Source organism: Mustela lutreola, chromosome 1, assembly GCF_030435805.1.
Source record: "Mustela lutreola isolate mMusLut2 chromosome 1, mMusLut2.pri, whole genome shotgun sequence".
Lineage (NCBI taxonomy): Eukaryota > Metazoa > Chordata > Mammalia > Carnivora > Mustelidae > Mustela > Mustela lutreola.
Window position 1 is genome coordinate 286,249,420 of NC_081290.1, and position 70,198 is coordinate 286,319,617.

Here is a 70,198-nt window from a genome sequence, read left to right on the forward strand (position 1 = left end):
CTCTCCGTGCTGAGGGAGCACCGAGGAGCACCAGGCCGCCTCTCTCTCCCCTAACCCCGGCCCCACGTGCCTCCTTGGAGCCTGGACTCAAAGGTGTCTGGGCAGCCGTCCCCTGAGTGCACACTCCCTGCCCCCGGCTCTGCCCTTTTGTTCCCACTCTTCAAACCCTGCTGACTGCCTCCATGTCACTGTCCCACACCCTCGGCCTGGGGCAGGCCACCATCCCCTTTGACAGGACAGGACAGGACAGGACAGGACCCTCTCCCGATTCCTTCCAGCCTCACGTCCCTCCTCGGGGCCTCCACCCGCCCTTGGCTTCACCAAGCCAGAGACCAGCTCTGTGCTCTGGACCAGACCTTCCATATAACAGACCCCTCTTTCTTCTGCCTGGTCATGAGGACCCACTTGTGGGCCCAAGCATATAGAAATCAACTCCTGAGAGATGACAGACTCGACTGTGACAGTTTAAGAAGACACATAAGGAAACATCTTCATGACATTCGACTCGGCAATGATTTCTTCAATAGGATGCAGGAAAGTGCCCACCATAAAAGGAAATACTTTTAAATTAAGCTTTATGAAGATTATTAAGAAATTCTACTCATCACATGACACCAATAAGGAAGTAAAAACGTAACCCGCAGGGCCGGAGAAACTCATTGCCGTACAAGAGTCTGACAATTATTCGTACCCGCAATATACAAAGAGCTCCTTCAAATCAATGACAAGTAAGGAAACACGGGCAGCGGGCTCGACGCGCACTTTGTAACGCGGGTATCCAAACCACCACCATGCGTGTGAAAAAGCGTTCAATCCCGCCAGTTGTCGGGGACGTTCGATTCAAAACCACAGCCAGACACCGCGTAGGCTTGTCAGAATGACTAAAACGAGAGCAGACTTGGAGATAGATACTAAGGAGTGTGGGAGATGAAATGAAGGCTCTAGAACACTCACAGGGGGCCGGTGGGGCGGGGGTGAACACGGGGGCCGCTTTGAGACGCTGTCCTGTGAAATCTGCTAAAGCGAAGTCCATGATAACCCCCAGGCCGGCGGCTCACACCCCACACGTCCACCCTGCGTAACCGCTCCCTGTGCTCGTGGAAAGGCACACACACACGGTCATTGAGGGCTGCACCGCTCCCAGTGATCCCACCTGAGTAGGACCCAGATGGCCACAGGAAAGGGATGAACACGTAACCTGTGGCATATGTGCCCAACTGAATACCATGTGGCCACAAGAACGGATGGCCCACGGGTCCGCGCGGCAGTGCAGATGGCTCCCATGTGCGTAACGCCGAGTGGGAGATGGAAAGTCACGGAGGCGGTCCGTGCTGGGGCACACAGGTGCCTTGAACAGGCGGCGGAGGTCCTCAAGATGTTTCACGTCTTCGTCTGGGAACGAGCTGGGTGCTTGGGATTAGCTGGCCAAAACTCGGGGCACGGGGCGCTCAGGCCTGGCCGCGTTCCTGGAAGTCTGGGTTACCCCGCCGACAGATGCCTCCCTGGCTTTCCATCCCAGCTCACGCGCAGCTCTGCCAGGATGCCCCAGAGCCCGAATCTCCAAATCATCTACGACGCACAGTACTCTCTCTCCGGTAACCCCACACAGCCACGGCAGCTCACAGACCGCTCCTGGGGCCCCTGGAGCCGACTTAGAACCGTCATCTGTCAGCAGGCGCACGTCTGTGGGAGGACACTGCCATTGCGCTGACCGAGGAGCACCGTGGTTAGGTGACAAAGGCGGGCTGTTGGACCTTTCCCCTTTTGTTAAGAATAGGAGCTACGTCTTTGCTGAAGGGGGTCACTTGGGGTCTTGGGAGAACATTACTTCCATTTTCTTTGCTGGGCACAGTGCAATAGCTTCGGAACGCCACCCTTTTAGGTCTAACCCAAATTCTCATGTTCTCTAGCACTTTCTTAAGTCTGGACATCCAACAAAGCCATCGGTCAATGTCTGCCAATGTCCATGGTGTAAATTCCCACCCTGAGGGCCAATGGCAAGCTACGAAAGGGACATCAGTGAGTGCGCGGTGCGGGGGAGACGTGCCGTAGCTTGTCATTCTGTCTTTCCTCAAAGGGACACAGGAGACCACAGGGCCTTGGAGCATAGGTAAGAGTCAAATAATCAGGGAGTGATGAGTTTTGAGGACTTTGACATTTACTTTAGATCTGATTTATGCAACTGTAAGTTTGTATAACCTGATTTTCAAATAACGGCCACGGTTAACAGCCAGTTCTGAAAATTCCTGGGAACTCGGTAAGCAGCTCCTGGGAGCTGGTCTGGGCCCACCGCAGGGGGTGGGGTTGATCTTCTCCTCTCCCTGTTTCTCTGTCCAAACCTCTTCTTCCTCCTTGGATCCCATGCCCTGGGGCAGATGGTGCAGGACGTGGCACCCGTCCCCAGCCGGTGAGCTGCTGGAGCAGTGACCAGGACAGCCCACTTTCCTGAGGAGCAGGCGGGCCATGGAGCAGGTGCTCACTGGAGACACAAGGAGCCAAGGCAGAAGCCAGGGTGAGGCTGGGCCTGGCTTCTTGTCTCCTGGCCTCAAGGCCTGAGAGCTTTTCTCACCAGCACCAGCTTCATCCAGGAGAAAATAGGTTGATGTTGGTGACATCTCTCCTGTCTGAACCGTCCTACGGCCCCAGTCCCCGGGGGTCCTTCTCTCCTTTCCGTCTGTCTTCAGCATGGGCCGCAAGCCCTGCTTTCCCGCTGAGTCTAGGGGTGGTGGAAAGAGGGGACCCGCTGGACCCCTTCAGCCACATGCCTCCCATAACTTGTAGGAACCGGACAGTGACATGCCTGCGGTCGGAAGGAACAGAGCCAGGGGTCCGGTGGGGAGGCCGGGACGTGGGCTGGTACGGGTCAGACGATGACAGGAGACGGGGCAGGAGGGGGAGGGGACACGGCGGGGGGGACGGTGCTGGGAGTCGGCAGGGGGTAAGGGGATGACAAGGGACAGGAAGGGGAGCGTGGTTCCTGCAGGGGGTCAGACAGGTGACCCAGAGCCGAGACCGGACAGCGAAGGGGGTGGACCCTATCCAGGGTACTCCCATGGCCTGTGGCCAACCAAGGGTCCCAAGGATCTCCAGGGTCTCATTCTAGACCCGAATCCCCAGAGCGGGGTGGGACATCGGGTTCTCGGGATCTCTGGGGTGGATGGTGAGCCAGAAAACGAGCTCTGTGCGGGGGCAGAATTTATTCACATCAACCAAGCAGCTCTGAACCCCCGTTCAAAGGCCTGGCTCCTGCCTGGAGAACAAGACCGCAGGGTCTCACCCCTTCCCTCCTGCCCCCTCCACCGCCTTCTGTGCTGGGGGCCAAACCGCCCTCAGAGGAGGGCAGGAGAGCAAGGTGGGGCGTCTGCTGGAGACAAAGAGGGGGCCCAGCACATTCCTCCGGAGACACCTGTGGAGGAGACAGGGCACCGGGCTTTGGTGGGGGGAGGGTCCGGGGGGGGGTTAGGGAGGGCACTCAGGAAGCGGAGAGTGAGCTGTATGGACCCTCAGCGACTCTCACAGCAGCAAAGGATGCTGGGAATATCCCGCGCTGCCCATCACCGAAGGAGGCCGGGCCAGGGTACGCGGCTGAATCCCGTCTCCCGGCCCATCTGGGCCGAGCTGGCGAAGACACGGGCACAGGCTCTCGAGCACCCTGCTTCTCCACCCCCGGGGTCCCGAGAGGGGCCGGAACAGGGCCATCGCAGAGCTGTGAGAGGCCGCCGGGAGATGCCTGGCGGCCCCGTCGCCTAGCGACCGGCTTCCCGCAGCCCTGGCGGGCCCCTTGCTCTGGGCGCTGCCCACTCCTGACTCTGGCTATGAGCACTTTCGGTACCGTTCTGCATGAATAAGCGCCAGGCCTCCTGCCAATTGTCTCCCTCTTAAAAGGCAGCCCCAGCGAAAGGCCTTTTCAAGAGGGATCGCGCAGTGCCACCCAGGCTGGGCGGGCATTGTTGGGGGGCCGGGGTCCCAGCTTGGCGGCCGGGGTCAGGGGGCCACACAAAGCTTCTCGATGGCGGCTTCATGGGCTCAGCTGCGGCAGCCCTGTTTATTAATCAGCAAAACTCACGCCACCGTCCCCAGAAGGGAGATAGAGTGAAAAGGATGTCTTCTGAGGAGCGGCCTTTGAAGGCACAGTCCTGGCTCCTTCTTAAATTGAGTTTAAAGGGCTACGAAAACCCACAGGCAGCCAGGCATCCCCAGAAGCCCCTGGGCGGGGTGGGGGCCGGGGTTTGGATGCACCCCCGGCCACAGCGGGGTGGCTGGGCAGGTGCCCCTGGCTGGGGTGGGTGGAGGGCATGAGTCTCAGGGATACGGAGAACGGTCCAGGCTGTCTTGGGTTTACATTTATGTAACACGCCCCCCACACCCCCCTATCACACATAGTTTGGTCCCAGTGGAATGACAGAGGACATGGACTGTCCCCCCTCAGCAGGTGGACATCAGGAAGAGAAGACGGGCGGGAGCTTCAGGTCTGGGCGGGGATGCTGAAGCGGGCCCAAGCCTCCAAGCCACAGAGGCCCAAGTCTGCCCCCCCCGGAGTACTGAGCCCCTCTCAGGCTCTCCCAGAGTGGACGGCTGTCCCCATGGACCCCTCAGCAGGGGCAGAGGCCTTGGCTCGTGTCTCAAGGAGGCAAGCGGGGGAGAGAAGCGACTCGTCTACACCAAGGGGCTCCCAGCCCCAGTGGCAGCTTGACCACAAACGCTGTCTCTGCCCACAACCCAAAGTGTTTGCAGGTGACACCGAGGACTTGCACTCCAGGATGGAGGGTGGTGTCTGGAGTTCGTTCTGCTTTACTCTCTCCACTTCCAGAGTTGTTTGCAATTCTCCACCGTGACCCTTTAAAGGCATTTGAATGACAGGTTCCCACAAAGTCACACCTTGTCAATCAATCCCACAGCCCACCGTGCCTGTGTCCGCACAGAGCCTGGTACCAGAAGGTTCAGAGCGACCTGGTTCTCCGCAGCCCGTCCGCGGACAGATGAGGCATATCCATGGGACAGGGTGTGACTCGGCGGCCAAAGAGGACAGGCCTCGGGTCCGCGCACCAGCACTGAGGACCCCGGGAAGCGTCGTGCTGGGGAAGGAAGAGAATATCCCTCACGGCTCCAGTTCCACAAAGTTCAAGAACAGACCAGGCTTATCTGGTCTGTTGGCTTATCTGGCTTATCTGGCCTGCGGTCAATGGGCTGACCCGGGAGCACAGGAGACTGAGGCTGAAGGACGCGTTCTCTGCCCTGAGCGGACCAGAGAGAGGCCAGGCAGCTGACACCTAGCAGCTCGACGTTCCCCTGCATGGAAACTGTCCCTGAATTTAAAATAATAATAATAAAAATCAGTTCTGATGGGTAGTTTGGGGGGGGGGGCGAGGGAGGCATGGGGCAGACCTCCCGATGACGACCCCTGCCCGTGGCTCCAGGAGAAACTAAGGTCCCCACCACCTGCTGTGTGCCTCTGGGTAGGTTACCTACCCTCTCTGTGCCTCTTTTCCACATCTGTAAAATGGAGTCACACTGGAGCCCAGACCTGGGCCCGGGCGCACACAGAATGTGTCCTGTAACCCTTCGGCCGCCTCTGCTAGCCTCTCCGCCGGCCCCATGTGGGCATCGCCCCACAGTGAGCCAGAGCTTGTCTGATTTCAGCCTCCTCCGTGTTCCGTCTCTGCTCCGCAAGGCCCCAAAGACCCGCCGCCACCCAGAGGGATCCAGGGAGGGCCGGGTTCTGTGATGCCTGCCTCCACAGAGGCCTGTGGTCCATGCCAACCTTGTCCCTTTAGAGTTCATCTGTGGCCAGACTCAGATGTCCCTAGAGGTGACAGGGACGTGGTGTCCGTGGCCTGGAGAGCAACTGGTCCCAGGATAATGATGGAAATCCCAAAAGAATCAGGCTTGGTGGCCTGGGCCCCAAGCACCAAGGAGCTATCAGGTTGTCTCCTGGAGGAAGGGGGCAGGCAAAGCTGAGGGAGCCCTGGGCTGTGTGGAAGAAGGCGTCAGGCTCACAGTGTGGGAGCTCTCTGCCCCCATCATCACAGAGTATCTAGGACCAGGTCCCAGAGTCACAGTGGTATTCCTGTGAGGACCCTGTCAGCTGCTAAGGGGCAAGGTGGTTGAAATGGTGGGAAAACATAAAATTCTAGGGCTCCAGAGGGGAGTGGGTGGGCTTGTCAGGGGGCGCAATCTGGTCTGAGGCCCGGAGTGCCCTCAAGGGGGAGGAGTGGTGAGGTGCAGAAGCGGGAAGTGGATGAGGATCCCAGAGACAGAAAACACCATGCAAAGGCCCTGGGGTAGCCTGGGACACAGCTCACCTGAGGCTCTGAAAGCAGACAGGGGGCTGGAGAGCTCCACAGATGGAGTGTGGCCTTTCAGGGGGACTGTGGGGGGCAGCTGGGGAACAAGTGGCTACAGGGCGGCCTGGCTGGGATTCCCCCAAACTGCCTGCCCCAGCTGTCTTGTACCCTACCCAGGCCTCTCCCCCCGCCTGCAGCCCGAGCCGTGCGGAAGGGGAGACTCTGGCAGGCCAGCCACAGCCTCTGCCCTTCTCTGGGCCTGGGAAAGGAGGCTGCTTCCCATCCCCCAGAGGGCCTCGAGAGCCTGGCGGAGGAAAGCTGTGGGAAAGAGCACAGTCCCCCGGGGCTCTGACTTGATCCTGGCGGCTCCCTGCACCAGACAGAGATCTCGAGCCCACACTGAGCGGCCCCTGGGACAGGGTCGGAGCAGGGTCTTGCCACCTCCCTCCCGGAGCCCCTCTACAGGGGGCAGTGGCAAAGCAGGGTGGGGCGCGGGCTCCCTGCAGGCCAGGAGACAGAGGGGGCAAGGGCAGGTTCAGGCCCAGGCCCCTCGACTGCGAAACGGGGTGTTCTCCGTGCGAGTCCCGCAAGGCGCAGTCCCAGGCAGCCTTGGGAAGTCCAGGATGGGCCTGGCTCACGGTTCAGTCCCTAATCACGCACTTGCTGCATCTTCTGATGCCTGCCAGTCCCTCCCCTGGACTGGAAGCTCCACGCGGGCGGGGACGTTTGTCTTTTTGACAGGCAGGAAGAAAGGCAAGGGGTCCTCCAAGGGGTCATCTGCCCCTCACGCACAAGCAGGCGGGAGCCAAGGGCAGCGGGCCGCATCTGGAAAAGGCAGGCGAAGTCGCGTGGGAGTGTGGGGGAGGCTGGGGGCCCTCGCTCCCCCTCTGCTGACCCCTGCCTCCTAGAGCCATGCTCCCCACCCCACCACGGCAGAGAACAGGGCTCCAGGGGGCCAAAGCAGAACCTTGACTGGTGCCCTTAGCGACAGAACCATCCAGGGAAGGCTGGGTCCTGGGGATGGACCGCGGGATGGAGGGAGCCAGAAACCCCTGTGCCCCTCCTGAACCTCCTTCTGATACCCGTTACAGTGGGGCGGCAAGGCCTGCTGGCTCCTAACGTCCTCTGCGACGCTGCTCTGGGGCCCTGGGTCCTCCCTCCTGCCCTGCCCCCACCCAGCAGAGCTCTAACCTGGCGCCCAGGCTCGGCAGGCATCTCTTTTGCCCCTGGAAAGCCCAAAACAAGGAGCCCAACAAGCTCATTCTTAAAAGCCAAAGGTGCTCAGGAACAAAAGAATGGCCCTCGAGGGCATCTTCCAGAAACCTGCTGGAGCCCCGTCCCGGCACAGTCCGCAGAGCACCCTCAGGGGTCCCGACCAGCCGGATGCCCCTTCCTCCTTCTCCTTGCGGCCGACCTCGGCTCCCTGGGCCCTCTGGGGGCTCGGTTACAGCAGAGGATGCCGAGGCCGCACCAGCGCCTCCTCTGCCAAGGGCTCCGTGCGGGTCCCCACAGCCCGAGGAGGACAGGGTACGCACCCACGTGCAGGCGGCGGCCAGCAGGCTGGAGCACGGGGGCGAGGGGACCCCGCCCGGGCAGGTGAGCGGGGCTGGAGAGGGACGGGGACTCCGTCTGAGGAGAGCAGGAGGAGGCAGTGATGCGTCTTCGCAGGACGGCCGACCTGCCACCCAGGGGTTTTGACTGGGGTGACGAACGCCCACCCCGTGTGTAAGACCCACAGCCAGCTGGGACTCGGCCCATCCCTGAGCCCGGCTTCACCGCCTCCCCGTCCCTCAGTTCCACACCAGATTATTGAGCGCCTTCTGTATGCCCGGTCGCAGGAGGGCGGTGGTGAGTGACACAGATGTGGTCCCTTCCCGGAAGGAGTTGAGTCTGGGGGAGGAGAAATACGCTGACCCGACGGTAAGGACAAAAGGCAGATGAGTAGAACAGGTCAAGGGAGAGGGGCACTGAGTGTCGGCAACGGAGCCGCTAAGTTTGTCTGGTGGGAGCCGAGGGAAGACCCTTCCCAGGGATGTGGCCCTGGAGCTTAGAGCTGGAGCCGGTGGAGCAGCAAGTGGCAGAGCCAGTCTGGGCGAAGGCCGTGTAGTAGGGCAGAATGTGGCTCCTTCCGGAAACTACCAGGAGGGCCAGCGTTATTGGGGAGGGAGGGGTGCGGCCACTCAGGGAGACGGAGGCCTCGACGCCGCCGCGTTCCCAGGTTAAGAGCAGTGGAAGCCCTTGCCGGGGGTGGCGCCCGGGCTGACCACAGGGCCGCACTTCATGGCTCAGGGACAGCCTTCCGACCCCGGACTGACCCGTCCAGCGTGGGGTGGGGGTGGCTGCAGACCCCTGGTCATCCTGATGCGGCTGCCTCGGAATGTCTCCTCAGGATCCCTCCTCAGAGTATCAGCCACGTCCGGCGGGCTTGACCCAGCACCCCCGTTACCAGGCCTGGCTTGAAACAACTTATGAGCAAGGGGAGCCACAAGCACACAGCGAAGACGGCTGGTGGAGAGGCCAAGGGGCCCACGGAGCTGGGGGGAGCCCGGAGCTCCCGGCTGGGAGGCGGGATGGCCAGGGAGGGCCTGCAGAGCCCCCCGAGACACATGCCGTGTGAGGCGGTCAGGAAAGCACGAGGAGGCGGCCGGTGGACGGCAGCAACACCAAGGGGGCGCGCGGGTGGCTGTGAGGAGGCCATCGGAGACGCTGCGCCAGCACGCTGAGGGGGCAAGAGGCAGGCAGGCTCTGGGCTGTTGGGATGGGGAGGACCCTTGGCACCACAAGGGCTATGCCAGTCCGCCACCACTGCCTGCCCTTCACGTGCCCACGGCAGGCCCAGCCCGGCCGTGCCAAGCTGTGCTTGGGTACCACGCTTAGATGTTTAAATTAGGGGGTAAGAGAGTTCTCCCTTCTCCCTCCCGCTGGCCTGCATTCCTGAGGCCGGGCCTGGGGTTTGGTTACCAGGCAGCCGCGGCCCTGGAGGGCACCCGCCCCGTGAGCTGGCGTGACTCTGAAGCTGCTGACGGGTCCTTTTCTTCAGCAGCAATTAAACAAGTTCCAACTGGTGACTTTGGGGAGCAGCGAGATGTGGAAAGTATTCACGGCCATGGACGGCTCTGGGGCAGGAGTATGGGCACGTGGGCGTGCGTGGGCGTGCGTCCGAGTGTGCGCAGAGTGTCCCTCCGCTCCCGTGAGTCTGCCCGTGCACCTGCCAGTGTTAGTCACGGGCGTCCTGGGCACGTGTGATGTTTGCGTGGCGCATCCTGGCCCTAGGGCTGGGGGCTGGGCCCTGGGCCCGACACAGGGGTCTCTGTGCACCCCGGGGACGTATGTATGTGCATGTGTCCCGCACGGGCCTGTCTGTGCATCTCTGTGTCTGTGCACGGTGTGGCTCAGAAGCTTTGGGTGTTGGGGGCACATGCTTGAGGTAGAAGGTGTGAGGAATGCGGCTCCTTCTCTCCACCCTACATTCTCACAACCACCCACCCCTGCCATGTTTAGTGTGCTCAGACATCACCAACAGCTATTATCTTAGCCACTCGTAAGCACACAATTCAGCGGCACAAAGACATTCGCAATGTTGTACAATTGTCACCACTCCCACACCGATACCTTCCTCTCTCCCCCAACAGAAAGGCTGTTCCCAAAAAATAATTGTCTCCTTCTCCCCATGTTCCCAGCTGCTGGGGACCCTTGGTATGCTTTCTGTCTATGATTTACCGATTCTGGGACCATGTATAAATGAGATCGGACACTTTTTGTCCCCCTAAGACTGGCTTCTTTCACTTAGCGTAATGTTACCTGTCCGCTGGGGGCTTCCAGAAGCTGAGGATGCCTCCCTCGTGGCCCTCGAGGGCCCCTCCCTGTCTCTCCTTCCCACCACGCCCCTCCCCATCAGGGCACCTTAAGCGGGGTCTCCCAAGGACCCCGGGAACTCTTCCGCTACGTATACGAGTTGGGTGTGTCGTGAAAGCAGAATGTCCAATCTGTAGGGAACACGGAACAACCTAACCAAGGGGGCTGGGATCCTACGTCCTGGTCTCGGTGCTGATTCCAGAAGAAATTCCCCAGAGTCTGTGCCTGGAACACTGACCCGCATCATTGCTGGGCTTGACTGCTGCAGCCAGAGCCCCCTCAAACGTCAGCTGGGACAGGCCTTCCCTCTCCCCGACCTCCAAGACGGTGCCACACCCATCCCTGACCTGGCTCCATCCCTGCCTGGCTGTGCCCCCTGCCTGCTGGCTGAGCTAATCCTAGACACCTGTCGTTGGCTGATGTTCTCTGGCTTCCGAACTCCCTTAGCGCTGAATCCCCGGCTCCCGGCACAGTGAGCCATTGGATAAGTGAATGAGTACGTGGACACATGAACAATTGTGAAACAGAGAGCCACACGAGAGCTGGAAGACCCGTCCCTGTAGGTCCCCACGACCACCTGTCTGTGGATACGAATGAGGCCACAGGTGTGTGTGGCCGATCCCCACCCCCAGCCCTCCCACCTTAGCCAAAGACTAGCAGGTGTAGGTGGGAACCCCAGGCATCTAAGTTCAAGACACTTGAGAGCACACAAACTGCTTTATATTAAGAAAAACTACTAAGTGGAGTCCAGAGACACTGAGAAAATATAGCGGTGCCTGAAACGTAAGACTTGCGTCTTCTTCATATGTAAAAAGCGCTTATAAATCATTAAGATGGACAATGAACTTAATCATTGGATAAAAGACGAATAGGAACTTCAGGTGATGTGCAAATGGCCAAGAACCTGTAAAAACGTGTTCATCCTCCCTAGGAACCGAAAAAACAGTGATTGAGTCTGCCCGATGCTGTTTGCAGCCGTCACAGACAAGAGTGTCATTCTTCAGGGTCACTGGGAGTTCTTCTATAGCGCTGCTGGGAGTGCGATTGCTAGCAGCTTTCTGAGGAACCGTTTGGCAATCTGTAGCTGGGCTGGCAGACCCTCCTCTAGGACCCGCCCCGAGAAACCCTCACACGCAGGTGCAAAGCCTTATGCCCGAGGACAGACTTCGCAGCATCACCTGTAATGCCTGAAAGCCGGAGGCAGCAAGGCATACTTTGTTAAGCAATCTGCCCAATAAAATATTATTCCGCCATTCAAAATCATGTTTCCAGAGACTGCTTAACACCGCAAGGAAATAGTCCCGATCTGTTAAGGGGGAAAAGCAGGAGATGGAACCGGGGGCCTAATCCAATACCAAATGTGCAAAATGAGTGAGTGTGCGTGTGCTTAACAAGCAGGCTGGCTGGAGTGTGCCGGCACAGACAGCTGTGACAGTGAGTCCGGACGCCTCGTGTGTCTGCTCCTTGCTGGGTTTTCTGGAGTTTTCTATGGGGATCACAAGTTAACAACGAAAGGTGGGCTCTTAGGGTCTTTCCAAAGGCTGTTTAACCCACCAAGGGCTCGGTTAACAACACGTATCCGGGGAAACAAGCATGATGTCCATCAGGTCCATGGACGGGTGACAGACTGATAAACAGGTATATCTCCCCAGGCTAACGGATCATCTCAAGGTTCTTAACTCTGCATTTACGCACTTGCTGCAACGTGCTACTTTTATAACCAGTTAAAGATGTTCTTTGAGATGAAGATGGGGGCACTTGCGGACCTCGTGAGTAACCCTGAGTGCCCCCTCCAGGAGTTCTAAGTCTCACTCAAAAATCAGCTGCGCGTCCCATCGGGGTCAACACGCAAAATCTAAGCAGAAGTGCCCCCTCCACGAATTTATGGTATGGAATTCTTTGCATAAACGCAGAGGGGTGCGCGTGTCGCCCCGGTGGCCTGCACGGGGGTGTTCGCGATGGGAAAGCTGCGTCCTCGGCAGAATTACGATACAGCTCCGCCGTGGGTGGTGGGGGTGATGACGATGACGCGGCACCCGTTGTGGGTTCATCCACACGCAGAGACATCCTTGCTGTGCGGATCTGCAGGGAGACAGGTTACGGGAAAGCACGCCCAGGACGATCCCGTGTGTAAACGCCCGTGACCGTCGCGTGTCTAGGCATGGAGGACTGGAACCTGGCAGGCGGGAAGGCGAGATTCTTTAAGCACATTTCCAGAAGGGTGGCATTTTAGGGTCTTTTTTCTCTTTCTGCGGCGTTTTGCAAAGTGCTCTGGTCACTTTCCTATGATGTAATAAAGCTACATCAGGAAGTTAATCTGTGGGCAAATGGAAGCAATGATCCAATCAAACTCAGACGCAACAGAATAATCCGGAGCCACTTTGAAGGGGAGCAGGTGGGAGACGGACACAGGGCGCCCCTAGCACCCACCCCCCCGGGCAGTGATGTCAGCCCAGCCAGGCCCATCCCATCAGTGGGCCCCGTGGGAACCCGAGGCTCCTTGAAGTGAGACCCTGGAGGTCCAGCGACGGGGTGTGACTTGTCCAAAGTCAGACCTGGGTCCATGCCCAGCTGGAACCCGGCGCACCCTCAGCCTTACAGCACCCTCCTGGCCCAGCACCTGCATGGGCTTACCTGGGCTCTGAGGCCTTGGAGGTGACGTCATCAGCTCACACCTGGACGCAGGAAAGCTGTGTTTTTTTAAAACCCTCAGTAATTCAGCCTTCTGCAGACTATGCACCTGGTTCCCCTCACGTCCTCCTGACCAAGAGGAAGGGGGTCAACCCCAGGGGTCTCAGGGAAACCTGGCACATAGTACGTGCTCACGAAACACTGAGGCAGAGCAAGCCTCCTGTCTGCGTGAGGCCGGGGCACTGGGCGCTGGCGGCTTCACTGTCTCACTCGGGCTGGACTCTAGGCGACGGCTCCCTGCACGACCGCCTGGGGCACTCTCCTCCCTCCCCCCCCCCCCCCCCCGTCCCTCTGTCTTTCTCGGTATCTCTGTGTCTGTCTGTCTCTCTCGCACACACACAATCTTCAGCAGGGAGGTCAGAAGCACAGACCCTTGAGTCTCCCTCCTGCATTCAGATTCCAGACGGTTCTCTAGCGGCGTGGGTTGGGGCACATCCTGTAAGACATCCTCTCGTTTGAAAAGCCATCACAGGGCCTGGGAGCGCCTGGCGTGCGGTAAGTGCGTTGCCCGTATTTGCTGAGCGCACGGTCGACAAATGAAGGAAGCGGGTCTCCGGCCCGTTGGAGAGCACACGGCCGTCCCCGGGGACCAGGACCTTCTCTTCGTACCTGCGGCCCACACTCTGGGTGCCTGGCCCCCCGGGAGGCCTGCGGAGCTGCTGAGGAAGAGGAAATCCGAGGCCCCCACATCCCACCCCAGGACCAGCTGGCCTTGCGGATTCCAGAACGTTCTGCAGCGGCCAGCAGGCCACGGGGCCAGGAAGCGGAAGGTGCAGAAATAGAAACACACAGTCAGGCAGTGGCTCCTTTCGCCCTGGAGGAAGGGAAGCGGGGGGCTAGAGGCCAAGGGAGGAAGCTAGGGGAGCAAAGGGGAGGCCGCGCGAGGAAGCCGAGGAGTGCGGAGCCCCTGCCCTCGAGGCCCCCAGCCCTGGCCCACTCCTGCAACTTGCGGCCACTCCCAGGGATGCCCCCGCTTTCCTGACAAAAATCCAGAATGAGGAGCTCCGATTCACTCTGAGTGCAGCCCTGCATGACCGCCAAGGGCCTGGGGCCCCCAGTCCAGCCCACAGCCTGCGGTTTCCAGGTAGCTTGGCTCCCCCGGGGCCTTGGAAGGGTGTCCCCAACTTTCAATGTGGGGTAGCATCCCCCCAGCCCCATCCCTACCAGTGCCCCTGAACTTCCTATTTTCACAGGAAACAGGAAGACGGGGGTCCATGCACCCTACCCCCCACCTAAGAGCCTGACCATGAAATCCCACCGCGAAGCGTCTAGAGCCGAGGGCCAGGGACGGCTTTCCTCCAGGCCCAGATTCCACCTTCCCTTCTGGACCGCATCTGCGGGTGCCCAGGCTGGCTCCCGGGGTCCTGGAGGGCTCCCAGGAGAGAGGGGACGCACGCCCAGCGTGTGACCCCAGGGGATCTGGTTCCTAAAGTGGCCTCCAGGGGGTCTCTAGGTGCGGGGGCCCCAGAAAAGTCATGACTATCACTGGCCAGTGTGGGGAGGAAGCAGAATCTGGACGGGTTTCCGTGGGCCCCTCCAAGGGCTCTAGCCAAAGCTTCTGGACCAGCAGGAAGGACGCTGAATTCGGGAATTCAGGCCAACATTAAGATCAGCACCCCTGGTCCGCTGTGCAACTTTGGGCAAGTGAAGCAACCTCTCTGAACCTCAGTTTCTTAACCTGCAGAAGGTGTGGGTGTGTCGGGCCATCTCAGAGGCGGGGACCAGACTTTAGCTCTTGGCGGGAGGAGGAGGCATGGAGGGGCTGAGCGGCAGGGTATACCCCGTTCCAGACGCTGGCGTAGCTTCCGGTGCCCCCTCCGTGCAGTTGACCCCTCCTCTGCGGCCCCACAGTGGCCTCTAGGACTCCACTACGGTTGCTGGGATGGAGCCCTCGCCTGTGCTTCCTCACGGATAGTTCCAACCGCAACGTCACACTTTGTTCCCGACCAGCCTGCTCGCCTGCCACCCCTTGTCCCCACCAGACTGAGGGGCTGAGCCAGTAAGGGAGCTGTGCTCTGAGCTTACCCCCAGCGGAGCCACGGGGACATCACCTGCTGGCCACGTGCCCACACACGGGGGGCCTGTGTTGAGACAGAGACCTAAGGTCTGGGCATAGCAGGGCTCTCCCCTCATGCCAGGTGGCCTGGGGGATGTCCCCGTCTCTCGCAGTCCCCAGCGGCTCCTGCACCACGCAGAGCAAAGGTCCAGACCCCACAGGCCACACAGGGGCACCAGCGGGACGGTGTGGCCCAGGCCGGCTTGGCAATGGGCAGTCTGAGGCCTGGCTTTCCTGGCGCTCCTACAGTAAGAGCGCAGCGTGGAACCCCGGGGAGGTCCCTGGGCCCAGCCCTTGCTGCAGCGTTTTGGGGACAGAAGTGGGAGAACGGAGACCCCCGCCCCCAGGACCTCGCGCTGCCAGGTTACTGTGCGCACGGCCCAGCCGAGGCCCTTCCAGCTTTCAGCCCAGCGGGCCCTTCCGAGACCCCTGGATGGGCTGGCAAACGTTTCTCCTGGTCAGACCCTGAGATACCCACCCGTACCCCCTCTGGACGGCTGGCTGAAAGGTGTCCGAGGCAGGGGCCACACGGGGGGCTCCCCACTTCCCTCTGGGCTTTCCCTCCTGCAAAGCCCACCCACCTGGTGGAGCCCACAGGGCCCAAGCCCCTCTCCCTGGCCCTGGCTGTCAGTCCGGGAATGCGGAGGGCAAGCAGCCCGAGAGGAAGAGAGGAATGACAAGAAATCAGGTGCCTGTCAGGACACACCGGACACCCTTCCAGGGACCTCCCTCTCTGACACCAGGACACGCCCGGGAGCTCTCTGAATGCGACACTATGAAGACCCTCCCCAAAGGACAGTGGCAGCAACAGGCAGGACAGGCAGAGCCCCTGGGGGCCCTGTCACCCTCCCCAAAGGATGCATCTGATTTCTCCACCGTGAGCCCCTGAGCTCCAGGCAGCTGGGGCCCCTTCTGCCCAGCGTCCGACAGACTCAAGGGACGGAGCATTTGAGGCGCGCCCATCCTATCTCAAGACCTCTTTTCCAAGTCCATCGCCAGGCTCAGCGTCTTTCCAGGCTAGCTGCTGAGCCCCTAGTCCTTGAAAGTCTTTTTTTGCTCAGGAATGCTGAAAAAAAATAATAATAATAAAATAAGAAATAATACATGTCTTAAATAGAACACGCTTTTCCGCTAATCAGGAAAAATTGAGCTTATGTTTTGCTGAAGTGACATGATTTTTCCCCTCGATTTATTGTGCAAAGGAATTCAACACAGCTCTCAGCATCCAAAAGCAGGAAGGGTGTAGGAAAAGTTCAAAATTAGCATTTCCCCAGACTCTCTCAGATCCAAGGGCAGAGGCTGAACAGGATCCGAGCTACATTTTCCTCCTCGGGATCTCGCGGTTTTTATGAGAACGATTTCCATTGTTACGGTCTTGAGTTCCTGTAGCGCTGACAAGTTAAAAGAACAGAGTTTGAGTTCACCTTGGCGGGCCCCCCCAGGGTCCGGGCCCGGGCAGCCCCCCTCACCTCTCCGGCTACGGCGCCTTCCCTGGACATGTGCAGCCCTGATCGGTTTACGGGCTCGAGGACAAATGAGCGCACGAAGCCCCTGGCGGGGGATTGAGAGAGGATCCGTGCCCACTGGGTGGTAATGCGTCTTGGGGCTTCACTAACTTGAACGGCCCTGCTTCGCTGCACCCGCCCCCTGGAACAGGCCACCCCTGCAGCTCATCCAGGTCCCTCCGAGCCGCAGACGAGAAGCTTCCCGGTAGGGACATCTTTTCCCCCCTGTGAGCCAGCGACAGGAGACTTGCCCCTGAGAGCTGCGAACTGCAGAATTAGAACTGACAGGAAAGAGTTTCGGGGGACGTGGCTGGCAGCCGGGCACCCCCTCCCCGCCCCCAGCACACACATACACAACCACAGTCTTTCACAAGATGCCGCCCAGGGACACCCACGCCTGCGCCTGGGTACCTGGGTCACTCTCGCTGCTGCCCAGGAGAGGAGCTGGGATCTGGAAACTTGATGGCCCAGGCGTCAGGCTGGTGCGGTCCCCCTTCCTGGCTGCGGACCTGGCGACGCTCCGGGCTGGTGCGCTCACACTCGTGACGATGGTTTGACATTGTAATAAGTTGTTGGCTGTGTCGGGTTACCCACAACACGCTGCTCACACGCGTTTCCCAGGCTCCTTTGACTTTTTAAAATGTGGCCGCTACGAGGCTTAAATTTACACATGAGGCTGGCATGATCCTCCTGTTGCCAGCACGGGGCTAAGGGGGGCCTGGCATCATACTGGGGTCCCAGTCACACACCCCCACCCCCCCACCCGGCTTGCACGGCAGATCCAGGTCCCCTGCCCGGACGGAAAGGCCGGGCCCCCCGGGAGGGCTGCCCTGGGGCAGGTGCCAAGCCGGGGTTTTACCCACGTGGTCTCACTTAGGAGGCACAGCAACCCCCACAAGACAAGTGTCACTAACTGTCCCCACTTCACAGATGAGGTGACCGAGGTTTGGTGAGGTCAGTCAGCTCCCTCAAAGGTACAGCGGTGTCCACCTTCCACGTCACCTGCCCCAAACCGGGGGTGGGGGCTGAAGGGTGGAGGCGCAGTGGTGGGGAACTCTTGGAGGGCCTCCTGTCCCTGGCGTCCAAGGTAGAATCAGCCCCTCTGCCCCCCCCTTGGGCTCTCAGAGGATTGCCCCCCAGGTCTGTCGATTAGAAACTCGCTTCTGAGCTGCCCATGTTGCCATTGAGGCAATGCGGACCCAAGAGCTTGTCGTGCCTTCACCGATGGCCCTGCACACAGTAGGCCTTCAGTGGATAGACGTTGAAGGATCTCACAGCCCCGCACACAGTAGGGCTCCGGCTGATCCGGCATGAAGGCATAGCTCCAGGCGAGCTCTCGGTGTTAGAGCCTCGCTCTCCCGAGGCCCAAGCCAGGCCCCGCCAGGGACATCATGCAGGCATTCCTTGCGGGGGTGCAGGCTCTCGGGCTCCGCAGGGTCAGCCGACAGCCCGTGCTCGTGCTCACAGAGCCCCTTGTCTGTTGGGGGAGGCCCCTGAGAGCCCCAGAGGGGACCAGGTCATTTTTCAGGCTTCTGGTTAAAACACAAAAAACAAGAAACCAAACCAGCCAGAGCCTGGGTCCCTCACACATGCCTGTATTCAGCCAGTCGACTCCCGGCCTGTGATTCCGCGAGTGTTGGCGGCGTCTACCTGACGAACCCGGTCCTGTTCTTGCCGGAGGAGAAAGCCCCGAATTTTCGGAGCAGAACTGCATCCCTTGAAACCCGAAGGTTTGAGGTTCCTTATGAGTTCAGGAATTTCACTTGTGTTCCTCCGAACCCGTGGGCTTCCTTCTGTCCCTAAACTATCCCTCAGGTGTCCCCGGGCTGCGACACACTCTGACACGTGCACGTTTGTCTCCGCATGTCCGGAGAAAGTCAGTTCGTTGTACTGAGCGGTCGGTGGTCCATCCCGGGGCTCTCGGGGCTACCGTTCTGGGCGGGGCTGAGCATCTAGACGTCGGGGTCGGGGTCTCGGGGACTCTACAGCGCAAATCTCCTGAGTACCCACTCCACGTGGGCCCTGCCGGTCCTCATGCTGGACCCGCACTCTCACCGGTCCCCGGGTGCGATGCTGGCTTTATTCCCACTTCACGGACGAGGACACTGAGGCACGGAGGGGTCCAGCACCTGGGGATGCTGGGGCTGTGTGTGTCCACGGGCTGTGCACCTCCACACCGTCCACCCACGATAGCCTCTGGCCCCGGGGACGGAGACCTCTCCGAGGAAAGGGGCCCCGCCCACCTTTGGGAGGTCGTGGGGGGTCTCGGAGAAATTTCTCAAGGGCCTACTTCACTTTGCACTGAAAGGTACTCTCCAGCAGCTCCCCGCCCTTGGTCACCAAAATTGGCAGCACTTTCCAGAAGCTACATCAGCTTTCAGAAGACAAGGATGTGCTTCTTTTGGATGAAGTAAGACATGGGCTTATAGCCCGCATGATTACGTGCGGGGGTGTTTGTGTCGGCGTCCCTCCACACACGTGTGTGGGTGAGTCTCTCGTATACGCATCCGACATCTCCCCGGGGAGGCAGGGGACTGAGAACATGGGGTGCCCTACAAGATGAAAGGGTGGGGGCTGGGGTAGGAGACTTCTTTCTTTTTTTTTAATCATATATTCGTTTAAGCCTTGCAAATCAACTATTACTTAAAAATTGTTTTTAATGATCCTTCTTTGAGAAAACTCAAAAGCACGCCAAAGGGGAGCTCTGAGCCTCTCCGGGCTTGAGCCCTGGGTCTGAAGTCCGGCCCTTTGCTACAGGATGGGACCCCCGTTAGCATGGCATCCCTGGGACGGCAGACCCCACAAGGCAGTGAGGAGAAAGTGACCGGGAAGGGTGGGCACTTGGCCCCCTGCCTCCCAGTCTACGCCCCCCCCCGACACACACACACACCCAGGATTCCCCAGGGACCCTCTCAGTTCTGCATGGCTGGGATCTGGGGGCTGGCTGAGGCCGGACCTGCTGCAGGGCCAAAGCCAACCTCTGCTGAGCAGACCTGGATTCTCAGAAATGTCCCGTGGTCGGGCCTGCGCTGTGTGAGTGACTCGACAGAGAGACCCGGGTCCCCCAGCCCATGCAGCGCAGGTCGGCTCTGCGCAAGGGTGCAGCCTCAGGCTTTCAGCACCCAGAGCTGCAAGGCCTATGGGACGTGGGCCTAGTGGGCAGGTGGTCACTGCCTAGGCCTGGGGACTCCCGGTTCAATGACCTCAGGCAGGTCCCTTCTTCTCTGGGCCTCAGTTTCTCCATCCCTCACAGGAGGTATCGACAACATAGTCTCCTTTCCCTTCTGAACAGTAAGGTTGTGGAAGTCCACGGAAGGCCCCAGAACCACACCCTGCGGGTAACCAGGATGCTGAACTTCAAAACCCTGTTGTTCTAGTGCCCGAAGATGCGCTCGTCCGGAGTGAAAGCACGTCCCAGGGCCGGTCCCGCCAACTGTGCCCCTACGGGCTATGCTCACAGCCCTCGAGCGCCCTTACACGGCATACAAGGGCTCGTGAGACTCAGCCCATCACCGACCTCCCTGGCGTGGCCGCCGGAGGCTGTTCTCATCCCCGTGCCTGCGCCACACTGTCACATCCATACACGACCTCCCGTCATTGACCTGACGGTCTCCGAGTGTGATTCTCCGAAGCCGACCTACTCCGCATGGTTACTCCATGGCAGTCTGGCCCGTGGCCAAGTGACGTCACTTGCTATGAACAGAACTCGCGCTTGGCAACTCAACTGGCTTCACCGCGATCGGCCCATGTGCCTCTGCCTCGGGGACACGCAACGGAGGATGTCAGGAACGGGGTGCCGGGCTCGCCCCGCGGGCCGGCGCTCAGTGGGCGCAGCTGCACGTGGACGTCCACGGGCACCGGAGTCACGAGGCAGGACTGCTCTGCTGCCCGTCACTGGCTCCTCCTCCCCCGTGTGTAGCAGGGCCCTGGGGAGGCTGCGACAGCCACACCCCGGACAGCACAACACAACAGAAACGTGTTGTCTCCCCGTTGTGGAGGCTAGAAGCCGGAAATCAGGGCGAGTGCAGAGCTGCGTTCTTGGGAGAGGACCCTCCCTGCCTCCGCCAGTCCCGGGGGCCCAGGCACCCCACCAGCTGCCCCCATCCGTGGTCCCAGGACCCCTCCCCTGTGTGCCTGCCAGCTCCTTCTTTTCTTATAAAGACACAACTTTTAGACAACACAGGATGAATTCATCTCGAGATCCGCAAAGACCCTTGTCCAAATGAGATCAAATTCACAGGTTCTTTTTCTTTTCCTTTTTCTTTCTTTCTTTCTTTCTTTCTTTCTTTTTTTTTTTTTTTTTTTTTAGATTTATTTATTTATGAGAGAGAGAATAAGGTGCAGAGGGACAGAGGGAGGGGGAGAGAGAGTCACAAGCAGATGCCACGCTGAGCACGGAGCCCGATGCAGGACTCCATCCAACAACCCTGAAATCACAACCTGAGCCAAAACCAAGGGTCGGACGCTCACGGACTGACCCAGACAGGTGCCCCCATTCACACGTTCTGAAGGTTAAGACACGGACACCTTTTAGGGGGAGCCATTCCTCAACCCCATCGAGTCAGGCAAGGAAAGGATCCAGGGGGCACATTTATAAACAGGAAAGGGGCCAGTGATAGTTCTGATCTCAGGCTGCGGTGGAGAGGGCAGCGTATAGACACCAGCAATGAGTTTCTCGCAGCCCTGGAGGCTGGGGGTCTGAGCTCAGGGTGCCGGCAGCCTCAGGAGCTGGCGAGAGCCCTCTGCGGGGGGCGGGCTGCTAGGTTTCGTCCTGTCCTGCATGGCAGAAAGAGAGTGAGCTAGCCCTCTCGAGTCCCTTTTACAAGGGCACCAATCCCATCATCTGGGACCGAATCACCTCCTGATCCCATGACACGGGGTGTCAGGTTCCAACACATGAAATTTGGGAGTGTGCGAATATTCAGTCCCTATAGCAAGTATGACCAGAGCCCTGTGACAAGGTGGGCTTCTGCACCAGCGTCCAAATCTGGGTAGAGGAAAAAGTCCCTCCTTCCCCAAACCCCCACAGACACAGAAAGAACATCTCCCATCCACAGGATGCTACGAGAAGCAACCCAGAGGTACCAGCCACGGCGGGCTGGTCGGCCACCTCCCCCTGCCTGTCCCCCCTCCCTCCTGGTCCCACCAGGCCAGACCGGGACACCTGCCAGGACTGACTTAACCTTCAGAGGACTTTTTAAAGCCAAAAAAGAAATCCCAGAGACCTCACGGTGCTGAAGCCATGGTGGCAGCAAGGCAGCCGGGGGGGGGGGGGGGACCCTTACCCCTTCAAGGGCGCAAAACTAGGGGCCTAAGGTTTCCTTTCTTGCTGTGAAATTTACCAAATTCCGGTGCAAATAAGCAAAGGCAAGAGGGAGTGATTACTGTATCTCTTTTCATTGAGCAAAATGTATCTTAAGACGAGAAGATCGGATGCCCGCGAGATGGAGGTGAGGCTCGGGCTGCCGCGAGACCCGCTCCTTCGCGTGAAGGCGACCGGCTCGGCAAGGGTTAGCAGCTCTCGGGACGTGAGGACGGCGGCGGGAATGATCTAGCAGGACCCTCACGGGCACCCCACTACCGCATCTCCTTTGCCTGCTTCACTTCCCTCCGGAGCCCCCGTTTCACCTAACGTTCTCAGTGTAATTTTTTGGCTACTTACCATTTATTTGGGTATTGTTCGTCTCCCTGGACTACAGAACGCCAGTCAGCTCCCTGGGGGAGGGGACCCGTGCCGTTCCCCGCTGGGTCCCCAGCACCTGAGAGCATGTCCTGGCACTCAGGGAGCGTCCAGGTGCGCGAGTGGAGGCCGGAGTGAATGACAACAGCCACAGTCCACACGTGGGAAGCAAGCGACGGCAGAGCCTTGACCCACCGTGCGTGGACGGCTCCAAACGCTGCTGCGACGAGAAAAAGCGTTGAGGGAAACCTAGCTACCAAATTACGTTTGCGACGACGAAGCAAAAGTGCGTCCATGTGTTTAAGGACGGGCCAGGCGCAGCGGCTCGATCTGCTGGCGGTGAGGACGGTGGACACATTTGTCCCTCCCTCTCACTGACATCTGGAAAGGCTAAGGGGAACCGTTCACCCAGAAAAGTCACAAATAAAACCCAGAGGCTGCTTGTGCCCACCCGGGGGGGACAGGACTGAGCAGGGCCATGTCTGGTCAGCCGCTGTCGGCAAGACCCTGTCGGCGGCCCCGCGGGCGTCTCTCTGTGCCGGCTGTCAGCCACGTGCGTCTCCCCGCCGGAGCCGGGTGCAGGCCACACAACGCCCCGGTCTCTCGCCGCTGGATGGCATCCCAGCTAAGTGCTCTCCACATCCAGCCGAGTCCACCGGGCTCCACACCTTTCTTGGAGGTGAGTAGTGACCGGGTGAGACAGACGCGGTGGGGAGGGGCCAGCCCTACCCGTCTGCGAGCTGGAGGCAGAGGGCATCGCGTGCTGGACGCCCTGGCCCAGCCCTGGCGTCACACCTCAAACAGAGTCGTGAAACGGACCAGGCTCCTTCAGGGATGGAAAATGACCCACGTGGGTGACAGTGCCGCACCGGGGCTCACCGATGCCTTGGGGCCACTGGATCATTGCCACCATCATTATTAATGCCACCAGCAGGGGTTATCCGAGCCACCCTCGCTCCACGGGACCCTGGGCCCTTGTAATCTCGTCGTAGGATGTGTGCGGGAAGGGGAGATGGGGTCGTCCTTCCTGCAGGCATTTCTCTGGAGACTGGGACAAGGGACCCTCCCCGCAGCTCTTTCTCACGCCCGGAGCATTTCCGGACTCCAGAGCAATGTGGCAAGGTCCAAAAGACTTAATGGGTCCTGAACACCAGACTTAAAGGTTCTCACACCTCCTTGGAGTTGAGGAGATGCACTGATGGAAGCTTGTACACACGTGTGCAAAGCAGGTCTATTTGTGACCCTTCCAAACCACAAACACGCCACATGTCCTCCTGCTGGATGAAGACTGCGGTACGTCCATTCAGTGGAACATTCCTTCGCTGCGAGAAGGAACAAACAAGCCCCCGACACAGACAACAGCAGGCGTGAGCCTCACGTGTGTCCTAGAAGCCAGACTCAAAGCCGGCACGCCACCCAATCCCACCGAGGGACCGTCCAGAGAGCACAAAGCTGCAGGAACGGGAAACAAATCAGCCCCATTTGGGGCAGTGGTCCGCCAAGGTCTGGCTCCGAAGGGGCCCATGGGATTTCTGTGGCACCGAAGCTGCACGGACGTGTTACGAGACCCAACCTTACTGCCGGCGAATGTCACCTTAACAAAACCGCTGTAGACGAGCGACTGTACTTGTTTTAATGTTGACACGGATACAAACTTGTTGACACAGAAAAACGTTCCCTTGGAAACATTCCTCTTCGGCGTTTGGGCTGCAGGGGGCAGAAACTCCCACGCTCAAGTGAAAACAGGAACTGGGTTGCGTCCCCAGGTGGCCCGGCTGCAGCCTGGGGACCCGCACACCTGAGGGGCACAGGTGAGGTTGCCAGGTCCCCAGCTCCAGCCCCTGTGCATCTTCTCTCTTGGCCACTCTGGGGCAGGTGGCCCCGTCTGGCACCGGGCCGCAGCTCCAGGTCACGTGCCTGAGTATGTGTTTGAAGCTCTTATTGGCAAGTTGTTCGGCGGCCACAGCAAGTCGACATGATGGATAATTTTTCTGAACCAGGTGCAAGGTTCGCTGGGGTGGGGGGGCACCTGCCGTGTGCTGGGCGTCGGGACTCCTGAAATGCACGGGATGTGGCCTTGCCCCTCCACGAACGCAGGGACAGGCAGCACGGGGAGTGGGGACACACAGAGGTACCCAGGCATGTCCCCTGCAGAGCCTGGGGTGGGTGTCGCAGCTGAGGCCACTCAGGACTGGCCACCCCGGGGAAGAGCCCAGAGGAAGGGGCTGGGCCCGATTGGCTGGCCTTGTCCACTCCTCTCCGTGTGCAGGGTGTTTGCTGTTTTGCCCAGGCTCTGTCGCAGGCCTTGGGGTCCCTCCAGATCATCCCCATCCCGGGGCCTACCCCTGAGGGTCAGCTCTGCCTCTCAACCTGCCCCTGTGTGACTGGCCAGGTGAGTGACCAGACCTTGTTATTCTGCCCCAGGACCATCCAAGGGACCGCCCGCCCACGCCGTTTAGACAGCTATGTGGTCAGGAGGCAGTGCCCTGGGCTCTCGCACAGTTAAACATGACCCCTGCCCCGGCCCCTGCACCTAACTCAAAGAGTGCTTCTCAGACCCCACTGTCCGCTGTGGCTTTCCCACTCGTCCGGCGGACTTGTGCTCAACGGGCCTCCAGACCAGAGTCGGCCAACCTCCAAGGTTTGCTCCAACCTCATAGGGTCAGGACTCCCCAGGGGTGCTGAGACTCGGGACCCTCCTGGCAAGCCCTTCACGATTTGGCAGGAGACGCTCTCCCAGCAATGGCGTACTGACCCTGCCCAGGGCCTGGTGAATCAAGCAGACTCACAGACCCATCTCACAGAAGAGAAACTGAGGCTCAGGTGCGGGGACACCACTCGCCCAAAGACGTTCGGAAATCAACGGGAGGGCGGCACCGACCAGAACTTGGGCGCCAGGCATGGTTCTTTCTCCAACAGCTGGACACCTGTGACCCCCAAGGCTTTTACTTTCAAATTTACCAGCCGGAAGGCACTGGGACATTTCTGGTTTGGAGCTACTATGAACAAAGCTTCCATGAATGTTTATGTCCAAGATTTTAGGGAGGCGGTTTACTTCAACATCCCTTTGGTAGACTCCCAGGAAGGGGGGCTGGGTCACATGGCAGATGTCCACTTAGCTTTAGAAGCACCTGCCAGAGGGTTTTCCAAAGTGGTTCCACCATGGTACAAGCCCACGACAGTATGGGAGGGAACTGGCTGGACATCCTCCCCAGCACTGAGCTAGTCCGTCTTTTCAGTGTTAGACCTTCTAACACACAAGTAGTGATATCCACTGTGGTTCATCAGGGACCCTGATGGCACACACGTTCGGCCACTCGATGTTATCCCAGAGTCACTGGTGCTCCTTCCCCGCTGGCCTTCTCTGCTTTCTGTGTTCCGTTTTTGGAGAATTTCTATTGCTATGTCTTCAGGTTCATATTCTTTTTTTTTTCTGTGATATCTGATCAGCCATGAATCCCCAGGATCTTTCTTATCTCAGACCTGAGTTTCCTTGCCAATAGCTCAGTGCAGGCCTTGGGCTGTTCTCTCTTGTCTCACCTGGGCAGGTGCCATGGGCTCTGCTTCCACTCATGTCCCCTTTCCAGTCCTTTCTCCCCACCAAAACCAGAGGATTCTTGTTTGTTTGTTTTTTAATCTCATGCGAATCCTTATAAGGGCTCCTTTGTACTTTAAAAAAAAAAGGCAAGCTCTTTATCATACTCACAGCGGACCCAGGCTGGCCTCACCCTGCCTCTTCTTCCTCATGCTCCCACCTCCTCTCCCCCCAGGGTCCCCATTTTGATTCTGCTCCTAGAGCATACCGCACCTGTTCTCCTGCCTCAGAGGTTCTGCCCGTGCTAAGCCCTCTGAAGGGAACGTGCGCACACACAGTCACTCATACACACGAGCATACGTGCACAGAGACACAGACACACAAACACAAACATGCACACAGAGCCGCAAGCACACTCACACACATGCACGTGCACGCATACATGTGCCCACAGAGGCACAAGAACACAGAGAGACACATGCGTGTACACACACGAACACACTTGTGCATGTCCTTTCCGTGCAAGCTACTACTCTTCCAGGTGACCCCTGATCATTTTTGTAATTGTGTGGTTTACTTGTCTGACTAAACTGTATGTTTTTTCCTTCCTCTCCACCAGAATGTGACCCTCTTAAGGGCCGAAATTGTTTCTCTTTTGTCTTCTGTTTCAGTCCCAGGACCTAGCATAGGACCCAGCACATAGTAGGTGCTCAGTGAATGGATGGATGCATGAATGAACGGATGGGTAGCCAGTTGGGTGGGTGGGTGAGTGAATGGGTGCATGGACGGATGGATGGATGGATGGATGGATGGATGGATGGATGGATGGACAGCTGGACAGACGGTTAGATAGATGGATGGATGGGTAGGTGGATGGGTGGATGAACGGATGGAAGGCTGGACAGACGGTTGGATGGATGGATGGATGGATGGACGGACGGACGGCTAGACAGACGGTTGGATAGATGAATGGATGGGTGGGTGGATGGGTAGACAGATGGATGGATGCCTGGATGCATGGATTTATGGATGGATGGGTAGGTAGTTGGGTGAACGGATGAGGGAATGGATCCATAGCTGGATGGATAGATGGATCGGTCAATGGATGGACGGTAAATGGCTTTGAACCCTGGCTCTTCCCCCTTTATTCTGTGGCCATTTGCAGTCAACTACCTTTCTTGAATCTCTGCTTCTCATTGGTAGAATAAACGGGTGCAGCGCTACCCACTGTGTGGAGCTTTGTTTACTGTCTTTCCCACTGGACAGCACATCGTTTAATCCCAACAGTATCGTTCACAGTACCTGGCACGGTATCCAGCACACAGTAGCTGCTCAATAAATACTCTGTTGGAAGGATGGATATCCCAAAAGTTGAAGTCACAGCAGGAATGACCCACTTACCCAGCTTTCTCCCTCTCACCAGCACCTTCTCCTTCCTCGCTTCAATTTCTATTCTGCTCCCCTTCTCTGTAAATGAACTGAAAGCCACATTCTCCCTGGGCTGGAAGGTAGGCTCTGTTTTGTATGTCCCAAGAAAGCAGCAGTAGGGAGTCTGGGACAAGAGTTAGCCTAGAGGGTTCCCCATGAGCTGCTGGGGGAGGGTTGTGTGAGGCCTGTAGGGCCCCCCACTCTATGGAGGTAGACCTCCATTGGGTGGCAGGCAGGGCCCCAGGAGAGACAATGGCAAGACTGAGAGGATGTGTGGAACCCTGGAACGCTCAGGGTCTGTGCATGAATTCCTGACGGCGGGCATGGAAGGGGAGAAGCCAGAGCACATAGAAGCTTCTGGATGGAGCCGGTGCAAGATTTGCTGAGATGGGGAAGATGGAGTGGGAGGTGGCTGGGAAAGAGTTGGGGAGAAAAATCCAGAAGTCCAGCTTGTCCACGATCTGTTTGACATGTCTGGGAGACCCCAAAGGAGATGTCAAGTGGCTGGCCGGATATGTGGGTCGAAGCTCATAGAAGAGGTCATAGCTACAAGACAAATTTGGAAGACATTAGCTTAAGGATATTTAAATCCATGGGAACTGATGAGATCACCAGGGTGCAGGGTAGCAAGGAAAGAGAAGACAGCTTGGCCCCAACCCCAAGAACCCCAGCAATCTGGTGGGACCACGAGCTCCAGGAGGTCTGGAGTTCTGTTTGCATTTCAGGCGCCACTGTATGCCCAGTCCCACCAAGTACCTGGCTTGGGACAGATACCCACCAAAGCCTTGCCTCTGTGGGGTCTGGAGAGGAGAGGTACAAGACGTAAGGAAAAGAGGGGAGTGGGGAAAAGCCAGGAGAAGAAAATGCTGGAAGTGGAGAGTGGCCTCCTGGGTAGACTCCCTCCGTCCAGGAAAGTGAGATTTGCCAACGACACAGGTGGCTGTCACCGCTGATGAAGGCCATTCCAGCGGGGTGGGGAGGGGTGACGAGCAGAGATACAGGGCAGGTGGAGGGGTAGGAAGGTGGCGAATGGGCTCTTAGATGGGAGGGGCCTGGATGGTGCGGGCCAAGGGGATCTGGTCCGCAGAAAGGGGGAGCTTGCAGATGCGAAACAGGGTGGAGCCAAGGGGCAGGAAGTGCTCAGTGGGGGAGGCACCAGACCAGGAGGGGGACCGGCTAGACACAGAGGCTTAGGGAGGAGCCTGGGCCCAGCCCAGGAGGGGCTGCGGTTTGTGCTGGGCTTGGCCTCCAGGACTTCCCTGGGGCTCTGGGGATCAGCACACTTCGGCATGCCTCTTTCTCCTTTCTGGATTTTCTGTATTTCCCATAACGAAACCTCTTGGCCTCTGATGTTCTGATTGAAAATGAAATGCTCAGATCAGCAAAGAAAGCTGCCAGTGGGTCCAGACCTGTGAAGCGCCGCCTCCTTCTCCTCCAGCCCCATCCCACAGCTCATGCCCCCCAAACCCAGCGCTGCCCCAACAGGGGCCTCTGGAAGCCCCAGGCCTGGACTTCCTACCAGCTTCTGTGCCCAGGCCCCAGACCCAAGGCCCTGGGGGAGGAGGGCCCCAGGTACCGGGTAGACGGTCACCGGTGCAGGAACTGGAAGATCCTCCCAGCAAGAGGTATAACCCAAGACCTGCAAGAAAAGGCCAGGGCGGCTGGACAAAGGCGCCCAGCAGGGGTCTGGGAGCTGGATGGGAGTGAAGGTGGGGGCTCCAGGGAGGGCAGGCCTCGGCCTCAGGCTTCCTGATCACAAATGGGGTACCCCCGGGGCCCAAATACACCCTTCATGACACTCCCCAGAGAGAGAGGAGGGAAGAAGACTCAGACCCCCGCCAGAATTCAGGGCCTGGAGCCGGCTGGTCGGCTGGTCCTGGGCGCCACACCCCAGAGGCTCAGAGCCGGGCTCTGTATGGGGAGACCAGCCCTTCCCAGGCAGGGATCTCCGTCCTGAGAGGCACTCCCTCTGCCTGGGATCTACAGGAAATACAGGCATCGGAGAGCCCTGGACACTGGGATTGTGCTGTGTGACCACGGACACGTGGCTCGCCCTCTCCGAGCCCAACCCCAGATTCCAGCAACAGGGGCACCTCGCATAGGTGCGCGCCCTAAGTCACTGCCATATCCTTACCCTGGGGCTGATGTTAGGAATTTGAGCTGCAGGCGCGGGTCAGGGGCCGTTTCCTGCCACCTCCTGCAGAATTCCCATCTGGGTGGGCAGCGGGGCGGGGGTGTGTCTGGGAGCAAACTGCGTTCTCGTTCTGGAGGACTTTCTACAGTCTCCCCTCTTATCCTTCCCCTTTTGTGTCCATCGCTTTCTTCAGCCTCCAAATTAGCTAAACACGGGGGCAGCAACAGGGTTTGGCTTAATCTGATCTTCTGAATTGGAAGGAAGAGGTAAGGCCTTTGTCCCCAGGGAGCACCTCCCTTTGGCCACAGCCACAGCCACATTCAGGAGTCTTTAAACAGCCCCAAATTCCCTGGCAAGCCCCTTTTGCATAAGCCACTGGAATCTGCCAGACAAAGGTCTTTTACAAGGAAATTTGGGAAGGAGATAACGAGTGAAAGCCCCGTCCCAGTGAGAAGGTTCTCGGGCCCAGCTCACGGGTGTTCCCAGCTCCTCCGTGTCAGCTCTGGCCAAGCAGAGCGGGAGTTTGGGCTCCGAGGCCAAAATGAGCAGTGACTCTGCAGAGAAGGTGGTCCGTGCGCCCTGCATCTAGGTCCCTCTAGATCCTTCTAGGAGGGTTTGTTTGGGTTTCCAGGCTGTCGTGCTCCTAACCAGAGGGTTGCTGGGGTTCCGGACCAGCTAGGCCAGGCGCTCCGGTGCCGGAGTCGCCAAGTGACCAAGGAGCTTTCAAAACCTCAGCCACCCCACCCGCGTGTGTCTGTCCTCATAAGACCAAGTCTCCAGTGGGAGACAGACCATGGAAGCAGACAAATGCACAAATCCCATCAAGCCCAGAAAATTTTTCTGGAATGTTCTGCCAGACCCGCCCTCCCATAGCTCCGGACCACAATCCTCACGCCTCAGCAGCCCCAACGCGACCCCCACCACCCCGACCTCGGTGGCGCAGTCTGTGGCCCCTCACGTCCGCAGGCTTCAGACCCTGGTTTTACTGTTACCAGCCTTTTCCCTTCTGCAGGGCAGCGGTCCTGCGTCTAACAGGGTTGGACCGACACCTTTGGGCCCAGCTCAGCACACGGGCTGTGGTCCCCACCATCCCAGGGCAGGAGGACAGTGAGCCTGAGACCCCCGGCAGAGCTCGGGAGCCCTCCTGCCTTAACACCTCCGCTTTCTGGGAAGAAACGGAGGCTCACACAGGCGAAGTCACTTGAACGAGACAGCAGGGCAGGACCCGGGCCTGCCGGACTCTAGGGGCTGTGCCCACCCCTCCCTCAGTCCAGCCCCCCACCTCACGGGGTGGGGGGGGGCAGCTTCGATGGATGGATGGTCCCGCGCTGTGGCCCCAAAGCTGCCTGGCCCCTGGGGCGGTTCCCACAGCCCAGAGGGGCTAACAGGTGTAGACAAATGGCTGCCCCGGGCTCCCCAGGCTCCCGGGTCTGGTCTGGCATCCCAGGAATGTGATAAGCCACCCAGGCTGCTGACCCCCACCCCAGCCCGGCTTGTTCTGTCTGCCCTGGGCCCTCCTGCCCTTGCCTCCAGCCCCTCAGCCACTGCGTTCCCAGGGCCATGGCATTCACTGTTAATTAACCAGGGGAAAGAATAAAGCCCTGGACCAGGGCCCTGCCGAGGGGCCCGTGCTTCCCAGAGCTCCCATTCAAAGGGCCGGGGCCGGCGCTGTGGCTCAGTACCCAGAGGCAAGGGAATATTTACAGAGACAGGAGGAGCGGCAGAAGGGAGGGACAGAGACACAGAGACAGAAAGACAGAGACAGAGCGCACCGGCCGGATAAAGGGATGGACAGGACTCGAACGGCCGGGCCTCGAACCGCAGGCCCCGGAGCGGCCCTCGCACTGGGCCTGAGGTCCCGGAGCAGGGACACCACCTTCTTTTGGAGATGGGGGCTTCCCCTTGAAGGAGCCTGCTTCCCGCTGAACCCCACTTGTCTCCCCACTTCGGCCCTGGGGTCCAGGTGGGTCCCCTTTCCTCATACAACCCGGATTGTGTGGCCTAATGGACCAGAGAGAGCTGGGGGGAGGGGGGTTCTGGCAGCCAGGCAGAGTGACAGGTGAAGGATGGGGCCCCACAGAGGGATCCCGCCCCCTCAACAAGGAGCCTGGGGCTCCCCAGGGCACATTTGCATCCGTGCCCCCCCTCCCAAAGCTCAGGGTCTGATCACGAGGCAGGGGTGTTTCCCTTCCAGAAAGGCAGATAGCCCCATTTCCCAGATGAAAAACTGAGTCTGAGATTCAAGGGCAAGGGTAAGGCCAAGATTGCAAAGGTGGAGCCAACTCCCCTCCTGTGGGCGTCCTGTCCCTGCGGGGAAACCGAGTGCAAAACCGGGCCTGCACCAAGAAATCCTCACCCTCTCTGCATGGGTGTGGCGCGGAGGCAGCACGGGCAACACCAGAGGGTGGGCGGAGGGGCCGCTCAGGTGGGGCCCCGTGTGCAGCGATGGACATTTCCAGAATAAGGAGCTGAAGGCTCCTGTTGTTCCCCGATGAGCCAGAAAGTTGGCTCCAGGACCAAGGCGAGGCCCCAGCAGGGTGGGGCACCTTGTCCGTGGCCCACGTTGCACTTTTGGGGGGGGGGCAGGTGTTTGGGACCCGGCGAGGTGTCCTCTGGACAGACAAGCCGCGAGGAGTAGGGGAGCCCCAGGGAGGTCCTGGCAGGCCAAGCGCAACCAGGCCTGGAGACAAAGACAAGCGTGCGAATGAAATCAGCCTCCAGACCCAAGCGCTGGTGCCCAGGCAAACCGGGCACTGAGTCTGGGAAGACACGTGCCCCTCGGGGCCGCCTCCTTTCTTTAGGAACACAGCACCGCAGACAAACTGAATTTCATGCTGCATTCTCATTTCAGACTGCCCTAAGGGTCTTCCCAGGGACCACCCCAAGGCGCCAGCTTCCCCCCTACCATTGCATGTCGCACATTTACGCAAGACAGGCCCTGCGTCCCTGGGTCTAGTGAGGCGGTCAGTCTGCTGGTCCGTGCTTCCTCCCCCCGCCAGAAGAACAGCACACCTCATCCTGCAGGGAGTGCTCTCGCTCCTGACCCCACGGCTCCGGCAGCCTCTGCTGGCTCAGGCAACACACCTAGATCCCCCAGCCTCGCCCCCGGGGTCCTCAGGCCTCTGGCCCCTCACCTCCCAAGCCACCCTCCAGCAGACTTGCCACCCAGCTTCTGACCCCCCCTGCCGGTTGAGGCCCAGCTCCCCAGAGCACTTGGGGGCCGCTACCTGGATTGTCCTCTCTCCAGCAGTGTCACTCCCTTCCGGACACAGGTAGGCACCCTCTCCTCGGGGAAGCCTTCCAGCGCCCCCGCCCCCAGAATCAAATGGTGGCTTCCCCCCAAAAATTATGTCCACCTGGAACCTGCAAATATGACCCTATTTGGGAAAAGGGTCTTTGCAGATGTAATTAACACCACCCCTTCTGGGACCTGCCTCCCCCCACCGTTCCCTGTTCCTTCCTTCCTCTCCAGGTACCACTCTGACTTGTGCAGCTCAGGGATGGCTACCTGAGAGCTCTCTGCTGCCCTGCAGTCTGTTGGGGGCTGGGTGTGCCTTCGGTATATGGTCTGGTCCCAGGTTCCAGGAACTTTGGTCCAGGAGATGAGCAAAAGCCGGTGAGATAGCAAGAGAACCACACTCTGTTTCTAAGCCGCAGTCATGAACGGCAGATTCGGACTCCCCACTTCAGGTCTTCATTTTGCCGTTCCCACCACCTGCATGGCTCTGTCTGATCATAATCAGATGCCCAGGTCTCCCCCCTTGTTCAAGATTCGGATCTGATGCTCCCGCCTCCTTAGCTCATTTGCAGGTTCAAGGCTCCCTACGGCTCAACGCACTCATCCTCTTCAAGGGAATACGGATGGGCACAAGCAGAGTCTGATACCTTCTGCCAAAGTGATCCTGGGCTCTCACAGCGTTCTCAAACATGCGTTAGAGGGCCGTGAGCTCGTATCTCAGCCACCCTTCCCATGCCCTCTTTGGGCTAGAAGGCCACTAGAAGGCACCATACTGGTTCTTATTTATAAAAATCAACTCTTGGGAGAGCCCTTAATAACTTACACACTAGTAAATATCTAGCAATTCCCCTTAAAACGACCATATCAGCATTCTCAGTGTCCACAAATAGCCTGAGAGCTGGCATGGGGTAATTCAGTACTCCTAGGAACACAAGCACCATCCCTCTGCCAGGAAAAACCTGGTGGTCTGGGGGCTGTATAGGTGTGTGGGGCCTTGGATCCCTCACCCTATGTCCTGCCTCTGGAGGCTCCCACAAGTCTGCCCTAGGGGGAAAGTGGAACTGCTTCCACTCCCATGATCCCTGTCAGCTTCCCTTGGCCAACAGACACACTGGCTCTGGGCTCACCTCCATAAGCCACCCAATGTTATCTTCAGCGACTCTCTTGAGGAGAGCCAAGAGTGGGGGACATGAGCTCTGGGCTGGGTAAAAATCAAAGGTGCACCTCGTTCACTGGCTCTTTGTTGAGCTCCAGAGCCAGCTTTAGCAGTGCACCTGCCGTGGTTCCTTCATCACCGTGTGTCTCACCAACTCGTGTTTCTAGGAAGCTCCAACCCCTCCCAAGAATGCGTTTTCTATGGCCAGGACGTTCATCCTCCTTCTTGCAAACATCACGAAAGCGGAAAGCCTGAGGCTGGGGCCCAGACATGTAAAAATGACCAATGTACTGACCAGGGGCCAACACGGCTGCGTAAGAGAGCCCAAAACACAGCAGCTGAAACCGGGTCTCTGATGTCTCTTTTGCACAGGAGCCCAGGTAGGCAACCCGGAGACCATCAGGGAGGGGGGATGGACCTCGCGCCCTGGGGCTCCCCAACCTCTCAAGGGCTGCCCTGGGTCTACAAGCTCTGAGTTGACCCCGGTCCTTGTCTCTCCCAGCCTGTGGAAAGGGGAGAGGGAGGGGAGAGCTGCAGGCTTTGGAACAGCACCCCCGGGACACTGCGAGGTCTGCTCAGAGCCCACTCGCCAGGCTATCTCGTAGCCAGGCCCAGCCCCAAGGAAGCCAGGCAGCCTCAACCTGCTCTCTACAAACTAAAACAGCAGTTCTCGAAGTGTGTGTGTGTGTGTATGTGTCCGGGAGGTCTGAGAGGTCAAAATCGTTCTCATGATAACACAGAGACATTAACTGCCTCTTTTCCTCTCATTCCTTCCCGAGCATATGGTGGAGTTTTCCAGAGGCAGCGGGCACGGAATGGCATCGTCACTCAGACCTAATGGAACGGGCGCCTGTGTACTCTTGTATTGGCATTTCCCTCTCCATCTTAATTTCAAATGCAGTGAATATCCATAGCTAAAACCCAGATCAACAAAATCTCTTTGGGGTCCTCAAAAGCTCTTAAGACGCAAGTGGGCCCCGAGGCCAAAACGTTTGTGAACTGTTGAATAGGAGACGGAAAGAGGAGCAGACAGCAGGCAGAACCCGATGCTGTCCATACAGACAGCAGGCAGAACCCGATGCTGTCCATACAGACACCGTAAGAGAGCGTAAGAGAGCCCAAAACACAGCAGCTGAAACCGGGTCTCTGATGTCTCTTTTGCATAGGAGCCCAGGTAGGCAACCTGGAGACCATCAGGGAGGGGGGATGGACCTCACGCCCTGGGGCTCCCCAACCTCTCAAGGGCTGCCCTGGGTCTACAAGCTCTGAGTTGACCCCGGTCCTTGGGTCAGCAGGCAGAACCCGATGCTGTCCATACAGACAGCAGGCAGAACCCGATGCTGTCCATACAGAAAAATGCCCCAGGCCTGGCCCTGCCTGTCCACGCATGGACTCGGGTGACCTGCTGGGAGTTCTGAGTCCAGCGCTTAGAAGCGAGGAAACAGACACACTTCTCACCAGGTAGGACCCTAGGTGCTGTGGTAATGACTCCGTGCCAGGCCCGGAGCTCGGTGCCCTGTCTGAATTTTGTGATCTGCTGTGATTTGCCTCTCCCGGGGCTCACTCGGGCATTCAAGGCTCTCCTCCCACGGCCTCAGCCCACCTTACGAGAGAGCTCTCTGCAGCGCTTCTGAAATCTGCTGAGACTGATTTTCCAAAGCAAAGGGGTCTTCCCCTTAAGAGCAGGGCCCCCTCCGGCAGCCTCAACACAATTGTCCTCTGGGGAGGGGAGGCCGGAAGTGGGCCCATTAACCAGGCTCTCCCCAACGAGCATTTGTAAACACATGCCTTCTTTATAACATCAGCAAATAGACCATGTTTTCCTACTTAACAGGAAATACAGCTGAATGGCCGGGTTCCCCCAAACGGCCCCAGCCCTCACATGCACGGGGCATCTGCAGCCAGGACAAGGCCAGTGACCACGGGGCTGACCAAGCCCCTCTGGGGTGCAAGAGAAGTTCCCTGAGGTCTGCAAGTGTCAGGAGTCCCCTGCCCTGGTGGAGAAAGGGTCCCCCGGCCGCCCGTCTGCATCCGCTGGAGGGCTGCAGTGCTTTCGCTGGAACCTGAGTCAGACTGGATCACAGGCAAAGAAATGCATTTCTAGCCACGCCAAGCCCTTTCCCTGTCACAAGATCCTGAATGTCAACACTGACCACTCAGGGAAGCCCAAGGGCTATTGTCAGGAGCCGCCACCAAGCCTCAGAATGACACAATTGTACCAGAACCCTGACCGGTCTGAGGCAATAGGGGAAGAAAAAAAAAAAAAAAGAAAAAGAAAAAGAAAGAAAGAAAGAAGCCCCTCCTCCTCCTCTCTCCCCCGGGGAGGGGGCTCGGCCGGGAAGCAGGGAGGGAGGCTGCGGGCTGCAGGGCGCGGGCGGGGCGCGGAGGCTGCGCCATTCATGCCCGCGGGGACCGAGGCCCCACGCGGAGCCCAGGCGCTCCGCCGCCGCTGATTGGGCCGCGCGGCCGGCGGCTCAGCCAATCGCTGTCTGGGAAGCGGAGCCATTCATGAAAGCGGCCGCGGGAGGAAGCGGGGGCGGGGGGGCGGGGGGCGCCGGGTTATCTCCGGGCCCGCGGTCCACGCTCCCGCGGCCGCTCTTCCGTCCGGCTCTTCCGCCCTGGCCCCGGCCCTCCCGCTGCCCGGCGCGGCGGGACCCGCAGGCAAGGCCCAGGCTCGGGGCTCGGGGGCAGAACGGGCGTTGTGCAAGTGCCTCCCAGGCCGGGCCGGGCAGCCAAGCGCGCTGCCCCCTTCAGTCCGCTGTGGCCGCGAAGTCATTTTCTTTAACCCCCGCTGATTGAAATCATCTGTTTTCAGTTCCCTGACGAAGTCCCTGGGTTCCCTCCGAGGCTGGGGCCCCTCGGCCGCGCAGTCTGCATCTGTAGCTGGGGGCCAGGCCCGCACAATTTCGTCTTCCCGGGTCTACGTGGGCTCCAGCTCCCAGAGCCCCAGGGAGAAACACATCCGTGCGGGCCAGGCCGGTGGGCTTAGCAGGGCCAGCGGCGTGGGCCCGGCTATGCTCTCTCAGCCCCTCTGTCTTCAGGTTCCCGGCCTGTGACAGTGTGGCCAAGGAGAGGCCCAGAACCCCACACATCTGCTCTCTGAAAGGGGAAATGGCCAAGCGGAATCCTGGCCTCAACCCTCAGCGGGCTGAGCCCCTGGTTTCCTCTGGTGTTACAGCAAGTGGCTTAAGAAGCGCACTCAGGGGGCCCAGGCGGAGTCCTATTTTGGGAGCGGCTGTTCCCCTGGGAGGGGGGACCCTGTTTCTGCAATGACCCATTGCAGGAGCTTGCTAACGGGTGCCCCGACCCCACCACCCTACCTCCTTCCTCCCTGAGCCTCCGTGCCCTCCTCTAGAAAACGGGTGTAAGAACCCCTAGCCCTCAGTCACCGTGAGCATCCAGGAGAATAAAGAAAGCGGGGCCTAGCCCTCGCCTGGCGTGTGGGGACTCACTCGCACACGGGTTGTTAGTGGTGTTAGTCGGTTTCCAGGCAGCAGGCTCATGGCCCAAGGGCAGCAGAGAACAGTGGGCTCTGGAGCCTTAAGGACACCCCGGGCCCCACGACATCCTAGAGCCACTGGGAGACTGAGCCTCAGAGGAAATTTTTCTCAATGGAAAGATTTCTTCAGAACAAGTGTTTCGCAACCCCCTCCTGGGCTGTTGATAATGAATCTTGGCTCCTTGACTTCCAAGTGTGTTACATAAGCCTAAGAATTTGGGTTGGTGTTTTTTTTTTTTTTTTTTTTTTTTAAGTATGAAGTATGTAGCTAGAGATAGCGGGTGGGCAGGTTCTGCAGCTGTTCAAACTTCCCACCACCTTCCCAGGCCGTGAGGACTCCCTGCTCTCAGGCCTGTCAGAACCATGCTGGGGAATGTGAAGTATGAAATCCGGGAGAAGTTGGGGGGGCGGCCGCAAAGAAGCCAGGGCCCCTCGCACAGCCAAAGAACCTGCACTCCACCCCACCCCCAGCCCCAGCCCGGGGAAGGACCTGTCATCCCAGCAACTTCTGGGTGGGAGGGAAGGACGTCCCCATTACCGCGCCCCCCACGGTTAGCTCGGCAGCTCGCAGAGGGGGGAAAACCAAGGCCCAGGCTTGGCAGGGCTATTGTTGCCGGAATGGCAGGTCCCCTGCCACCGCCAGAGGCCATGTGATCCTGGGAGGTGGGGGCCCCCTGAGAGCAAATAAGAGAAGTAGGAGAGCAGCAAGCCGGGTGGGGAAGCCAGATGTCACCTCTTCTCACTTCCGCTCAGGGGCACATGGGCTTCTCTTTTCTTCGGTTTTCTTACAGGTGTTGCTGGTAGAAGGCTCCGTAGGTTTCCAAATCTGGCTCTGCGTTCTGCCCTGGACAAGGCAGATAAAACTCAGAATACTCGGTGACCTGTGTTAACACGGGGGGGTGGGGGGCTGGGGAAGCTCTAGGGAGCTTCAGACGGGTCACGTGCCCCCGGGGGCCTGCCTCCCCTGTGTGCGGGACAGAGACTGTACTGGGGAGAGGATGCAGTGGCTTTCCACGCCGTGCACTTAATAGAGGGTATTTTCAAGTGTTAGGGCCCACGCCATGGCATTCAGGAGCTGGGAGCATAGTGAGAAAGTGTGTCTCGGTCTGCATGGGCTTGGTCATGCATCCGTGACAAACAGCTCCCCAGGTCTGGGTGACTTCCAGTCAGTGTCTTCTGTCATGGGCCAGAGAGAAAATATTTTAGGCTTCTTGGGTCCCATCATCTCTGTCACTACTCCTTAACAATTATTGTGGCACAAAAGCCGCTCAGACATAAATGAATGCGCTCTGTTCCAGGAAAGGCTTCATTTAGGTACACAGGTGGTAAGCCAAGGTGGGCCCATGGCGACAGCTAGCTGGCCATGGGTCACCCCCAGGGACACTCCTACCATCACGGAGACCAGACTCACATGCTCTTAACACTTGTGCTCCCGAGTGAGCTGAGTCCCTCTTGCGGTGGCCACACCTGACCTCGAGAGGAATAAGAAGAACAGCCCTACTATGCGCACAGAGAGCTGGAAATCTTGGTTGACATTGTTGACTGTCTACTCTGCCCAAGCCCAACCGCAGACTAGAAGACCCCTGTTTCTGGTCCCCTCTTCGGCCACCAATGGACTCTGTGAGCCTCTGTGCTCCTCTAACAGCTCTGGCCTCTACTTCCCCACCAGGTGAAAAAGAGACATGTTTTCTGGGTTCCTCTCGGGTCTGGGAGCAGGACCACTATCACGGACCCCACTTTTCCTAGCAAGGGACAATGATTTTAGTGGAGTAGAAACAGGAAGTCACTCAAGGTGTCTTTGTCCCCACCCCCCAAAGGCATATATTGGAGCCCTAGACCCCAGTGGGAGGCGATGATAAGCGGGGCCTCCGCGAGGTGGTTGGGGCAGATGGAGTCAGGAGGGAGGGGCTGTGGCAGTATCAACGTCCTTCTAAGAAGAGGAGGGATCGGAGCTCGCTCAGTGTGCATGCACCGAGGAAGGCCTCACCAAGAACCCCCTTGATCTTGGACTCGCAGGCTACAGAGGTGTGAGGAGGGACTGCGAGCTCGTTACCCGCCCCCCACCCCGCCCCAGCCTCAGGGGCTGCGCTGTCGCCGCCCGAACAGACACTGGTGTTTGTGGGTTCTTCCAGACACCGTGAGTTTTTCATTCCCACTCCACCAGTCCCTGGAAGGGTGGCGTGGTGGCATTGCTGGCCACACGGGACGCTGGGCAGCCAGGCTCGGGTCAGGTTGGGGCTGGCTGAGACGCAGGGAGAGAAGAAGGAAGTTGGCTTTCTGGGGAGGGGTGGGGTGAACGGGAGAAAACAGACTTGCTCGGGGCCCAGCAGGAGTCTGGGGGCAGCTCTGGGCACCGGCTCAGGCCCGCTCAGACCGCCACGATGGGAGAGCCAGGGGGCTTCTGCCCTGACTGGGGATCCGCGTCCTTGCTGTCCCCGGGACTGGTCCGAGGTTCGCTCCCCACACGGTTGTCTGACGTGTCCACGTGCCTTCTCCCCACCCCCTGACTCGGGTCAACTGTCGTCCCCCCACCGAGGCCTCCACTGACCACCTTTCTAACATGGCAAGTCCTGCCCGCCCAGCCCGGGTCCCCCCTGCCCCGCCCCCGCCCCCGCCCCCGCCCCATGCCTCCATCGTGTCGTCGTCCCCCGGTCAGGTCCTTCCAGAGGACTACGGAGTCTTGTTTCATGTCTCCATTTTCCAGATATGAACGCCATCAAGGCGGGAATTTTTGCCTGTTTTGTCTTTGGCATCACCCCCCTCCCATCCGTCACACCGAGACCCGTGCCTAGCACACAGTAGGTGCTCAATACGTGTTTGCCAAATGAGGGAATTATGTCGCTGGGGTGAGGCAGCCCCAGCCTAGCTCCGAGTCAGCCTTCAGAGGAGGAAACTGGAAACACATCCCAGCACGGGCACGCTGGCCTCTGGCTTGGAAGCGCGGCGCCCACTCGCCAGCGCGAGCCTTGTGCCCACCGTGCCCAGTGTCCCTGCAGCCCATCCTGGCCGTCGTGGTGCAGCCCTGCCTGGGGAACAGAAGGTGCTCCAGCGGGGCAGAAGGGCTCCCCTCCCTTTGCCTCCAAAGAGGAACCCTCTTGCTTGGTGGGTCTGCAAACACCACGGCCACGGCACGGAGCAACCCCCAGCCCCCCAGCAGAGGGGCCACCAACCTGCAGCTCAAAGTGTAGGAAAGTGATGAAGAAAAATACCTTTGGGGGTTTGAAAAGCTTTAGCTTTTTAAGAGGGAAATTAGGACTGGGGAGGCAGGGTTTGGGAAAGTCACAGAAACCGGGAGCTCGGGTGGGCCCTCGATCGTCCTTGCCGGAGTACCCCCTGCTGTAAAGAGGAAAGTCTCAGGGTGCCTGGGTGGCTGAGTGGGTTAAGCCTCTGCATTCGGCTCGGGTCATGATCTCAGGGTCCTGGGATCGAGCCCTGCATTGGGCTCTCTGCTCAGCAGGGAACCTGTTCCCCCCGCCCCCGCCTGCCTCTCTGCCTACTGGTGATCTCTGTCTGTCAAATAAATGAAATCTTAAAAAAAAAAAAAAAAAAAAAAAAGGAAAGTCTCTGCGAGCGGAAAGTGGAAACTCTAAACACAGAACCCAGGAGTAGGGAAGTGAAATCTTTCCTCACCCTCCCTAAGAGCTCGGGTTTTCACCCCCCTCTCAACCCCGTCTCTTCAGGGGTGGGGTGTGGAATGCATGGTGGGGGCTGGGGGAGGGTGGCAGAAGCCACATATGTGTCTGTTTGCAGTCGTGTGCCCAGGAGGGGGGCCCGAGGGCAGGCCCCCCAGAGTGGTCGGCGCGGGACTCAGTGGCCCCCCGGGAGGACTAGGACCCAGGCAGCTCCTGCTCAGGGCCCAAAGGTGCGGCTGCTTCCTTTCACTGGGTTCTGACAGGCCTGGGCAATGGCCCCTGAGCCCTATGTGTCACTCTGGACATTGAGACGGACTGTCCCCAGCCCATACTGGGCGTGTGGGGCGTGTGGTCTTCATGAGGAGGGCGTCCGTCGTGCGATGCGTGTCAGTCTGGCACTGAGCCTCCCGAACACCAGGGCACGTTCACCCGCGGCTGCAGAGGGCATGTCCTGAGGCCTGGACTAAGGCCGGCCAACCCCACAGTCACGACCACAGCCATCCTGTGGTCTCTGCTCCCGGCCCCGCCTCCCAGCACAGGCGGAATTCTGCGGGCCTCCAAGTCAGGCGTTTCCGACAGTTTTTCCTGCCGGAGTCAGAGGCCAGGATGGGCGGGGTTATCTGAGCCTTAGCTCCTAAGACTGGCCTCCAGAAATAGGCCTTTCTTCCTATGTCCGGGGCTCCGCCACGGGCCCTACAGGAAAATGTATGTTTCCAAGGCAGACGGAGCATCTGGAAGCTCCAGCTGGCCGCATGCTTGTGGGTCAGGCCACAGCCAAGTGTCACGGGACCCTGGGGTGACACCTGGCCCCTCCCTCACGGCGCCCATCCCTTTCATTAGGCGAATGATGCACATTTTTGGATCCCGAGTCAGGGCAAAATCGGGGTGTGTTGGGACCAACAGATGGGCATTCCAGGGACAGCGCCCCCAGCCATGACCCTGGCAGACCTTCCAGAACTTTCTCTTCCCACCATTCTAGAGACCTGTGGCCACCCAGCCCAGCAACAGAGCCTGGGCTGCAGCCGCGGGGCGGCCGTCCCCACGGCCAGAGCTGTCCGGCTGCCCAGGCATGAGTCACAGCCGACTCTCGGCAGCGCCCTGCGGATTCAGAAGCTCGGGCCGTTTCCTGCAGATAAGTGCTAAGTGCAGGGGAGACCTGGCGGGGGCGTGGGGGCTGGCACTGGGAGAGAGCCCTTCCTTCAAAGCCCCCAGCGCTAATGAGCCATTCCAAGCATAGTTCAGCCGCATTTAGGGATTTCCTCATCAGAATAAACTTCCTCCTGTGTTACCTTCATGTTTGGCATTGGAGAGGATTTTTTTTTTTTGTCTCATTTATTTATTTTTTTCCACCCCAAGACTCGGGGTGAGCAGCGCTTAGCCCCCCTGCGGGTGGACGGGCAGGTGAGGACGCAGGACTGTTTGAAGCACGGCCAACAGGCGGCCGAAGCCCACCTTCCCAACGTCTCTGCAGGTGCTGCCTCGGTTTCCCCTCCTGCACCTGCTCAGGAGCGGTGGTGGGAGCACAGGTGCGGGGCGCCCGCCGGGTCCTGCCTCCGCAGCCGAGGCTGCGAAGCCGGGGCCCTCGGGCCCAGAGGCCATGGGTGGGGAGGTCAGCCTGGGGCTTCTGAAGCCCGGGACCCCGAGCCGGGCGGCGAGGCCTGCTCTGTGCACCTCCAGGCCTCCCGGCTGCCGCTTCCTGTGGCTTTGCACAGGCCTAGGAAGGCGAGTTTGGGCCACAATGGGTGATTTCCTGGAGCACCGGCCGCTGCCCAGGGTTGACAGGCCTCTCCAGGCCAGAGATGAAACTAGATAAGACAAAGTTTGTTTGGGGCTGGACAGTTTGTCAGGAAATGAGGTAGAGCCTGAAAACGGAACTGGTGTCACTGTCGGTTACGGGGGGGGCGGGGGGCAGCTGTCCCTGGAAGGCCCCCGTCAGCCCTTCTGAAGACGGCTAAGCAGGCCCCGCGGGGTCCGGCCACCTTGTTTCTGGGGGAAGAGGCTGCCCGCTCCCAGCGATGCCCCTGATGCCAGCCGGGGGGCGTTTGGGACCCTCTCTCTGAGGACAGCTGTCCAGGCGGGAGCCCTGCCCGCTCAGCGGTGGGAGGGGGCTGTGCCTGCGTTTCCGGGGGCAGCGCTGAGCCAGGGCTGCCTGTGGAGACCCCGCAATCCTGGCCCTCACGGCCCGGCCAGAGGCACATGGGCAAGGACGGAAGGAAGGGGCAGATGGACAGACAGACAGAGACGGGTGCACGGGCTGAGGAGGGCATAGACTGGAGGAGGCAGGGCAGGAGGTTGTTGGAAGCACCAACGCGGTTCCGACTATGTAGTTTTGCAGGCACTTCTTAATCTTCTTCCTTTTTTTTTTTAAAAAAAAAAAAGGACGGGACACGAAATAAAAGTAAATCCTAGAACCCCTTGGACTGCTGCAGGGGGCCAGCAGTGTAGACGGGGAGGCCAGCCCGCCCTGAGAGGCAGTGGCCACAGGAGAAGGTCCACAGTGCTGAGCTCTGCCTCCTCCTCCCGGATGGCCTCCCGGCCTGGGCTGTCTCTGACCCCCGCAGCCCCGTCTACAGCTCAGCCCCAGCCGGCCTCAGGGCCCCCCATGCGGCCCCAGCAGCGGGAAGGGCAGGAGGGCCGCCGGGCGCCAGGGTGTGGGCAGAGCCCCGTCCAGGGGAGAGGAGGGAATGTGAGAGCAGGAGACCGGTCCTGAGGCAGAAATGGAGGCTGCGGGGCTTGGGGGACCGGAGGAGGGGCGGGGGCAGAGTGAGGGGAGACTGTTCCTAGGGAGCAAACTGAGGGAAAAGGAGAGACCTACATTGCTGTTCGCCCTTCCAGTGTCCCTCCCTCTGGGGACAGAACACAGCTCTGGTTTAGGACAGGCGTGGCAACCGCTGCAACTGTCCCACGGCCCAGCTGCCCCGGCCATGGGGTGGGTGACAAAACGCCCGAGGCTCTGGGAAGTCCCAGGGGTCCCTCACCCAGGCACCACCCCTCACCCCTTCCACGTTTTCCTTCCCGGGAAGTCACAGACAGAAGCACCGCAGCCTGGTTGCAGCCGTGAGGACGGAGCCACAGGCCCAGGCCGGGGAGGCCGGGAGGAGAAGGCGCCTGGGCCCGCGGCGGCCAGGAGGATGGAGAAACCGCATCTTCACGTTGCTAGGGTGGGATTTCCTGCGTCCTACGTCTGATGCAGCCATTCATGGGAAGCCAGGGCACCACGACACGATCCTTCCAGATGAACCGGGCTCAGGCCAACCCAAAATCACAGAGGTCTCAGGGACAGAGAGCCCTTCTGCCCAGCAGCTCCCTGACTGGGGGCCTCCCCAGGGAAAGCCACACGTGGCCGTAGGAATATCAACATCCGGGAACAAGAGTGGGGCGCTGAGCCGCAGACCTCTCGTCCCCCTCTCCCAGGGCGGGGCTGAGGCACGGCTGCTGCAGGTGCAGGGGCCCCACGGGCTGTGTAGGTGGGTGGCTAAGCTGCAAGCGCCAGGGAAGGGCCTGACCCTTGGGGAACATTCCAGAGACGGAGGACTGGTTCTGTCCCAATAGGTTATTTTTCCCTCATGTGTAATTTTGAGGGACAGCATTTTGGAACCCGGGTCCCTGGATCCCTGGGACATTCTGTGGTGCCAGCTGGTGGGACACCCATGTGCTCAGCGCCTGTGCAAAGGCCATGCTCCCATGACTCCGGGGCAGGGGATGGAGCTCGAGCGTGTGGCAGCCACTGTGACCCACCGCACCACCACACCCTGCACGGCTTCCTCCACAGCCAGAATCAGTTTTGCTGGACCCAAGTCAAGGTGTCTGCAGGGCCTTGCTCCCTCTGGAGGCTCTGGGGGGCGTCCTTCCTGCTTTGCCAGCTTCTGGGGGCTCCGGCCCTCCTGGCCCGTGGCTCCGTGGTCACGTGGCCTGTCCTTCATCTGTGTCATATCCCCCCTCTGCCTCCCTCTTCAAAGGACACCGTGATGGCCTTTAGCGCCCACCGGATAACCGAGGCTGCTCATCTTGTCTCAAAATCACCCCTCTGTCACCCAGACCTGCTGCCTCCCCTTCCTGCAGACACAGAGTTGACCGAAAAGCAAGGACGCAAGTGCTGGTCTGTACCATGGAGGCAGGGGCCTGTGCTGTGCACATGGGATCTGTCCGATGACGGGCAGGGGACTCGGGAACGCTGTGTGCGCCTCGTTTGTCTCTATGAGGGGCTTGCAAAGAAACCAGGTCTGTCCAGGCCCCATGGCCAGAGAAGCACCTCCCCCCAAGTCCCTGGGGCTGGGGAAGCTCTAAGCTCCTGTGCCTCAGTTTCCCATCCTGTCATACGGGAATCCTAGTACGACCCACCACCCAGGCTTGTTCTCAGGACTGGACGCAATGATACGTTGACTATGACGCAAAAGAATATACCTGAGACCAACATTAATATGGGTCCACACCCCCAAAGTTGGAGTTCCCGAAACTTGTCTGACCATAAGAAAGTCCCCAGATGCTTGTGATGAGTACAGGTTACCCGGCCCCATGCCTGCTGCAGGGGGTGTACGCATTTGAATGAAGGGCCATGATGATTTGTGTGAGACAGGAATTTCAGGAGATGCTGTCCCGACTCAGCCGTGCAGCCGAGAAGCAGAGCCCAATGCATGACCTGGCTTAGCCTGAGCACAAAATGGGACAAGGTATCAGGAATTTTGAGGGTGAAAGTTCTCGTATGGGGCTAAGGTGGCACCAGGGCTCCTCAGACGCCAGGAGGCAGGTGTTCTGGGTCTCCGTCCCAGCAGTCCTGGAGGACAGCAGAGGGCTTCAGCTAACACATGAACACAGAAGGGTAGATTACTTTCAGGCCATTCCAAGGGCTCAGCGAAGAGAAAATGGGCTTTGAGGCCAGGCGGACCTCTGTTGAAAACCCATCACTCCTAGCCGCGCAGCATGTCCCAGACCTCTCGCTACTCCAAGTGCCGTCCTCTGGCCCCAGCAGCCAGGGGGGGCTTGTTGGAAATGCAGGATCTCAGGCTCTGCTGCGGGCATCCTGAGTCAGTGTCTGTGTTTTAGCAGACTCCCTGGAGCCAACCGTCCACTTGAGAGTTCGAGAAACATTGTCTTCACCTCCTGAAGCCTCAATGTCCTCAGCTGCCCAATGGGAAAATACTGCATGTCCGTGAGAATCCCTGCAGCTCCAACGGACACAAAGGTCATGTGTACATAGTGCAGTTGAGATTTGCGAATGCTCCAGAACCTGGCAGCCCAGGGCCAGGCAGGCGCCAGGGATCACTGTCACCCAGGTCACTCCACCTCCTCCTCTCGGGGCATCCTGGCCATGCCCTGCTTTGCCTGTGGTTTCACTCTTGGCCTGGGAGCAAGATGTTCTCCCCTTTCTTCTTCTTCTTCTTCTTCTTCTTCTTCTTTTTTTTTTTTTTTTTTAGCATAAAGTTTGTATTACCCTTTTAACATCCATGGAATCTGCAGCAACAGTCTTTCTTCTCATTGTTGACATTTGCGATGTGTGTCCTCTCTCTTTTCTTCTTGATTTAATTTTGTTGATCTTTCCAAGAACCAGTTTCTGGCTTTGTCGATCTCCTCCTATTATCTCCGTTTTGTCTCTCCTTGGTTTCTGCCCTTGTCTTTATTACTTCCTTCCTTTTGCTTACCTTGGGTTTATGGTGCTCTTCCTTCTCTAGCTGTATTTGGAGGAACGTAGGTCATCGACTTGGGGCTTTTCTCTTTTCCTATATCAGCCTTTATCGATCTACATTTCCCTTTAGGGGCTGCTCTAGCTGTATCCCACACAGTTTGAAATGTTTTTGCTGTCATTCAGGATTTCAGTGCTTTAAATGTACTGATTTTCACAAACAAGCGTGTGGTTTTGGTGAATGTACCATGTGTACTTGGAAAGAAATATCAAGACATTATAGATCATGATGATTAATCCTGTTTTTCAAATCTCTTCTATTTATTGATTTTTTTTTTTGCTTAGTTCTGCCAATTATCAAGAGAGGAAATTGGACATATTAATATGATTGTGATTTATTTCTCCTTTAATTCTGTCGATCTCTGTTCACGCACTTTGAGGTTCTACTATTAGGTACATACACATTTAAAATTATTGCGACTTCCAGATGAGTTGTCTTTTTCATTATTGTGAGATGTCCCTTCTGATCTCAGTCATTACACTTTATCTTGAAGACTGTCATCTCTGATATTGATAAGGTCACTCCAGCTTTCCTGTGTTTATCATTTACAGGGGATACCTTTCCCATTCCTCTAGTTTCATTCCATGTTTCTGTTTAAGGTATATCTCTTGCAGGCATATGATTGAGCATATGGTCGTGTCTTGCTTTTTTTCTTTTTTCCCCAGTCAGACAACCCCTTCCTTTTAATTCAACTATTTATACCATTAATATTTAGTGTAATTATTGATCTGGTTGTATTTAGGCCTGTCATGTTACTATTTATTTTCTACTTGTTCCCTCTATCTCTTTTTTTCCCATATTTGAATATTTTTTGGACTTACATGTTTCCATTCTAAGTTTTCCTTTTGGTTCATTTTTATATTTCTTTTTTCTCTCCTGAGATTTATAATTTTTTCATTCATTCTTGGTGTATTTTCCTTCACTTCACTGAGCATAATTTTAATAGTTCTTTTAAAGTCCTTGTCTGATAATTCCAAAGTCTGGGTCATTTGGGGGTTGGCACCTATTGATTGTTGATGGGCCACATTGTTCTAATTCTTTGAATGTTAAGCAATATTTTTAAGATTTTATTTTCAAGTAATCTCTACACCCAATGTGGGGCTCAAATTCATGCCCTTGAGATCAAGAGCCACATGTGCTACTGGTTGAGCCAGACAGGCACCTCTGAATGTCCAGTTATTTTTAATTATATCCTGGACATTGTGAATATTATATTATGTTGACTCTGGGTTTTATTATATTCCCCTAAAGAATGTTGTTTTAGATTTATCTGACAACTAACCTAGTAAGACTCTTTCTATAAACTCTGCCTTTCCACGTATGGATGGTGGTGGAAATCTCAGTTCAATTCTTTAAGCTTTTGCTTTCTGTTCTGAGTCTCTCCTCCACATGTGTAGTTCTGGGTGGCCTGAGAATTCTTCTCAGCTCAGTCTTTTCTGGTAGACTCAGTGGCTGCCTAGGCTCCTTTCCCCGATCCCCCCAGGTAAAAAGATGATGAAGATCTTCTTGGCATCTTAGCCATCCACCCCACACCATACTGCCCTGAGCTTGAAGCCCATCTGGGAGGAAAAGCCATAAAAGGTGGAGAACTCACTCTTATGCCTCCTCCACTTTAAGTTTCAACTCCCTTCAAGCTTCCTGCATTTGTTTACTTTTCAGAATCCTCAGGTCATTTTATTATTTTGTCCAAAGTTCACCACTGTTACCCATGGGAGAGCGAGTCTGTGGAGGAGTCCAGCCACCGTACCAGAAACCAGCTTTCTAGGCAGAGGGTTGGCAGTGCCAATGGGCTTAATCTTGCTGTCCTTGATAAAAGTGAGAGAACAGAGACCAACCCAAAGAAGAACCACTAATATAAAAGAGCCATGACTTGCTAGATGTGAATATCAAACCATTCAGTGTCAGCTTCTCTGATAGTTCTGGATTAAGAAAAGGCTTTGGAGCAAAGATTTCAAATTGAGGTTGAAATCCAGAGCCTTTGTTCAGATCTCATAAAGTTCTAAGGAGGAGCACAGAGACATGTGTAGCCAACAAAAAGGGCCTCAAAATCTCATAAGCGCATGCCTCATGCGTCCTCATCATGAAATAAAAAACTGTTCATAATCTTTGGAGAGGCTCCCGTCAGCAGCGTCATGAGAAGCCCAGAGGACGGAAGAGGTGATCTTGAAGAGAGTCTCCTTGTCTTGGCTTGCAGAGTGGATTATGAATCGATTCATTAAAAAAATCCATAAGGTTTTTAAAGAATTGTATCAACTCCCATTAAAAGCGATAGAGGTAGCTCAAAATAGGAAAAGGACTTTGGGCCCCCAAAGTTCTATGGGCAGGAAACAGCCTGGGAACTCGATTGTAAGCATGGGGCACTTTGTATGGAAAAGGAAACCCGGCTCAGTGGGCCAAACCCAGAGCCCAGAGTCTGGAGCCACAGGGACTCATTCCCAAGCAGTGGGACTGAGCCCCAAACAGGGAACTGAAAACACGTGACTGGCTAGATGTCAGAATCGCTGTGGGCCAACGGCTGCCATATTTACATGATGGGATTTCCACTGGGATTCCTGTGGTCGCTGTCCTCTACCTGTCCCAGCCCTGCATTCAGGGCCGGATAACTTGTTTCTGGTTCATGGCTGCCACCCAAGGAGCTCTATGGAGTAGACATGCCCAGGAACCCACAACAGAAGCCCACTGTTCACCAGGAGCTGATGGAGAGCATGGGATCCTGGACCTTGAGCCCAACACTTGATGGGATGAGAGTTGCAGAGACACAACAGTGTAGGTAAAAGGAGTATAATTTGGCTCCGGGAGGCATGTGAATGGTCGAGGCCAGAGGGCAGCCCGTGGCATACTGTATTTTCCAAATGTGACCATGGCAATACTTTCAGGGCTGTGAGTTCCTCCAGAACCCGGTTGCCCCCATAGAACAAGGCAGAGTTCATTTCCACTTGAGCTTGTCTTGAACAGATTGTGACAATAGTGAGGCTTAGCACTGACGGGGGAATGGGATAGGCTGATGTTGATGACCCACAGCCCACACTGGAAGGGGGACTGGTCATCAGGATGAAAGGCCTGGCGTAAATGCAGGAGAAGGCCGATTCCTACCCGCTCACTGGAAAGGAGTCAGCGTTTTTAGGGGGACACACAGCACCCTCTGTTTCTCTCCCCTGTACCTACTGGAATCTGAAACCACAGGGAAGGAGCAAAGTCTAGCAAATTTCTACAAAGGTCAAGGGGAGGGGAACTGCCGCTCTCAGCCAGGCAGGATCCTTGCTCGACCCACACTTGCTGGGTTAGAATGAGCAGGGCTCCCCCGGTGATACACAGGCTCCGCGGAATTGGAGAAAGGCTGGTCCACGCTGACTCACCGGCAAACCCAGATCCCTCGGAGAGCCGAGGGACACTCAGCCCCAGGGACAGGGTCAGAGCACGTTCAGCCTGTACAGCAGGGCAGCTACCGAGCACAGGGGTCTGGCCCACGCCCCCGGAGGCTGGTGCACACAGTGCTGAATGGACCCTCATGCTGTGTCCAGCGTGGGGATGGCCAGTGTGTTTTGTGTCACACTGTATCACGTGCAAACCTGGTTGATGGGTTTTGGCCCCACAAGCTGGGCTGAGGGTGTTTTGGGCAGGGACGTCTAGACACTACAAGACAGACCTCTGTGATCAATTAGCGATGTCTGCCGGGGGCTGAGGTACAAGACAGAGCGCTGCGATCAATTAGTGATGTCTGCGGGGGCTGAGCCGGGGCTGGTGTCCAGTACGCTATTTCCTCTCTTCCCCTAGAACAAGCAAAGTTCCTTCCCTGCCTTTTCAAAGACTCTCTCCTTCCCTCCCTCCCCGCTGCTGGAAAATCTTCCAAGAGTTGTTACAGCCCGTGAGCCACCTCTGCACGTGTCCGTCAACCCTCCGCCCTCCATATTCATGGGGATGGGATGAATGTAGGTCCATGGCATCCGGCCAGGGCCTGGCTTCCAGCCCTCCGTGGCCACCCTGGTCGCTTGGGGGGCCCAGGAGTCTTCCACGCCAGCAGTGTGGGCACCCCAGCCCATTAGACTCACCACATGACTCAGTCCCAATGGCCAAGAACTTTGCAGACCCTACTTCACTGTCCATTGGGTAAGATGCCCAGGTCTTAATAGTGAGTCTGGTTCCAGCTGCTTTCCAAACTTAAAAGCAGAACAGCTCTGTGTCTTGAGTCTGGGGACACCTCTTATCCCCAAATGCTGGGTCCCCCTGGGAAAGTCCCTTGCCCTTCAGAAGGGGCAGCTGTTCTGGCTTTCGGAACCCCTAGCTCAGACCTTCCCACCGGACCCCAAGGTGGGCAGGAGTGCTGTCCCCATTTTATAGATAAGCGAAGCAAGCCGTGAGTCACGTGGCCAGAGGCAGCGCTCAGATGCGGGGGGATAAGCTAACAGCAGTTCAGCCCCAGGTCCTGCACAGGGGCTGAAGGCTCCCGCAGGGCCCCAAGTGCCAGCAGCAGGGCTGGGAGTGGGCATCGTCACCAACAGAAAGCCTCCCCCAGTCACCCTTAAGGAGCACATTGGCCCCATACCCTCCCACAGAAGCTCTTTGGAAGCAAATCTGATGACCTCGGCACATTTTTCCCAAACACACCCTTCCTCCCTCTCCCAAAATCTCAGTGTCGTTGGATCATTTCCCTGTAGAGAGGCCAAGGCAGGGCTGAAGGCTCTAGAAGGGGCTTCTTCCCAGAGGCACCGTCAGCCCCCAGCTCTCCAGCCAGTGTCCTGGCCTGCTCAGCTGGGATACTCAGCAGAGACCCTAGGAGAGAAACCACAAATATTCCCGCTGTAGAGGAGAACATCAGTGTGGGTCTCTATAGCCGCAGGTCGTGGAGCCAGCTACCCAGGAGGCCGTCAGTGCAGGGCCAGGCCAGCTCCGTCTCAGTCGGAGCAGAGGAAACGGGTCCACTCTGGCCACTGGGGTCCCCGAATCTCTAGGGTAGGGCCCAGGGTCCTCCATGACACAGAGGCCAGGCAGGGGGATCTTGGATGCTCGTCAGCCGGGTGCGGGCACCACGAGCGTCACCCATCAGTTCCTGGCTCAGACTCGCCACCCTGGGGGGGCCCACAGGGCACATGGGGAACGAGGCCCAGCGGGAATTGGCGGCTCACCCTGGCGCACAGTAGGCTGCTTCCCGTTCCAAGGGGCCTTCGACCATAGAAGACGGGTCAGCGCCTGCGGGGAAAAACGCTTCGGCTGAACACGCACGGGGAAGTGGCCGCCCTGAGTGTGGGTGGCCGGTGGGCTGGCCCGGGCGCAAGGCTCAGAGAAGGAAGAGCCGATAGCTCTGCACCCAGTGTTCAACGAGAGGAAAAGGAGCCGCGGCCTTTCATTTGTTTCTTTGTGACTTCACGTCCCTCCTTGGCACAAAAAAAGCGTTTGCAGCGGCTCGCCTGCATGGTTTTCAGGAGGCGAAGAAAAGGAGGGGAGAGACCCAAGACGAAGCCGAGGTAGAGTCAGGGTCAACCACACGTTCTAAGGTCCTCTCTGTGGCTGCTCGGCACAGCAACAAATTTGACTCTGAGCTCCCTGGCGGCCCATGCAGAAAGGGAAATGCGTTCTGCCAGCCACTTGTAAGCTGCTGGGAGATGTGGGGCTACCATGACAGCTGAAGAAGAAGAATTTCTTATCAAGATCCTGTGGACACGCAGTGCCCGCGTAACAGTGAAACGACATCCCCGTGCGAACAGAGTGATGCGTCCAAGCGTCCCTGGGGGCAGGAGTATGGCTCTCGGCCTCCTGCCAGAGACAGGTCCGGGCAGACGGGCATGCAGGCTGGTGGCCCAGACTGACGGCCTTCCTTCAGCTCTGCTGGCGTGCAGCTTCTCGCCAGGAGCGGGACATGTCCGAATTCAAAGTCTGCAATTCCGCATACCGACGGGGTTCTGCAAAGTCCCCGCCTACCCCACCATGGATGGGACCAAGCCACAGTGCTGGGGTGGGCCACAGCTTGGCGGGAGCCACCTCCTTGGAAGCCGGTGTTCAAACTCGGCTGCGCGTCGGAATCACCTGGAAGCTGTCGAGACTCTGGTCGCCGTGTCGGCCCTCGGCCCTGACTGCGTCTGCTGTGGGCGTGGTCCAGGCGGGAGGGTTTTTAAAGCTCCCGGTGATTCTCCCGTCCAGCCGAGTGTAGAACCGCGACTCCGGGAGAGCGGGATTGCCTGTCCTCTGGGCAAACTCGCAGTTTGGCAAGTGTCCAGCCGCAAAGACCTGGGGTGGCGCTCCGAGCTCTCGGTCCCCAGGGAATGGCGGGGAGGGAGGGCGCCCCAACAAGCCTCCGGCCCGAAGGGAAGGCCACCCACCTTGGTGGGGGGTTAATCAATGGCCATGGAGATCGTCCAAAAGGAATTTGGGCCTTGCTCCAAGCTCCTGTTAAATCGGTAATGGGACCCCTAGTTTTACCGCTCAGATACACTGTTGTTCACACAATACTCACGTCAAGGCGTACGGACAAAGGGGTCCACGGGCAAAGAAGCTAAGGAAATATGCACCGACTCCAGCAGGTCCCCCTTGCAGGGCCAGCGATGCTGACGTGCCTTCCCTTCTCCCAAAGGCACCAGGGTCCCGCCCTCCAGCTATAAAACCGTTTCCCGATCTAGGGTCCTTAGGATCTGGTTCCTTGGAGCTGGTTCTAAGAGCACGTGCACTGAGAAAAGCCACTGTCATCATTCCAGCCAAATCCGATTATTTCTTTTAAAAAAATCATTTATTAAAGAACTCTCAGAGCCAACACATGAACCACCCCCAGCTTCAAACACTGAAACTGCCTGATGAGACTTTTCTAGATAAAGCAGTAGATTCATGTACCCACAGGTACGTGAACAAAGAAGGAAAAAAATACTATAAATCAATTGCAAATGACAAGGGACCCTCCCCCCAAAATTGAAGAAGTAAGAACTAGTGCCTAACAGACGCATGACACAGTAACAAACATCCCCTAACCTTCGGCGGTTTACAATGGCCAAAGTTTGTTTCTTCAATGGGAGGCACAGGGTCTCTGCTCGTTGGTCAGTCAACAACCCAGGCTTTTGGACACTCAGTCTCAACACAGGCTTCCGGGATTCCTGCTGGGGGACAGTATGACAGGGAAGGCCGTGTAGATGCTGCTCTTAGGACTGCACCCAGGGGCAGGGCAACCCTACCCCGAGTTCAGGAGGAGCCCCTGTTGTCTGTGAACATCCCAAAGACTACCACCATGAAAACTAGACTCAATCTCTGCATCAACTAGAAAAAAAAAATGCAAATAGGAACGACAGAGAAACGTGGTGCAATTATACTTGCCCTCTCCTGTTAGGGAAACACTCATCTGTTTTTGAGTCCTTCTACATCAGGAGTTGGCGAGCCATACCCTGCCGGGCAGGTCTGCTGCCTGTTTATGGGCAGTTGTGAGCTAAGATTAGTGTTTAAATAGTTTTTAGTCTCTGGGAAAATTTACTTTTTCATAAGATTGAGAAAATCAAAAGAAGAATCCTATTTTGTGGCCCGTGATGAGTGCAGAGGATTGACGTTTCGGTGCACATGCATTGGCTTACACTTCCCTCTGCAGGGGCAGAGTTGAGCAGTTGTGGCAGAAGCTGCATGCGGTTTAAATAAAACACGCACCGTCTGGAATAAATGGTCACGCCTTGGTCTTTTGGTGGTGGGAAGGGAGAGGGGCTGGGGGTGAGGGGGGTGCCTCCAGCTCGGCCCCAGAGGACGGGGCGAGTTAGCGAAGGGTGGGCCGACACCCCTGTCAGAGGCAGCCCAGTCAAGTAGAAAGTGGGCAAAGACGATCAAACTGGAGGTGCGGTGATCTCAGCGGGACAGGGTTCATGTGAGTAACCAGAAGGGGCAGAGAACTACTTTTGGTGAGAGTCGTTCTATGAATTTATCAATAGGTAATATTCGACCAGCATTGACCAGCATTGACCAGCGTTTGTCACATGTCCTCTGTTACGCTTGGTACGGGGGAAGTGGTCCCTCCCACTGTCATCCATCTGTCCATCCTCCGTCTTTCCCTTCATCCGTCCATCATCCGTCCATCAACCATCTGTCCATCATCCGTCTGTCCATCATCCATCTGTCCATCATCCGTCTGTCCATCATCCATCTGTCCATCATCCATCCATCCATCCATCATCCATCCGTCCATCATCCATCTGTCCATCATCCATCCGTCCATCATCCGTCTTTCCATCATCCATCGTCCATCATCTGTCTGTCCATCATCCATCCGTCCATCATCCATCTGTCCATCATCCATCTACTCATCTGACAAGTTTTCCTGAGTGTCGACTGGGGGTCAGCCACTGCAGTAGGAAAACAGCAGCAAATGAGATTGATACAGTGTGGCTCTGAAGGCACTCGTTCAAATAGCGGAGGCAGGCGAGAAGTGCATAACAGAAAGTGTAGGAAAAATTAAGACCCGGAGGTGAGGTACAGGGGCCAAGCTGGGAAGGGAGAGGCAGCAGGTGCGTTGGTCAAGCCTGCACACAGCACCTTGTGCATACGAACACCGTTCGTATCCTCACAACAGAGGGAGATGCTATGATCATCCCCATTCCGCAGATGAGGAAATTGAGGTACCCAGAGCCAAGAGGACATGCCCAGAGTCCTACAGTCAGGAAGGGGAGAGCTGGGTTTTGAAGACAGGAGTCCTGGTTCCAGAATTCCCGCCGGAACCACAGTGCACGGCTGCACTGCGAGAAGGTGGTGCCCGGGGACCAGACGCTGAGGCAGAAGCAAGCTGGGCCACACAGGGCGCCTGGTGGGCCAGGGCAGAGGAGCGAGGGCATGGTTCCGGTGGAGAGCTGATTCCGTTCTCCCTGCAGGGAGGTGTCCTCACTGCCCGTCGGCACCGCAGAAGCAGGGAAATCGCCCCAGGACCTGGAGGGCTCTGCGCTCTGGGGAGGGACTTACGGTGGTGAGGGGGCCGGCTGTGCCTGACCGGTGGCTGGCCGCCTTCCCACCCCCACCCCCCACCCACTCGTGCATATGCAAGTGCGCACACGCACACGCATGTGCACCCACACGCCACACACTCACGCACAAGCATCGTGCACACCACACAGGCATATGCACAGCACACACAGGCTCCCATGCGCACAGGCACACGTGCGAGCACACACGTACCCACACTACACGCGCATGTGTCACACACCACACACATGCATGAGTGCCACACGTGTGTGCATGTCACACACGTACACACCACGCATGTGTGCGTGCCTCAAATCACACACATGTACGCACCACACGCGTGTGCACACCCACGTAAGCATGCGTGCCTGCACACAAACACACACTTATCCCACCTGATCCATGATCGGGCCCATGTTGAGAAAAGGATCCTGGGGGAAGTCCATGAGAGCCACCCCCATGGAGGACAGCTGAGCTGCTCCCCGACGGAAGAAAGTTCTAGAACATGTGAGGATGAGAACAAGGATCCCGAGGTGAGGAGGACACATGAGCGAGAGCCTATGATCTCTGGAGTCAGAAATCACAGAGCGAGAGCCCATGATCTCTGGAGTCAGAAATCACAGGTCGGAGATGGGAACGGAGAACCTTGGGGTGACAGGAGCACAGACAGTATGAAAAGGAGATAAAGCAGGGAGAAAAGCTGGGCCCCAGTCAGAGCAGCCCAGAAGGGACGACAGGCGGCAGGCGCACTTGGGACTTCGCCTGGTTCACCAGGCCGCGACCTGCTGGGCTCACGGGGCACGGAGAGCACCACCAGCAGCCTTCCCCGCGGGTCCCAGTTTGGGTCTCAAGCAAATACCGAGTTGGACGCCCTCTGATTCTGCGAGGCAGGTACAAGTGTCCCTCCATCTCACACGTCGACAAACTGGGCTCCGGCAGGACCAGGGGCCGTCATCAGCCGAGGCTGGCCTTTATCTTCCGTCAGACACACTGGGCTATAGCTGAGGACACACAGCAGCCGTCCTATGTGTGTTTAGGAGGTTTGCGGGGCAGACGGCCGGAGAATGGAAGCGCAGGGGTGGGGGGCTGTGCTGACCGATACATTGCAACCCTCAAATCCCAAAGGCTCCCCTTTCTAGAATTTTCTTGCAACTTTCTTGGCATCAAAACGTGACCGAACCTGAAATTTTTGGCAGCACAATTTTACCTACAGCTTGGCCTCCCACAGGTGAGGACTCACGTTCTGTGGGTTTGAATGTGGGGTGCCACTAAGCGTCCACTGGAAGGTTTGCCAAAGAGATGATCTTTGTACCCTACACCCTTTCTAAAATCCAAAAAGTCTTGTCATTTGGCAAACAGTGGACTTTGGCCCTGCTCGGGAGGCCTTGCTATCAGTCCGGGGGGCTGAGGAGCCCCTAGTTGTGGACGTGGCCCTGCCACTCCCGAAGACATGGTCCCAGCCGGGTCAGGACTCTCCCGGCAGTGATGGGAGCCGAAGCGGCCCGCCCAGCTCACCAGGAGAGGCTGCAGGAGGTCAGCGGGAAAAGCCCCACACCGGGGAAGGCCATCTGGGGTCCCTGGGCTTTCCTGGCACCAGGTGCCTGGGCAAGAGTTGGGGTGCACTAGCTCCCAGAGAGTGGGTTTGGAGACAGGACGCCCCGGTCCTAGCCTTGGCTGAGCCTGTGACCTGAGCAGGTGCCCACCCCCCTGTAGACCCGTTTTTTTCTTTTTGTAAAGTGCGAGCTGAGACAAAGCCCAGTGGGCTTTCTCGCTCGCGCCACCTTGGACATGCTGAGCCAGACACGGCGTTTTCTTGGGCCCCTCTGGCCCCCTGGGGCCCCAGGCCTGGGCTCCAGGCACCCCTGTGTCTCTGCCCCCCGTTCTTTAATTGGAGGGGTGGGCAAGTCTCTCTTTCTCATTCTCCACGACATGTGCCTGCTTTTCGGGGTGGAGATCACAGCCTTTCTGGAGCCTCGATTCCCACGGAGGGGGGGGGCCGGGGAGCACCCCCTCGCTGTCCGGGCGGCCCGAGCCGGCCGCGGGCAGTACGGGCTGCGGGGCCCCCGCGCTCAGCGTCTGCCCGCTCACAGCCCCGGGGGTGGGGAGGGATTTCCATGGGGCTTATGGTGATTTATAATGGGAAACCTCCGCTTTCCCCCCGCTTTGTTCTCCCTGACAGAGGGAAGAAAGAAACAGTAAACCGCCTCTCATCACAAGTAATGATGAAGCCCGCCGCTCGGCCCCGGCCCCAGTGCCCTCGACCGCGACAAAGTGCTCTATTGTCATCTGTTACGTTTTTCTCAAAAAACCTTCAGCCGCGCACAAGGCCAGCGCCATATCCTTAACTGGGTCTTCCTCATTGTCTGCGCCTGAGGGAAATGGAATGTGTCACTCTGGGTAATGCCCCTTCAATACTTTTCAGGAGCCGCTCGGGGCTTTGGCCCGGATAAAGCCGCCCCCAGGCTTTCTCAGGCTCCGCGGCCAGGATGAAAGCTGGCCGCCGGTCCCAGCCACCGCGCCACCTGGCCCACGGGGAACGGTGGGCTCGCCTGCCGGCCGGTGGGCACCCCCCACCCCCCACTCTGCTCCCCCCAAGCCGGCTTGGGGGGTCCCCTTGGGGGCGGGAGGGCTCAGGGCAGGGTGGCACTGGGCCAGGGGGCCGGGGAGGAAGCCGGGGTCTCCCGAGGCACGGCTGGAAGGCAGGGGGGGCCCTGCCCCAGCCCTTCCCCTGCCCTTCTGCACCCCCGTCCCGGACCCCGACCAAGCAGCCACAGTTCCCACCTGTCGGAGTCCCAGAGCCTTTCCGAGAGCAGTCGGCTGCGTTACTCCCGAGGGGGAGGTTGGCAGAATCCAGCCGGGTCCGCCCCGTGCACTCCTCCCCCATCGTCCTCCTCGTGCGCTCCTCGGCCTCAACGAGGGGAGCAGGGGTGCTGTCACCGCGGCCGCCCATGGCGGGCAGGGAGGGGCGTCCGCCAGCAGCTCGGGCCCCCGCTGACACACCGCTCACAGGCAGCGCACGGAGGGCCCCAGAACGCCATGAAAATGCGGGCCCCGTTCAAAACGAGAAGGAAGTTGATGGAGACCCGGGGCTCGGGGGGCAGGAGGGCAGGGGCGGCACGGGCGGTGGCGCTGGGGGAGGGCGGGCCTGCGCTCTGCACCCCTCTGCTCTGAGTCCCTGGGACAGAGCCCTGCTCGCAAGGCCCCTACCAGGATCTCGCCAGCCTGCCTCTCCCTGGCCAGGGGAGGCCGGACACACACATACACACACACACACATACAGAGGTGCACGCGCGCACACACGCACCAGCCCTCTGGGAAGTTGGGGGGCCCCAGAGAGCCTCCAAACGCCCCGGCCCAGCTCCAGCCCGCCATGCTTGGCCTGCGCTGCCGCCTGCCTCCAGCTGTCCCTCCCCGACCCTCGGCTACTCTTGGTCTTTAGCTGGTCGTCGGTCCCCTCGGAGCTCATTGAGGGCTCCCTTACGAGCTTCATGTCCCCGGAGAAACAGGCCCACTCGCACACCCGGCAGGGCCCCAGCAGCCTGTGGGAGGTGGATGGGTCGTGGGGCGGGGCCAGGAGTTGATGTACCCACCAAGCTCCAGAGACCAGAAGGTCACGACAGGAGCGTCCACCTGACCCACAGCAGGTGGGGGACACAGTGGGGAGCCCCAGCCAACCCAGAAAGTCGCCAAGTGGCACGCAGTCCCAGGGCCAGCCCACAGCCTCGGGGGTGGCTCTAGGCCCCGTGTTCCGTAGTCCCGTGTTACAGCTCCAGGGCCTGGCAGCCGAGGGGGGTCACTGTCCCCATGCTTGTGTGTCCCAAAATTCGGCTCAGGAGCCCTCCCTGGGAGCCTGTCCTGATCGCGGCAGCCTGCAGGCGAGAGGTCACAGAAGGAGTCCGGGTGCAAAAGCTCCTCTTTATGCACAGGGGAAGGGGCTGGGGGAGCATGGCCTGAGGCTTTGCTGGCCTCTGCGAGGACTCTGGAGTTTGTCCTGAAAGCAAAGGGAAAACCAGGGGAGTGCTGTGGGGGATTGCCTCCTGGCCCCTCAACGCCCCCCCCCGCCCCCGCCGCCTTTCCTCCCATGAGGGGCATAGTGTGCCTGCTGCCCGTCGAGGCAGGACTCCATCCTGAGAAGCACAGAGGTCTGGAACCTCCCTTCAAGGGCTTCTTCTGCCAACGCACGAGTTGGTGTCCTGTGTCCCACAGGCCTGAGCAGGCTGAGGGGCCTTGAGCAGACCGGGAGCCTGGCCTGTGGAGCCCAGCCCCGCGCCCTGGCACTCGGGGCCCCTGCCCTCTGACGCTTGCTGGGAGCACTTCCCAAATCTATCTCCATCACAGCGTGGGCTGCCGTGGAGAATACCACGGCCCGGGGCTGTGACACAGCAAAGGCCTTTATTTCTCCCAGTTCTGGAGGCTGCAGAGACCAAGGCCGAGACCAAGGCTCCGGCCGATGCAGCGCTGGTGAGAGCCGGCTCCCTGATCGGCAGACGGTTCTGGTCTCCCTGAGCAGAAACCAGAGAGACGAGCGAGCTCCCCCATGTCCTCTCTCGTAAGGGCACTGATCCCGTCCTGGGGGCCCACCTTGATGGCCCAGCCATCCCCCCAGGGCCCCACCTCCTCACCTAGCATGTGGGGACAGTGGTGCCTCGTCCTGAGAGTGGAGGAAAAGAAAATGAAGGGGCGCTGGTCACGGGCCCGCCGCGCGGCACGGAAGGGCTCCCCGGGTGTGGTTAGGAGGCCACGGCCCAAACCTGCAAACATTCCACTCAGTGATTTCAGGCAGGCGACAGCTGAACGCTGCCCCTCCGCCTCCCCTGGGGACGCCAGCCTCTCCCCTCTTTCCCTCCCAGGCGCCCGGCCATGGACAGCGGGGGGCACTTGCTCACAGGAGGCTGCAGCCTGTGCCTGGCGTTGGCTGATCTAACCCACAGGGCCCTCCTCCCTAGACCCGACACAGGCCTGCCCAGGGGTCTGGCCGTGGCCCCATCTTCACCCTGCGCCTCCCGCTGCCTCCGCCGCCCCCTCCCTCTTCCCAGACCTCCAGGGAGAGCCGCTCGGGGAGCAGGCCGTCTCTGACGTCGTGGTCCTTCCATACAGAGGGCCGTGGGCCTGTCAGATTGGGCACCCAAATCAAGGGTGATGATGAAACCTGTCCCTCCAAATTAGGCCAGGGCCCCCGGAGCCCCGCTGATTACAGCCCCCGCACACCAGGGACAAAGGCAGCAAGCAGGTCCCTGGAGGGTCATTAATATGGATTGAGGCCTATTGTTTCCTCAAATTAGGCCACGGGGGTGCTCCTTGGGGAAGTACATAGCGGGCATCCACACGCACGGGCTCGCAGGTTCCGGCCTGGGGTCCCCGGCTGGCCATGAACAGCCCAGGCCGTTCCCAAGCTCGAGCTCTTCCCTGCTGCAGGGGTGCAGGGGGCTGGTCCCAGCACGGACGCAGCCGTTGGGACCAGTAAGGATTCTTGCCTCGCACGGCAGGTGTTGCTCAATTTTGCCCGGTAAAACTCGGGTATTGATGCGCCCAGCTCCTGTCCAACCCCAGAACACGAGGACCAAGACCCCGCACCAGGGAGGGGGTCGCTGACCCAGGTGCGGTGCCCAGGAGAGAAGCTCAAGACAGGGTCAGACGCGCGATCACAGCCCTGCCTTCGCCTGGCTCATGGTGCCGTGGGTCAGAAAAACATGGAGCCACCATGCCAGCAGCCAGCGGGCTGACCCCAGGGCTCCAGCTCACAGCGCGGTGGGCAAGGCAGGGTTCATGCAGCACGGGGTCAAAAGCACATGCTTCATGCCAGGTACAACCCCAAAGCCTCGGGATGTTTCACCTGATGGGGTGTGTAGAGCTCCCACCAGATACCAAGACCTTACAGGCTGTGCGGCAGCTCTGAAGGAAACCACCTGCCAGGTGAGGGGGGGGGGGGCTCCACAGAGGGCCACTGCGTACCGGGCAATCGGACGAGCCCAGATCCTACAGTGACTCTGACAGCTGGTCTGATGATGCGGCGAGGCCTCGTCTGGCCAAATTGCAGCCTGGACGCCACCGTGGTGTTGGAGTCAATGGCTTTATCTGACCGCCATGGGCACTGGCCCCAGAGGGGTCCTGGGCTGCCCCTCTCCCAGAGGAGGGGACTGGAAGGCGACCTCATGCACCAGGCCACAGTGATGAGGCTGGAAGCTACAGCCCGTTCCCACCACTGGCTCAGGCCCTTGCACCGGCCGGACCCTGATCATGTCCCAGGACTTTGCTAGCTTCCCAGGGAGAGTTCCCAGGAGTCCCAACGGCTTGGAGAGGAGTGCACAGCCCCTTGGTCGGCAGCTGCCCCCTTCACAGGCAGCTAGAATCCTTGAGATGCTGGACAAAAGCTCCTTAGTCGGCTCTGCAGGGATCCTCTCGGACTGTCTGTCTCCCTTTCTCTGAATCTTGGGCAGATCTTCAGCCCTCCGAAGCCCTCCCACCACTCAACGCTCCCGCGCTTGCGCCTGAGCAGAGGCCCGTCAGGGCACCCTACACGTGCATCACAGAGAAACAGCTAGAAAGGAGTGTGCATGAGTCACTCGGACTGGGTTCCTGGATCCCGCCATGAATGGCTGCCCAGAGTGCCTGGCCACTCGCAGCCAGCCTAGGAGAGAAGCAGCAGCTCCACTCTCTGACCTCGAGCAGCACCATGTATAAGTGTCCATCAGCCCCATGTTACAGAACAAGCTTGGAGAGGTCAAGGTCACCCAAGGACCGCTGGCACTTTGGCCTGAGGAGGGGAGCCTGGAGTAGCTGTGAGCCCCTCTGATTCCCAGGGGAGCCGGCAGCTGAACCCCAGGGCCACCTACCCAGGAGGGTGCCAGGTCCACTGGAGCCAGGGTGCCTTGTGGGGGTGGCTGGGGTGGCATGGCTGGACGTCCCAGCATGCCCGTGCCGAGCCTGCCTTCACCTCATCCTGCCCTCTCCATTCTCATTTTAGAGGGGGGGAAACTGAGGCAGAAGGAGACTGTCACTCATCCAAGGCCACACTGCACATCACAGCCCACGGCTACCCAGGCAGTCCATGGTCTCTTCTGGTGGAGCTCGCAATGGTCTTCCCACTCAGTTTTACTAGGAGCTCAGAGGTCACACCCTCGGTGAGAGAGCTGAAGGGTGCATGGTTGAGGCCACGCTCCACAGCCCGCCTCACCCCTCACGGACCCCCCGTCACCCCAGGAGGCTGACGCGGCTCACTGAGACCAGACGGCTTCTCTGAACCAGGCCCCGTGTGGGCTGTGGGGCCCCCAGTTGGAGAAGCACATGGTGGCTGGTGGCGGGGACAGACACCAGACCTCGGAGGCCTGTGACCAACAGTGTGACCAACACTGTGACCAATAGTGTGCCCTGTGCAGGGGAGCCAAACCCAGTGGGCCCCCCGGGGCAGGAGAAAAGCACTCTCCAGAGGGCGGCCCAGAACATCCCTGGACAGACACCTGCCCGCTGCGGAGCTTAGGAGGGAGGCCGTGGGACCAGCCGGGGGAGGTTCCCGCAGGGGGAAGGGCTGGCCTGGGCCCCAGCCACACCGAGTGAGGGTGCGACCAGCCCTGAGGGGCTAAGTTCTTCACATGGGGAGGGAGGAAAGGGCTGGCGCAAGGAGGAAGGACGGAAAACAGACACATCGACGGATTCTACAGCTGAAGTTCTTAATACTGTCAAAAGAGCCAAATGGGGGGTGCCTACAACATAGTAGATGTTCAAGAGACTTTGGTTGAATGAAGAAATCCCCATCTGTGCCAAATTATATTGGCAACAACAACAACAAAAATACATGAATACGCCCGATCTCAGGTCCTTAGAGAGCCACCCCCACTCCCACCCCAACGCCCAGCACAGCGAGAGAAACAGAGCTCGCCAAAACTTGCTCTGGCTACATCCGACCAGACCCAAAGACGTGCCCCAGCTCGGAACACCCAACGGTCCCCTCCCTGCCCGCCCGCTCCGGAGCCTCAGCCCTTAAACTGATGCGTCCGAGTCCGCCCTCCTCCTTGTGCAAACACTGGTCACTCCGGACCCCGTCTCTGAATGGGCTCCTGTTTGGGCAGATGAAGGGTCAGAACCTCCACATATGAATGACCAGGGAGATGGGACACACCTTCCCCTTCTGCCCATCACACTCACTGTCACAGACCTCTCCAAGGTCCATGGAGGGAGAGAGCCTCGGCTCTGTCCACGTACCGGGTGGACAGACACACAGCTGGCCCTCACACCTGCGTGGTGGAGGACGGTCCTGGGGGGGCCACGGTTTGCAGCCCCTTCATTCCTTCATCAGAGCTTGGGCTCTCCCCAAGCATCCCTTGGGCAAGGACGGGCACTCTGGTGCCCACTGCCTGGGGTGGAAGCCCAGCTCCAGCACTGTGTGTGGTTGGTTGTGTGTCCCTAGGCCCAGGGCTTAACCTCTCTGGGCCGCAGTCAACTTTTCTATCAAATGGGATAAGCACAGTCCCTACCTCATAGGGCTTTGTCGGGATTAAAAGGCGAGTGTTTGCCAGAGGTGGGGTAAGCCCCAGGTCGGTGCTAGCCCATCAAGGAGGCCCCCCTCGTGGGAGGGTCCCCGAGGTCTTGCTCTCCAGAAACAACCAGGAGGCTGAGGGCCAAACCGGCTCTGGCCGTGTCTGTGGCCTTGGCACGGGGAGGGCTGCGGGCTCTCGAGGCAGGGGAGAGGCTGCCGGTCAGCTGGAGGTCTCAAGGGGGCTTTCGCCCGCTGGGGCCGCGCAGGCTGCTCAGCCTCCCGGGCCCTCGGGCCGCCCCGCCGCACCCCTTTGATGCGTATTAGAGAGAAATCCAAGCGTGAGGGTCTGCGATTGTCCCGTTTGTTTACAGCGTTTGTTCGAGCATATTTCTGGCGAGGAAGCCGACAATAAGCCAAGGCCGGCGGCCCGGCTGGCGGGCAACACGCAGGGACAGCTGCTGCGGCTGGTGCTTCCCGGTGGGCCGGGGCGGAAACCGGGGGCTCTGTCTGAGGCGCTTCAAAGAAGGGCCTTTGTCTGGGACAGCCGAGCCCGGGGCCCCTCGGGGGCGGGCGGGCTGGGGCTCTGGGCGCTGGAGGCCCGCTCGGTGACCCTGCACCCGGGGCTGCCTCTCTCTGGGCCTCAGTTTCCCAAGCCTGCTGTGAGGGGGATAAACGGGGGCCCCAGGGGCATGCTGTGACCGAGTGCTCTCGGGGTACAGCCCGACTCTCCAAGGCCTGTGCTCTGCAGACTTCGAGATGCTGAGCAAAGGCTCAATGAGGCAGCCCCTGGGGCTTGGCCTCCCCAGAGTCAGGCCTCCCTTCCAGCGGCCTGCGAGGGGGACCCCGAGACACCAAGACGGGCGGGAGTGGGCCCACGCTGCAGCGTCCGTGCTCTCTGGGCAGGTGGGAGAGCTGGGGCCGCACCCCTGCCTCGGTCCCGAGCCCCAGCACCTACTTGCCAGGCATTGCCGAAAGGGCTGAGCTCTCTGCACATCCTCGCCGGGACACGAGCCCACGAGTGAACGAATGAATGAACAGATGAATGAATGAATGACCCAACCGACCAAACAATATGTTGACAAATCAATAAAGGAAGCCCCCCAGGGTGTTGCCTGAAGATATTTTCATGGAGGCGCCTTACATGGAACCTACGTAAAGGATTTCTGTGCAAAATGCAAGTGTTTCGGGCGAGAAGAAAGACCGGCAACTGCCGGAAAGAGACGAAGAGGCTCCCGCGCTCCGCCAGGTGGACCAGTCCTGCGCGGTGTTGGCCCATGTTGCCCCTGGGCCCCGGGCTGTGAGCAGCGTGGGGGTGTGTGGCCGGGAGCTGGTCCCAGGGCTCTGATGGCCTCTTCATTCCGTATTTGCTGTCCCCAACCTGCTGGGTCAAACCGTGAGCTCAGGACCACCTCTGGGCCACCTTGTCCCCGCTTGAGGAAGAAGATTGTACCCAAATCCCTGCTACCTTCCCCCGCTGCTTGTCCTGGGCCAAGTGCGGGACACTGGGGCAGGCGGGCAGGGCAGCCAGGGCCAGGGAAGGACAGCTGAGGGACAGGCTCCTCGAACAGGCTCTGCTCACGCTGGACACCGCGTCTCACTTGACCTCTAAGCAAGTAGGTGATACGATGCCGGTTCACCGATGAGGAAACAGAGGGTCAGAGAGGCAGAGGGCCTCTCTCAAGGGCACCCAGAACACGATGCCGCTGTGAGTCTGACCGGCCGCATCCCGGTTAGCAGAGGAGAGAATGAATTATGAGCTGAGGGCTGGAGCGTGGGGGCTGGTGATGAGGCTCGCAGGCCGGACTTAGCCATTTGTCCAACAAATATCGACCCTGGACGTGAGAGGAGCCAAGAGAGGCCCTGCCCCTCGTCCCAGCTCCCTGACGCTGAGGTAGTCCCCTTGAGAGGGGTGGTGGGCCCCAGGGGGTGGGGGCTGGGACATTGGCAAGCGTTCTCCACAGACTCTGGCCCATGGCAAGGGTGATCCCCATGTCACTGGAGAGCACAGAGGGCAGAGGCTGGCCTCTGGAACGCTTGCATTGGTGACTCGGCAACAGACTGGCTGGCGCCCGCTGCCCGGCCCACACCACTAACCCCCTCCACCTGCCAGAGTCCATATTTGAGGTCAGAAGCGGAGCACGGAGTCCGTGAGCAGGCCACAGGGCCGGCAGGTCCCCTTCTGGGGCCGTCTGCGACTGCTCTGCTCCTGAAGCCAGCTGGGACTCTCTGGGTCCAGCCTGCAGGACGCCTCTGCCTGCGTCCTTAGCTGCGGCAGGGGGATCCCCAGGCAGGGGGACAAGGGGCATCTGTCACTGAGCCCCCAGGCACTCCTGCAGCGTGCTGCCACCAAGATCCCCCGGGGAGCAGACCCTCGCACCTGGGGCCCCTTTCTTAGGCAGGCAGGACAGGGGTGGTCCTCCCATGGGACTGATGGGGACCCTGGCCCCAATGGAGGGACAGCTATGCAGCCCACGGCCGCCCAGGGGAGGAGCTCCCACAGGAAGCGCTGGTCACCTCAGCCTGCTGCCTAGGACGGGACCAGCTTCCTGGTGATGCGGGTGCTTGGGAAGAACTCCCGCCCATGGTGGGACCTCGGGCCCCCACCCCATTCTGCCCATCTCAGAGTCAGACCCCCGGCCAGCTGCGAGCCGTGTGGGGGACACGGAGTGCCCAGCCTTGACTGGCCCCAACACTCCCGGTCTCAGCACCCGAGCTCTGCTCAAGTTCGGCCCGTGCCGTGGCCCTAAAAGCGCCTCCCGATGTGCAAGAGGCTTGTGGTTGGGCAGGGGGGGGTGCTCCTTGGCAGGGCTTCTGACCCAGGCAGCCCGGGGGGCCCGGGCCCCGCTGCTGGGTCCCCTGGCCCCGTCTGCGGGCCCCGCCCTGCTATCCCCAGAGCTGGGAGCTGGCTGCAGGAAAATGTGAGTGTCAGCGCTGTGCTGCCACATTCCTGAGGCCTCCCTCCTGGCCTGGGAGCCGCCGCCAACTCCCCCGTCTAACCCGAAAAGCCCCGCTGGTGGGTCCAGGCCCTGTCCTGCGGCCTCTGCACTCGCTGCAGCTTTCATCCCGGGAACACCCTCCTGCCAGCCGCTGGCTTGGCGGCCCTGAGGCCCCAACCAAGCCAAGGCTTTCAAGTGCATTCCCAGGGGGCCCCCGGGGCTGTCACCGCCTCCAGCGGGCTGGGTATTTTGGGGGACGTCCCCTAAATGAAAACAGGGCAGGAATGCTGGAGGCCGGCACCATGTCCCCAAGGCTTGGGTGCGGTGCTTTGAGTTGGGCAGAGGAGGGGGGCGGTTTCGGCAAGCAGGGGACAGCAGAGAGGGACTGGGGAGGGGGAGCGGCGGATGCCCTTGAGGGCAGCGGCGGGAAGAGAGGGGTCAGCGAGGGGCGAGGGGCTCGAGGGCCATCAGAGCCCTCTGGAGCAGCGGTCCACAGCCCAGCACCCTCCTCGCCGCCCCGCTCGCGCTCCGCAAAGCTTTCCCTCAGTCGTGGACTGGGACGTGGTATTCTGAGGCCTACATGGTGCAGGACCAGGATGAAGGCTGATGGGGTGCCAGAGTCGCCGCCCCCCTCCGGCACAAGCCTGCCCAGCCCCGACCTCCAGAGGCATGTCGCCTGTGCCTGCGGCCCCGGTGGTCTCCTCTCCACCCACGGCTCCGCGTGGGCCCTACGGGGGCCTGCGTGGCTCAGGAGGAGCCAGGGGCAGAAATCCAGGCCCAGAGGAAACTAGTCAGAGCACACCCCCCCCGCCCCAGCTAAGGAGCTCCGCAGACCCCTCTTTGGCAGAGACAGCCCCGCAAACACTTCCCGGGACCCTGCAGGGGTCGCACGTCCGGCAGAGGGAGCAGCCAGAGCAAGGACATGGAGGGCCACCCAGCCGGGGTGAGGGGCCCTGCCCCACGGACGGGGGCGAACCGCATCGGCCCCTGCCCTCCTCTGCCCTGGCCTGGTCCCGCCAGGGTGCCCTGTCGGGAAGCTTCGCTCCTTTTCCCCGATGTGCCTGAGCCTCACAGAACATCGGGCACCCCGTGTGTCCCCAGCCCCGAGGGCTTTCCTGAGCATCGCCACTCACAGTTACCCCTGACCTGCCTCTCGATGGGGGCAAGGGAGTGCTCACTGAGGCTCTGGGAGCTGGGCAGACCCTGAGGCCGCCCAGCCACGGAGCGCTGGAGCCATCTTGCCCCCTGGGAAGCCGCCCAGCTGCTGCTCAGAGCCCGAGGTGGGCATCGTACACCGGCCTCTCTCCCAGGGCAGCAGCAGAACACAGAGAAGGGGCCTTTGTCCAGCCCTGCGGAAGGACCCAGAGACCTCCCAGAGCTGCCCCTGGCGCCGCCCGGGGCCCACTAGGCCACCCGGGCAGAGGTGGTTAATGAACCCACCCCAACTGGGCCCAATACAATGGCACCTTGTGTGGCCTGTCGGGGCAGTCTTCACGCTCACCCATCAGGGTCGTTGCTGGGGACATGAGGTTAATGGGTGCAACCCGCCCCTGTGGGCGCCGTGGGCCAACTCAGGGGGACACAGCCCTGGGACCCCCAGGAGCGATGACCTCCTGTCTGAGAACACAGTGCCCTCAGTCACCCGCCGATGCAGGGGACGGGCCCCAGAAGGGTGACATGAGCACCAAGGGGGCACCACGAGACACCGCGGACACGGGGGGGCAGCGGGACCAGTGGCTGCTGCCCTGCCTGGCCCCTCAGGGCTATGACCTTGAGCCGACCCCTCAGGGCCTTGGTCTTCGCATCCCGACAGTGGGGTCACAGCACACGCTGCCTCCCCACCCCCAGGCTCATGGGGGTGAGCCTGTGAAATGAAGGCGGGAGAATCGCCCAGAAACTCTGTTGCGCAGGAAGAAGATAAGGTTTGATCTGAGAAGCAAGGAGCCCACTGATAAGCTCAAAGTCAAGGTTTCTGCCTCCAAACACCCCTTGGTTAGGGGAGAGCTGGACCAGGCCCCACACCGTGACCTCAGGAACCACACTTTCCCTCCGGAAGCTGGTTTCCTTGGCTGTGAAGTCAGGAGTTCGAGGCTCCTGACTTGCAGATGGACGGCCACTAGAGTCGGGCCTGAAGTGGACAGGAAGGCCCCGACGTGGGCCGCTGCCCCGGCAGCGCGCGGAGCCCCGGAGGCAGGAGCTCAACCACCGGAACAGCCCGAGGCAGCTTCCCACAGGCCTTGGGAGGCGGTATTTTTAGCCCTGGAGCCCGAGACTCGGCGAGTTAAGAATAACCCCAGGCAGTGGGAAAGCGGCCCGTGGGGGTGGGCAGTGCTGCCACCGGCAGTTCTGAGCGCCCAGCAGAGGTCCTCCCTGGGGCCTCCCCCGGGGCCAGCCTAGAGAGTCCAGCGTACAAAACCCAAATGGCGAAGTGGAACTTGAAAGGTTTCTGCAGTCGCTGCCCCAGAGGGGCCATGACCAGGATAGAGAGTGGCAGGCCTCAGGGCGCCCCTGCGGCCCCCCCGCCTCCTGGCGGACAGCAGGCTGGGGCCGGCTCTCCACCTGGTCCTCCGCACGCAGGGGTCCCGCACGCTCAGTGAGTGACAGGGTGTGCTCCCGGGGCGGGGGTGTGGGGCTGGAGTGGGACTGTGCCTTGATCCCCCCAGAGGGCTCTAAGGCTTGGGCCACAGGGTGTACGCAGTTGACATTCAGCTCTCAGTAAAGACAAAGAACCTGCAAAACCAAGCATGTGCCAAAAGTCACAGTAAGGCCTTTCCTCCAGCTCCTCCTTGGCTCTGAAGCCTCCCATGGCTCCCCAGTGCCTGCAGCAGCTGGAAACATGATGAGTCCGTGACTCCTCCAGAGGAGACTCCCCTGGAAGGATAAGGAAATTAAAGCAGGTGCTGGCACAGAGACACCCCAAATGTGGATAACTTGGGGGGCCAGAAGTGTAGTCAAAACTGCTTCCCAGCACAGGGCAGCAGGGGGTCAGGACACAGTCCAGGGGCCTGGGGTCCTCGAGGCCTGCAGGGCCACCGACACTGAAACCCGCTGCCACCGATGGCTAGGAGCTCCCTTGGGCACCGGAAGCACCCGGGCACCCCGCTGACACAGGCGGCCGGAGAGTGGGAGTCACAGATGCAGGACAGGCCTGGAACACAGCCGGGGCTCGGTCAGTGTTCCTAGCTGATCTCAGCTCAGAGCAGGGGCTCTCCAGTCCCCCAGCGCCGCCTCTCCTCAACGCCTGCGACTCTGCCCAAACTGGGCCTCCCTCTGGAATTCATTCATTCATTAGCTCACTCTGTAGCCAGCCATGCATCCGTTTTTCTATCCACATTTTCTGGGCACCTGCTGTGTCCCAGCTGCTTGAGACATGAAGACACTGAAGATCCCAGGGCGTGAGCTCCAGGAGCCTCTGGTTTGGGGGAAGACAAGCCAGGAGGCGGGGAGCACCCTGCCCCAGGAGAGTTGGTATTAAAGGCACAAGAGGAAAACTGGCAGAGCCCAG

At 59.1% G+C, this 70,198-nt stretch overlaps 1 long non-coding RNA gene across 1 annotated transcript; it reads right to left on the minus strand.

The window, feature by feature from the left end:
- Window positions 1-26,935: 26,935 nt before the first annotated feature.
- On the minus strand, window positions 26,936-37,562 carry LOC131816996 (uncharacterized). Its single transcript, XR_009348264.1, has 2 exons — window positions 37,015-37,562; window positions 26,936-27,580 (listed from the first exon to the last, which is right to left on the minus strand). It is a non-coding gene; the product is annotated as an uncharacterized LOC131816996 (long non-coding RNA).
- Between the last annotated feature and the right edge of the window lie 32,636 nt (window positions 37,563-70,198).